The following is a 72089-nucleotide window of genomic DNA, read 5'->3' on the forward strand; positions in this document are numbered from 1 at the left end:
TCGTTAAGGACTTTTGAAGTTGTGTTTGCCTGGCTCTTTGATGGTCTGATAAAAACCTCGATTGTGAGACATTATATGGCGATGATCGAGCACCTCGGGAGGTTTGGCTCGGTGGCTGAGTATCTTGAAGCCATTAGTTTGGAGCTGACATGTCGAGGGTAGCCTGTTTAACCGGTTCTTTTCGAAGTTTTTTTGAAGTAATTGAAGGCCTATGATTTTATACTAACGGTCAGGCGTCCCCGAGTCGCGTTAGTTTGGCTAGTACAGCCTTATGACCGTAGCCATCATGTTTGGCCGTAGCCTTTCAGTTCTCGAGTGAAGTAGTTTCGGTGTCTATATCAAGGGTATGCCTTTTTAGGGGTCTTACAAGTTCGATATATATTGCCTTAACTTTAAGATCGGGATTATTGCTTTTGTAAGGGCTTACAAATTTCTGCATGCCTTTGAGGTCTTACAGTTTTGTCACTTGGTACAAGTGTGGTTCATGCCTTGCTTGAGGTCTTACAGATATTGTCACTTGGTACAAGTGTGGTTCATGCCTTGCTTGAGGTCTTACAGTTTTTGTCATTGCCTTATATAGGTCTTACGAGACCGAGGCTGCCCGCGTGTGGTCTTTTGGCCACGGGTTTTGATAAGTCGATGGGGGCAGCAATTGGTAGTAGTCCCTGAGTCATCGACAGTTTCTTGGATCGGGAGCCATTACTTGTAAACTTGGTATTGCTTCATCGAGGGCTTGCGATTTTAGAGTTTTGACCCGGAGGTCATGTGGTCTTGAGTTTTCGACGTCAGTTCCCGAGTGTTCGAAACGTTTTTGGCTCTGGGGCCGTTTTGTGATCTTGATGTTGCCTCATTGAGGGATTACGCGTTTTAAGCTCCAACCCGGGGGTCATACGGCTTCGGGTTTTTATAAGTCGATGGGGGTGGCTATCGGCGACAGTCCCCGATTCATCCAAAATTCCCTGGCTCGGGAGCCATTTCTTGTAAACTTGGAGTTGCCTCACCGAGGGCTTATGAGTTTGGAGTTTCCGACCCGGAGGTCAAATGGCTTTGAATTGTTGACGCCAGTCCCCGAGTGTTAGAGACGTTTTTGGCTCTGGAGCCGTTTTTGCAAAAAATAGCAGACTCTTTTGAAACGCGAAATGCTTTGATGGAATGTATTCTTTGATTACTTGGTACAAGTATACATATTTTCGCTGTCAGGGGCTCGCTTATTCTATACGGACGCGGTTCGTTCGACCGTTTGGCCCGGTACATTATTTTCCTAGCGAGAATCAGCATATCTTGGCTTCTCCGAGGAGGTAATCTTCCGAGGGGATGGGCCCCAGTATTCGAGGTTTATTGAAGAGAAGCCTTGAATACTTGTTGAGTCTTCCTTAGGTAGCATAAAGATGTTGCCTCGTTAAAAACCTTGCCGGTAAAACCCTTCTTGGGATAAAAACCCGACCGAAGGAAAAGAGTGCAACGCATGCTTTTGAAACCTAAGGCCTGCGTGTAGGAAAGTGCTTCGGCCGTTTCGATCGGATACCTGCACTCAGGTTAGTATAAGATGTAATTGACAAAGGGAGGTGATCATACCTTAGTGCTGACGGCGCTTTGGCCCCTGTTATGTTTCGATCGCTTGTTATGAGGATGCGGTACGGTCCTTTGTTTCGTTCGGTCGGACTTAACCGAGGATGTAGATGTTATCGCTATTTTATTGTTTTTTTATCCTTTGGCTCCTTTGGTGGTGGAGGTACCGGTGTTGGTGCCACATCATGCACCGCAAACATCTCTTTTGCTGCATGCTGCTCTCTGTAGACGGTTTTTATCCCATCCTTTGTTGGAAATTTCATCATTTGATGGAGGGTGGATGGTACTGCTCTCATGCAGTGTATCCACGGCCTCCCGAATAAGGTGTTGTATCTCATGTCTCCTTTGATGACATGGAATTTGCATTTTGAGTTGTACCGGCCACGTTGACCGGGAGGGTGATTTCCCCTTTCGTTATTTCGCTTGCCATATTGAACCCGTTGAGGACTCGAAAGGCGGGTACGATTTGGTCGAGCAGTCCGAGATGCTCTACTACCCTCGACCTGATAATATTGGCCGAGCTACCCGGATCCATAAGTACATGTTTAATTTGAAATGTATTTACAAGGAAAGAGATTATCAGCGCGTTATTGTGAGGCTGAGACAAGGTCTCGATGTCCTCATCACTGAATGTGAGTGCGTCCTCGGATATGTAACCTCGAGTTCACTTTTGTCTGGTGATGGATTTTTTGTTCTTCTGATCATGGGTTCTTGTGGAGCATCGATGCCTCCCAAGATCATGTGGATGACATGTTGCGGCTCATTTGTTTCGTTCTTCTTGGTCGCCTCTCTTTCCCGGAACTGATTTTTGGCCCGGTCACTGAGGAATTCTCGTAGGTGACCCTTGCTGAGTAGTCGGGCTACTTCTACCCGGAGTTGCCGGTAATCTTCGATCCTGTGACCGTGCGTGGTGTCTCTGATTTTACTGATGGCGACTACGATGTCTGAGACATCGACGTTGAAGTTGTGTTCCAACAAGCGGGGTGCATCCGTCTCCCCGATGTGCCTGTCAAATCGAGCTCTACTAACAAGTCCTCGAGGATTCTAGCCTCGATCCGTCCTTCGGTCGTTGCGGGGTACGTTGCGCCTTGGGGCGTTTCTCCTATCTTCAGTGTATGGTTGGTATCTTTCTTTATTCGGCTTTGACTCCTTTGCTGGAAGCCTGTTAGGATATACCGAGCCCGAGGGGGCTCCTAGTTGGTTGTCTTTGACCCTGATCTTTGATTGGTGTCGGTTGTGGACATCCGACCAAGTCACGGCAGGATATTCGACTAAGTTCTGTTTTAGCTGCTTCGAAGCTACCGAGCTTCGCTCGTTCAAACCTTGAGTGAAGGCCTGTACCGCCCAATCGTCGGAGACCGGTGGTAGTTCCATTCGTTCCATTTGAAGCGAGATACGAACTCAGGCAGCATCTCGTTCTCCCTTTGCTTGATTTTGAAAACGTCGGATTTCCTGGTAGCTACTTTGATGGCACCAGCATGTGCCTTTATGAAAGAATATGCCAGCACGGCAAATGAATCTATCGAGTTTAGGGCCAGGTTGTGATACCACATCATCGCCCCTTTTGAAAGCGTCTCTCCGAACTTTTTCAGCAGGACGAACTCGATCTCGTCGTCCCTCAGGACGTTGCCTTTCACCGCGCAAGTGTAAGCAGTGACGTGCTCGTTGGGGCCCGAGGTTCCGTTGTACTTCGGAAGGTCGGGCATTCTGAACTTCTTTGGAATGGGTTTTGGAGCAGCTTCCTGCGGGAACGGCTTTTGTACGATCTTCTTCGAATCTACACCCTTCAGGATCGGGGGTGCGCCCGGGATTTGATCGACCCTAGAGTTGTAGGTCTCCACCTTCTTGTCGTTGGCTTCTATCTTCTTCTCGCCCGATTCTACCCTCTTTGCGAGGTCCTCGAGCATTTTTATGATGGCGGGGTCAGCTACCGGCCTATTGTTGCTTGATCTTCCTTGTACCTGCTCGGCTCGGGGAGCCGTTTCCTGAGCTATCGTGCTGGGAGTCTTTTGGTGGCTTTGCAACTAAGCAATCACCAGTTGTTGTGCTTGCAACATTTCGAAGATGACATGAAGGCTAACCCCTTGTTCTTCCTGAGCCGAGGATTTCTGAGCTTCTTGTTGATCATCTAGGTGTATGCTCTTGTTGGTGTGGGAGCTTATTTTGACGTGTTGAGCCTTGCGCAAGACCACGTCCATGGGAATTGGTTCTGGTGCATTCTCAGGGTTTCGTGGTGGTACACCAACACCTGGGATGTCAACACCATTTTCTCCATGGTCTTCAAAAGATTGTTGTTTTCACGTGCGTTTACTGAGTTAGAAATTTTGACCTGAAATCAAAGATCTTGGACAAGAAAAAGTGTGAAAGAGCAAACTAGCAAAAAAATAATAACTATTATTTTTAGCCCCACGGTGGGCAAACTGTTTACCTTAAAAATGGTAATTACAATTAGATTTGATTTTGTGGTTCTAAAAATACGTGATCTATTTTTATGCTAGTTGTTTAGGACATAGATGCTAAGTAAGAGTTTAGAAAATATGATAAGAGTTAATAGATAGTGTAATGACCAAACTGAAGGGCTGGAGATCGGGATCTCGAGCTGGCGTATGCGGGCCTCGAGGTTTAGCCAGACACTTGGCTAAGGGCAATCGAGGGGGTATTAACAGCTATGACGGCTGTGATTGCGGCTCTTTATGGCCAATAATAAGCAATAAATGAAGAACAATAAATGGAACTCAATAAATGCAAGTAATAGATGAAGCAATAAGAGCAAGACAATATGTTAAGTTAGAGAGCAGAAAAAATGTTCTTGTATTGAATATTGAGTATCAGATCCCCCTACAAAGTGACAAGGATCCCCCTTATATATCAGGGGGAATCCCAATATGGTACAAAATGCATTTATTACAAAGATATGAGATTGATACAGCTAGTTAATGCTAGGATACGGGTTCGAACCAGCCTACTAGGCGTTGTCAGCCCTAGTCATGCGCCTTGGGAACTTTCCACTTTTTCTTCATAGCTGTTGACCTATATTGTCTCGAGCCCCTCAGGTGCAAATCTCGACCGTAGCCTCGAGCCTTTGGCTGACAAGCTTACGAAGCGTCGTAATGGCCGAAAATTGGACCCTCCGATTTTACTGCATACACAATGAATGTGTCTAACTTGTACAACTTATTTCTATGGGTTTGATTATGCAATTCCGGTCCTAATAAGACATAGATCCCGGTTCTACCAGTCCCCGGTCTTCGTAACACTTTTAGTGCCTTAATATGTAATAGTTCCTCCCCTCCTCGCCCCCCTCCCCCCAGTATTCGGAAGCTAAGTATGAGAATTCAAACACTGAAGATCTTGCTATCGCCGATGACCCTTTATTTGTTGTATGTTTTACATTACTGCCTCATTAAAAATCGTGCTAGAAAAACACAAAAATTAGACGAAGAAAAAAAAAGTGCAACACAAACTTTCAGAATCAACAAGGATCTTTAGCAATAATACCTTTGAGGTGATTCACGTTCCAAGTTCTTGACAATTAACTCCATTTTGATTATCCAATTAATATGAACCTTTTCCAGTTATGGCAGAAATCAGATAAGGTCCTTCCCACGTTGGTCCCAGCTTTCCAGCGTTAACCTCTCGAGTGCTTTGAGTTACCTTTCTCAAAACTAAATCTCCGACTTTGAAATATCGAAGATTTGCTCCGCGGTTGTAATATCTTTTCATTCTTTGTTTTTGTACCACCATTCTCACATACGCCGGATTTTGATGTTCTTCAAGCAAATCTAGTTTAATAAGAAGTGCTTCATTATTTGATTCTTCTTTTTCCCAGGAATACCTGATTGTCAGTTCCCCAATCTCCACCGGGATCAAAGCTTCTGCACCGTACACAAGTGAAAATGGTGTTTCACTCGTGCTCGATTTCTCCGTTGCTCGATATGCCCACAGCACACCCGATAGCTTATCTGGCCGATTCCCTTTAGCATTTTCTAACTTCTTTTTGAGACTTTGAATTATTATCTTATTGGTAGACTCTGCTTGTCTATTAGCACTTGGATGGTACAGAGAAGTTGTAATCCGTTTGATCTTCAAACCTTCCAAAAACTTTGTCACTTTGGAACCTATAAATTGTGACCCATTGTCACAAACGATTTATTTTGGTATTCCAAACCGACATATGATGTAATCCGATATGAAATCCATCACTTCTCATTCTCCAATTTTTTATAAGCACCTACTTCAACCCATTTAGTGAAATGCTCAATTAAAACTAAAAGAAATCTTACATGCCCGGGTTCTTGTGGTAAGGAATCAACTATGTCCATTCCCCATTTCATAAATATCCACGGTGATATGACAGAATACAAAAGTTTTGTCGGTTGATGCATTAACTGTGTGTGACGCTGACATTTATCATATTTTTGTACAAATGTCTTTGTGTCTTGCTCTATTCGGGGCCAGCAGTATCCAGCCCTTATCAATTTAAGTACCAATGAGTCTGCACCGGATTGGTTCCCGCATACTCCTTCATGAACTTCCCTAATCACACAGTCAGCCTCTGATGCCCCTAAACACCGAGCCAATGGTCCTTGAAAAGATCTCCTATACAATTGACCGTCAACAAGACAATAACGAGCTACTTTAGTCTGTAGTGCCCAAGATGCTTTTGGATCTTCAGGAAATTTTCCATGCTTTAAATACTCTATAAACTCATTTCTGAAATCCCAAATTAGGCTGGTTGAGTTAACTTCACAATATCCGTCTACGCCCAATACGGAATGCAGCAGTTGAACGACCGCACTGAATCAAATCCTTTTATTTCCGTGGACGACCCCCAATTGGCCAATGTGTCTGCCTCCACATTTTGTTGCCTCTGAATGTGTATAATTGACCATTACCTGAACCAGAAAGTAATACTTGAACCTTATTCAAGTATTGTTGCATGCGCTCCTCCTTAGTGTCGAAAATTCCATACACCTAGTTCACTACCAATTCGGAGTCACACTATATTTCAATTACCTTGAAGCTTATTCCCTGAGCTAATTCAAATACTACAACCAAAGCCTCATACTCGACTTCTTTGATAAGTAATGGCACAGTTCTAATGGCCTTTCTCAGGATTTCTCATGAAGGAGTGATTAATACTATCCGAGACGGGAATCTTTTACGTTGGAAGCTCTATTTGTAAACAAGGTCCAAACACCTGATACTGTCCCCGATACCAACACTACCTCATTAGCAGCTAAAGGCATTAGTCCCAAACTGAAGTCAGCCACGTCGTCGGCCAAAATTTGTGATGAGCGTAATCTTGGTTTTATATTCAATGTCAAATTTACTAACTTCAACTGCCTATTTAGCCAATTGACCCGATAATTCATGATTACGAAGGACATTCCTCAAGGAAAAGTTGTCACAACGGCTTTGGGATGACGTTGAAAATAAGGCCTAAGCTTTCGAGAAGCGACTACGAGAGCAATGACATTGAAAATAAGGCCCAAGATTTTGAGAAGCGACTACGAGAGCTGGGGCCAACTTTTCAAGGTGCGGATAACGTGTCTTTAGTCCCGATAAAATTTTACTAATATAATAAATAGGAAAATGCGTACCTTCCTCCTCTCGGACCAGGATAGCACTTATCGCTACTTCAGAAACCACCAGATAGATTAATAGTTGCTCTATTTCCTTCGCTTTGACAAGAAATGAGGGCTAAACAAACCTTTTTAAGTCTTTCAATGCTTGCTGGCATTTCGGAGTCCACACAAAATCTTTCTTCTTTTTCAAAAGCAAAAATAAATGATGACATTTCTCTGAAGACCTTGATATAAACTTGCTTAGAGCTGCCAACATATCGATCAAACATTGTACTTCCTTCACACTAGTTAATTGATCCGGGATATCCTCGACAGTCTATTTGAGAAACCAAAAACCCCAAGAACTTACTAGAACCAACTTCGAAGGTGCATTTCTTCGGGTTGAGCTTCATATTGTATTTTCTTTGAATGTCAAATATTTCCTGGAGATTATTCAAATGATCTCCTACATTAAGAGACTTAACCAACATGTCGTTAATATAAACCTCTATTGTCTTACCAATTTGTTGTTCAAACATTATATTAACAAGCCTCTAGTAAGTGGCTCGAGCATTCTTAAGTCCAAAAGGCATCACATTATAGTAGTATGTGCCATAATTTGTGAAAAATGAGGTCTTTTATTGATCTTCCATGTGCATCCTAATTTGATTATACCCGGAATATGCATCAAAAAACTCATTAACTCATGCCCGGCCGTTGTATAAATCATCTGACCAATGTTTGGCAATTTTAAAGATTCTTAGGGCGTGCCTTATTTATATCTTTATAATCTACACACATTCTAAATTTATTATTATTCTTTAGTACTACCACTACGTTAGCTAACGAATCGGGATAATCTACCTCTTGAATTAGACCTATATTCAGTAATTGGGTTACCTCTTCTTTGACAAACATGTTTCTAACCTCTGCTATCGGCCGTTTCTTCTACCTTGCCAGAGGGAAGTTAGGATCCAAACTCAACTTGTGGACATCCACTTCCAATGGAATAACTATCATACCTGAATGTGACCATGCAAAACAATCGACGTTAGCTTTTAGAAAATCCATAATTTTTAACCTGAGTTCGGTTCCTAAATGGAATTTTCTTTCTAAGACTTTCGTGAACAAAGCCACTTGCTCGAGCTCTTCAGCGGTTGATTTGGTTGCATATTTTTCCTCTGGTACCTGAAAAGATCTCGGTACCTGATAAAAATTTGAGGACTCCTCTTCTCCATTATCTTCAATCGGGGTGGAAGAGGGCACCGACTCTTGTAATTGCTATTTGCTTATTTCCTTCCCCTTCGTACTGGATAAGGTAATTGCATTCATATCACTTGCAGTTGGTTGATCTCCTCTAATTTTCTTGACTCCTTTCTAGTGTGGGAAACTTCAGCAGCTGATGATAAGTTGACAACATGGCTTTTATTTCATGTATCCACGGCCTTCCTAGGATCACATTATTCTCCATATCGATATCTACCACTTTGAACAGTGTGGTCTTCGTGACACCTTTTGCATGCGTTGGAAATAGGATCTCTCCCCGGGCTGTTACACTCGTCTGGTTGAACTCGGCTATAAGCATTATTGCCGGGACTATGTTTCCGATTAATTTTGCTTTCTCCAAAACTATCCATTGTATGATATTGGCTGACCTTCCTGGATTAACCAACACACGCTTAATTTTAAAATCTAAAACATTAAGAGATATACCAGAGCATCATTCTGCGGTAGAAAAAGTCCATTAGCATCCTCTTCTGTGAAGGTGATGTCATCCTCCACATCTTCTCGGATCCTCTAGCCATGAGTTACTAATATCTTCATCTTTTTTTGCTGCTAAAAGTGTCACCTCATTTACCTCATCACCACCAAAAATCATGTCTATCATCATACGAGGTAACCCTGCAGACGGTTTGGCTGGCTCCTCAACGTCATGATTTTTCCCATAATTATTCTTGGCCCTATCACTTAGAAATTATCTGAGGTGATCATTCTGCAACAATGCTACAAACTCTTAACGAAGGTGTTGGTAGTCCCCAATCCCGTGATCATGTGTTCCATGGAACTCACACCATAAATTAGAATCTCTCTGACTAGGATCCGATCAAATTGGTTTTGTAAACATAGCCTCTTTAATGTTTCTCATAACCTACATCAACTCTACTAAACTAACGTTAAAGTTGTAAACAGATAATCGGGGATACATTGAATCTTGGGACCTCGATGCTTCTTTCTCTTGTAAAGTTCTCCTACTCCGACTATGATCCATTCTTCTATCGGAATCAAACCTATCTGATGACTAGAAACCTTTATTTCCTCGCCCATTGGCCTCTTTGTAAGGCTGAAAGCGACCTCTAGAAGACCTCCAATTTATATCAACATCAGCTTTAAACCTTTCCAGATTCCTATCACGATTACACCCTTTGGAAGACACTGAAGAACTTAGTTGATCATCTTCTATTCTAATCTTTGACTCGTAGCGATTGTGGACATCTTCCCATGTGGTTTCCTGAAATTCTAACAAGCTTTCCTTTAATTTCTTGGAGGCATCGGAACTCCATGGGTTGAGCCCCATTGTAAATACTTCAGTTGCCCACTCATATGGTACTGCCGACAACAGCATCCTTTCGATATGAAATCGGATCACGAACTCTTGTAATAGTTTGGATTCTCCTTGGGTTATTTTGAATATATCTGCCTTCCTTGCTTATACTTTTCTTGCCCCAACATGAGCTTTAATAAAAGAATCTGCAAGCATTTCAAAAGAATTAATGGAATGCTCAGGTAAATGATAACACCAAGTTAAAGCACCCTTCATCAGGGTTTTGGCAAGTGTGTTTCAACAAGATAAATTCGATCTCGTGTTGGACCAAGTCATTTCCTTTTACAGCTGTAGTGTACATCGTGATATGCTTTTGAGGACACGAAGTCCCATCATACTTTGGAATATCTGACATCTTAAATCTTTTTGGAATTAACTCTGGGGACGCACTTGGTTTGAACGTCAACTATGTATACTTCTTAGAATCCGGTCCCTTTAGCACCGATGATGCTCCAGGAATCTGATCCATCCGAGCATAGAATTCTTTAGAATTTTGGTCCATTCATTCATTCATCTCCCTTGTGAATCTCATGAGCTCGATTTTGAAAGGGTCATTAGCATTGTTGTCATTCCCAAATTCACTACTGGTACCATCTGCCTTGTTAAAATCAAACTCCTCCCTTGGAGTGTCGTTACTGGTTCTTTGAACTGTTTGATTTGTATGGGCGTTGGGAGGAATCCTAACTCCTCTATTAAAATTATTGGAAGAAATCGAAAGCACCCGTTTCAATTCTGTCATCATCCGGTCTTGTCTTAAGAGGTGATTCATGTTTTCCTTTGTTGCTCTCTCAAAATTTTGACCATTTCGATAACGTGTTTGTGATCTGCATTATCAGGAGTTGTACTTCTCACATGACGAGGATTTTGACCTTCTCAAACTGGAGTTGTTTCATCTCCTTCATTGAGAGTTTTGCTACTTGAATCATCATGTTGTAACACATCCTCACATTCGTTGTGTGCTCTAACATTATTGGAATTGTTCACATCTTTAGCTGTCGTATCTCGTTTTCCTTTTGCTAATAGAAAAGAACGAAACTTTGTTAGTAACAGATGAATGGATAGAAGTAATTACACAATTGTATATGCCCCATGGTGGGTGCCAAACTGTTTACCTGTAAAATGGTATAGTTAAATTTGTGACGTGGATTATAGACATGTGAATTAACTTGATCCAAAAATCTAAAATAAGTAAGAATAGATTAAACATTATAAAAAAAAAATACAAACCGAGTTGTATGATCAGACTCTTCGAAGCAATAATATGAAGAATGTTAAGAACAAAAGAAAGCAAGTAATTTTATAATATGAGAGCAAATTATAGCCTTTGAGTACAGATAATTTTTCGTGTCCTACAATGGATACAAATTCTCCTATTTATAGCTCTATTTAGGGAGACAAGATCCCCAAATCAAGCTCCTCTTGAATGAGAATAAAACCGCCATTGATGGTTGCATAATGGTTGGTTATTATTACAAAGATTCTTTATAACGGCTGCTCATTGAATACTATCTTTCTCAACTAAATTCTTCCTTTCAAATCATTATTACCGGTTCACACCGGGCTCAAGTTTGTATCTGATGTCAACTATTTGTTGACTCATCTATTACCTGTCTCCATTTACACGTGTCACCTCGTAATTCATCCACATATCGCTAACCAATTTTACCTGATACATATGTAGCACCGGATAAGACAATAGAAGATTAATCTTCACACTTATCAACATGTACAATTTACCAAAATCCACTTCGAAACAGAATCAAGCACTCGGAAGCTTCATGCTTTCCCAAGAAAATATAAAATCTAAAATTTCTCTTTCGTGTGACCTTACAAAAAAAACTTTTAAATTCTCACTGAAGAACTTAGTTACTCATTTGAAGTATAGCTTACATCCTAAGTCAAAAAGTTATCAACAGACAAACCTAGTTCAGTCATGAAAATTTTTATCGATAATATAAACATACAAAACAAAAAAATAATGTTATTGTTAATTTAAGTGCCCTCCTAAATTACTAAGGAACTTGGTTTTTTACCTTACTTGTTACACTTTAAATGAAATCAACAAAAAAGTAAAAAATAATAATTTTTATGTGGATTTTAAAAATAATCACGACCTACCACATATGATTTTATTTTCAACCTCACTAGAAACAAATGAGCTAAATGTGCAGATTACAACTCTTGTAACCTAATACACCTCCACACTTCAACTACTTCTACTTATTGTATGAAGACTACAAGTTACTCTAACTTTTATACTTAGACAATAATTCAACTAACATTATTCGGATGTAAACATGAATACAACTCAAACCCCTAATACACATGAACTAGACTGACTCAAGTAAAAAAAATAGCTCTCCGAACAATCTTGGTCAGCAACTTCACGAGTATTTTTTAACTCAAAATGTTGTGCTCTTTTTCTCCAGTAAGTGTGTGAAAAAGATGATCTTCAATAATCCATAGGCAAGGTATTTAAATCCTCACAGCTTCGAGATCTTTGGGAGTCCTAAGCGCAGTCGAACTCTCATTCACTTGCAAATTCTGAGATCATGAGGACTTCTCAAGTTTCGTGATACCTATCTACAAATATCCTTAGGCAGCATCCCTTATCACATTAAGTGTCCTTTCCACCAATATCAGAGTGTATTAACTTTTGCAGAAAAAATTACTGCCTCGTAAGGACCTTCACCATTTATTATCAGAACCTGGTTCTTAGCACATGTTCATTGCACACACTTGTTAGTCATCAAAATACATAACTCAACAAATTTCCCCTTTTGACTATGACAAACCTTGTGCTTATGAACCAGGTGAGAACTGCGATTTATCAAACCAACATCAAAGACAGTATCAATCAATCATCAATTTCAAGAACATGTGAATTGATAGATGAATCTTCCCCACTCTATCTTCCCCCTTTTGGCATCGTCAAAAAAAAAGACAGATGTGAGATAAACTAAGCAACCATATATAATACAAGATTCATGGCCACTGGAGCTACACAACAAGCACAAGAAAAAAAAAACAAAATGAATAATTTTAATAATATTAGCCATGTGAGAAACATGAAAATAACATATGAGAATTCATTAGATAGTGTCGATTTAAACCTAAGACCTTGGTCAGAAAGGCACTAAAATAAAATTACCAGATATTCCTGCATACTAATCAGAACTAGACACAAAAGAAAGGAGAAGACACTACTGGGATTACTAGACTCAAACACTTGACATGGGGATATGGATCAAGTTCAAGGATGAGAAGCAGATGGGGTCAAGGCCTTCACAAGAGTTGCTGCATGTGCTTCTCAATCCTTTCTCAGCTCCTCCTTGAGCGGTTTGGTTTCCTTCCTCAGTTCATTATTATCCTTCCTGAGTTTAGCATTTTCTTCCAAGGTCAGCTCTAATCTTTTAGAAAGTTCAGCAACCCCGCTGCTTCCAAACAGAATTGTAGTTCCAGTTAGACTTCTAGCCTTGATCTTACCATAACAACACTGTCTGAATGTGACTGCATCTAGGACATCATTGTGATTTCCAAACTTTAGCTCAGGTAAGGAGATGTTGAGCTTGTCAAAAAGCTCAGTCATCATAAAATCATAGGGCAAAGCATGCCTAGGTTTGGAAGCGTCATCAACCCTTGCCATGTGTTGAATCATCAAGCTAGGAAGGTTAATAACCTTCCCAGTATCCAATAGATCCATCACAACCATGTCAAGCAGAGTGGCCTCATGCCTCCTCTCAGACCCATGTATAATGAAGGAATTCACAAAACAAAACAACAACTTGTAAAAGGTGTTATGTCAGTCTTATACACCTTTAGGGGCGCATCCAATTCAAATTTTTGGGAAAATTTTCTGGTAACCACAATTCCTCTATCCGCATCTTTGTCAATTGTTGGACATTTTTCTTCAAATAATTATCAAATCCCAAGGAAGGGATGTTCAGCAGCAACCCAAGTTCTTCAGCATCAAACTCTAACTCAAAGTCTCTCATAGAGCTCTTCACTACTTTGCTATCAAACTAAAAGTTAGCATAGAGCTCAACCACTAAAGATACACATATAGGAAAAAAGGTTTCACAAATATGTGTGTCCACCCCAGCATGCCAAGCTTCTCTACCAACTATGTCATTCCCCTTTCATCAGTGTTGGCTAAGATATTCCCATTCAAAACCTTTCTACATTTGAATTTTGTCACCCTGTCAACTACCTCTAACTCAGAAATTGTCTTTTTCCCTTTGATTTTCTTTTGAGAAGTAGAGGCAGTTACTTTGATAGGTTTGACAGTAGTCCTTTTAGCTGATGATTTCTTGTCCTTAAGGGAAGAAACAGGTTCTTCATCCTCATCCAATTCAACAACAGTTTCAGCAGATGCAATTGATTTCCTTATTGTTTTGTTACTTCTAGCTTCCTTAATCAGTTGCTCATCTACAACTATTTTTTACTCCGGGTGAGGAGTTCTAGTAAAAGGAGCCACATCAATTTTTCCCTATGAAGCTACTTTTTTAGATTTTATTGTGGCTTTCTTCTTCTTTCCCACCTTAGAGAGTGGCAGGTCATCCTTATCACATTCAACATCCTCATCTCCCAGGAAAGGAGTTAAGGAAGGCCTTGGTTCCTTCGAAGCTTCCTCCATATTGACATTTTCCAAAGGGGCCATGAATGTATTTATAATAGTCATAGAGCCTTCAGTTTCTTCACTCTTATGTTCTTCTTTACTCTTAGATTTAGATTTCTCAACCTCACTGTCTTTCTCATCATCTCCTACTCCCTCACGATCATTTTCATTACTATCAAAATTTTCTTCTCCCTCAGTTCCTTTTTCTTCTTCTGAATCTCCCTCATTCTCTCCTTTCTCCTTTTTCTAATTCTTTCTCATTCTCACTTTTCTCTCTTCTAAATTATGTTCTTTCTCTCCTTCAACTTCTCTCTATTTATTGGTTTCCTCATCCTCCTCCTCATCAGTCCAGCTATAGGTACTTTCATCAGAACCCTCATTGTCCCCTGTTTCTATCTCTCCTTCCCTCAAACACAGACTATTCTGCAACTATTTCTTCACTCACAGCCTGCTACAACTACTTTTCTAACTACAGATGATTCTGCATGTGTTGTGTCCCTCAAGAGTTCAACTGTATCTAGAGGAGATACATCTATAGCACAAGCCAGAACATCAAGTTTTGATGGACAGGGTTTTACTTGAGAATCATTGTCAATTGTAGTTTCCACTTGAGTAATAGGATCCTTCATTGTAGTTTCCCTCTTAGCAGTAGCATTGGCAACTGATTTTCCACTTTTCATTGACTTTTTTTATGTGGCCTTGACCTTTGTGGGTTAGGCGATCTGTCGTGTAGAGAGAGTGATTTGAGTGGTTGTTTTTGGAGATGGGGGTAGTGAAGGAACATTGGATAAAGGTGCACCAGGAACAAATGATGGAGGTGGAAGAGTAAAACTGGGTGGTGGTGCAGAGATATTAAAGGTTGGAGGTGGAGAAGTAATAGTAGGTAGTTGTCACAACCCAATTCTCCTATAGGCCGTGATGGCACCCAATGTTACCGCTAGGCAAGCCAACAGACTAACCATGTGATTATTTCTTATAACAATTTAGAATTAATTGATTTTTAGTTATTGAGCAAATAAGAAGTGAAGAATTTAATGAAATGATAAATAAACAATTTTAATGGCAAATGAGACAAAGTAATTAATAAAAAATTATCAAGTGTCTACTAGCACAATTTTCAAGACCTGGTGTCACAAGTGTATGAGATGCTAGTAGAATATACAAAAAAAATACTAAACTATTGTCTGAATTAAAGTAGACAGAAAGCAAAAGCAAAAGAAAGACTTCGGGTGATGCAGAACGAGCTCAGAGGGCAACTCACCGCAAAATCTCGAAGTATCAGGATTGCGCGCCGGGATGACAACCAGTGCACCTGCCTCAGATCCTGCACGATTAGTGCAGAAGTATAGCGTGAGTATATAAACAACATGTACCCAGTAAGCATCTAGTATAACCTCGAAGAAGTAGATGAGGGGTCAACTTCGACACTTACTATAGGCTAACAATAAAACACTGAAGTTCTAAATAAGCATGGGCTGTATAAATAATATGAAACTCAATAACAAGCAATAAATAAACACTTCTTTCACCGATAGTAAATCCCAAATCAATTTCCATCATTTAACCATTTAACCTCTCAAGCCAATAAAACGATATCAAGTATAAATAGGCTCCAAATGTTATCACACACGAATTATGCCGAGGTCGTACGATACGAATTATGTGTGCACTACCGAGGTCGAACGGCAAGAACCATAGATGGATCTATTAACCTCCCGAGGCGAATGGTCCGCTCCCATGAGAGTAGTGGAATTTACCTCGCTCACGGAAAATCTTGCGACACGAGTGAACATAGATTTCTCAAAGTTGTTATATAATTATTCAATTCTTTCCAAAAATAAGAAGTCTAAACTAGAAACATTAAATCTAAAAATTCTCAATCTCATCTCTAATCAAGACAATTATTATGCATAATCAAATAACAGTGTTAACTAAGCATGATGTAAACTTAAGACTACCTGGACATCACATGGAATATAGTTACGCACGGACTCTCGTCACCTAGTGCATACGTAGCTCCCCACACAAGTAATTTACAACGAAAATACACCCAAGGGGATGAGTTCCTTCTTACAAGGTTAGGCAAGAGACTTACCTTGTCTCAAAGCTTGCTTTTCGGCCTCAAATTCACTTTAAAGCCTCAACTCGGTGCCCAACAACTCGAAACTAGTCAAATATTATTTAAATTAATCAATACATGTTCAAAAGTTCATAATTCAACTATTAGAGTAATTACCCAACCCAAATTGGAAGATTCCTAAAATTTACCCCCGGGCCCATGCGCCCGGATTCCGGAAATTTTCGAAGATAATCGTTACACATAACCTTACGAACTCAAACATATAATTTTTACCCAATTCCATAGTCATTTTTGTGGTTAAATTCCATTTTTATCAAAACCCTAGGTTTTCCTGGAAATCCCATCAATTTCCATATTAAATCTACTTATAATTCGTGTATTTAGCTAAAGAATTGATAGGGATCACTTACCTCTTGATGTTGATGGAACCCCTCCAAAAAATACTCTCAAAATCGCCTAAGACCAAGTGATAAATGAGGGACATAAGGCTATGTCCCGTAATTAAAAGTTGTTGCACAGGTCGCAGGTGTCGCAAGGTCGCAAATGCGAAGCTGAGCCCCCACTGTCAAGGTCGCATTTGCGACCACAACATCGCAAATGCGAAGGGAGGCCGATAGAAAAAGTGATTGAAAATCTCGCAATTGCAAGTCCTGCCTTGACCAAGCTTCTTCGCAATTGCAAAGCCTGTCTCGCAAATGTGAACAAAATCTCGCATTTGCGATACCTGAGACACCATCAAAAAAAAATCCAGAAAACTGAAGTCTTTCCCATCCATCCGAACGCGTCTGAAACTCACCCGAGCCTTCAGGGCTTCACACCAAATGTCCACACAAGTATAAAAATATCATACGAACTTGCTCGCGCGATCGAAACACTGGAATAACATCTAAAAACACGAATCGGACGCCAAAATGCATGAATAAAAACATGAAAACTCAAAACTTCTAAAAACACATCCGCACGTCCGATTCCTATCAAATCGCGTCCGATTGACCTCAAATTTTGCACACAAGTCCTAAATGTAATTACGAACCTACTCCAACTTCCGGAATTGGAATTCGAACCCGATATAAAAAAGTCCACTCCGGGTCAAACTTCTCAAAAACCTTCAAATTTCCAACTTTCTCCAAATGACCCCGAACTGACCAACGGACCTCCAAATCCACATTCGGATGCGCTCCTAAGACCAGAATTACCATACGGAGCTATTCCCAGGCTCGGAATCCCAAATAGACGTCGATAACATAAAAATCCACTTCAACCCAAACTTATGGAATTCAACCAAAATGCCAACTTTCAATATTAAGTGTCGAAACATTCCCGGGTCATCCAAAACCCGATCCGAACATACGCCCAAGTCCAAAATCATCATACGAACCTATTAGAACCGTCAAGTCCCAATTCCAAGGTTGTTTACTCAAAACGTTGACTGAAGTTTAACTTAGCCCTTTTGCCAACCTTAAGGAACCAAGTGTTCTGATTTCAACTCGAACCCTTCCAAATCCCGAACTAATCATCCCCGCAAGTCATAAAACAGTAAAAGCATATACGGGAAGTCTTATTTAGGAGAAAGGGGATCTAGAGAGCAAAATGACCAGTCGGATCGTTACATTTTCCACCTCTTAAACATACGTTCGTCCTCGAACGGCTCTAGAATCACACCTTGAGTGCTAATAAGTGTGGATATCTGCTCTGCATGTCCTCCTCAGCCTCCCAAGTCGCCTCCTTGACTGGTTGGCCCCTCCACTAAACTTTTACTGCAGAAATCTTCTTGGACCTCAACTGGCGAACCAGCCTGTCAACAATGGCAACTGGCTCCTCTTCATAACCCAAGCTCTCATCTAGTTGAGCCGTGATGAAATCAAACACATGCGACTTGTCGGCATGATACCTCTAGATGACACCTCTGGAGCATAGACACGTGGAAAATCGGATGAACTCCCGATAGACTGGGAGGCAAAGCAACCTCCCCAACTCGCCTCAACACCTCAAATGGGCTTATAAACCTTAGGCTCAACTTGCCCTTCTTCCTGAACCTCATGATTCCCTTCATTGGCGAGACCTTCAAGAGAACTTTCTCGCCCACCTTAAATGATAAATCACGCGCCTTCTGATCAGCATAACTCTTCTATCTGGACTGTGCTGTGAATAGTCGCTTCTGAATCAACTTTACCTTTTCCAAAGAATCATTCACCAAATCAGTACCATATAACTTAGCCTCGCTGGGCTCAAACCATCCGATGGGCGAACGATATCGCCGACCATATAAAGCCTCAAATGGAGCCATCTCGATGCTGGAGAGATAACTGTTGTTATAAGCAAATTCGCCCAAGGTCAAGAATCGATCCCACTGCCCTCCAAAGTCAATCACACATGCCCTAAGCATGTCCTCCAAGATATGAACTGTCCGTTTTGACTACCCATTGATCCGCGAATGAAAGCTTGTGTTGAGCTCCACCCGGGTCCCCATATCACTCTGTACCGCTCTCCAAAAATGAGAGGTAAATTGAGGGCCTCTATATGATATAATGGAAATAGTCACACCATGCAACCGAACTATCTCCTGAATATAAATCTGGGCCAACCTCTCTGAAGTATACATAGTCACAAACGGAATGAAATGTGCCGACTTGGTCAACCTGTCGACAATGACCTGAACTGCATCAAACTTCCGCGATGTCCGCGGCAACCTAACTACGAAGTCCATAGTAATGCGCTCTTATTTCCACTTAGGTATAGTCATCTGCTGGAGTAGGCCACCTGGCCTCCGGTGCTCATACTTAACATGCTGGAAATTTAGACACCTCGCAACATACTAACCTATGTCCTTCTTCATCCGCCGCCACCAATAATGATGCCTCAGGTCGCGATACATCTTCGTAGGACCTGGATGAATAGAATATCGAGAACTGTATGCCTCCTCTAGAATCCCCTCATCCCATCAACACTAGGAACACATAAACGACCCTGGGGTCTCAGAACACCATCCTTACCGATAGTAACCTCCTTGGCACCACCCTATTGTACCGTCTCTCTGAGAACCGAAAAGTGTGGATCATCAAACTGACGAGCCTTGATCTGCTCCAATAGTGAAGACTGGGCAACGACGTATGCAAGAACTCAGCTGGGCTCTGAAATATCCAACCTCACAAGTTTGTTAGCCAAGAATTGAATGTCCAAAGCTAATAGCCTCTCCTCTATTGAAATGAACGCCAAACTACCCATACTCTCCGCCTTTCTACTCAAGGCATACGCAACTACATTAGCCTTGCCCGGGTGATAAAGAATGGTAATATCATAGTCCTTTAATAACTCAAGCCACCTGCGCTATATCAAATTGAGATCCCTTTGCTTGAACAAATGCTTCAAGTTGCGATGATCAGTGTAAACCTCGCAAGACACCCCATAAAGATAATGCCTCCATATCTTAAGAGCATGAACAATCGCGGCCAACTCCAAATCGTGTACAAGGTAATTCTTCTCGTGGGGCTTCAGCTGACGTGAAGCATATGCAATAACTCGCCCCTCCTGCATCAATACACAATCCAAACCAATGCGTGAAACATCACAATACATAGTATACATCCCCGAACCGGAAGGCAACACAAACAACGATGCTGAAGTCAATGCAGTCTTGAGCTTCTGAAAGATCACCTCACAATCATCGAACCATCGGAACGGAGCACCCTTCCAGGTCAATCTAGTCAAAGGTGTTGTGATAGATGAGAAACCCTCCATAAACCGGCAATAATAACCTGCTAACCCCAAGAAGCTCCTGATCTTAGTCGTTGTGGTGGGACGAGGCCAACTCTAAATTGCCTCGTTCTTCTTGGGATCAACCTTAATGGCCTCGCCTGATACAACATGCCCCAAGAATGCCACAGAATCCAACCAGAACTCACACTTGGAGAACTTAGCATATAGCTTCTGTTCCCGCATCTGAAGCACCACTCTCAAATGCTGCTCGTGCTCCTCCATGCTGCGCGAGTAGATCAAAATATCATCAATGAAGATAATGACAAACGAATCAATATACGACCAGAACACTCGGTTCATCAAATCCATAAACGCCACTAGGGCGTTAGTCAAACCGAAGGACATCACTAGGAACTCATAATTGTCATATCTAGTCCGGAAAGTAGTCTTCGAAACATCCAAATCCCGAATCTTCAACTGATGGTACCCCGATCTCAAGTCGATCTTAGAGAACACCCTAGCACCCTACAAATGGTGAAACAAATCATCAATACGCGACAACAGGTACTTGTTCTTGTTCTTAATGGTAACTTTGTTCAACTAGCGGTAAGCAATGAACATCCGCACAGTTTCATCCTTCTTCTTACAAACAACACTGGTGCACCCCAAGGTGATACATTTGGTCTGACGGACCCCTTTGCTAGCAACTCCTCAAGTTGTTCCTTCAACTCTTTCGTAGCCATGTCGTACGGTAGGATAGAGATAGGCTGAGTACCTGGAGCCAAATCAATACAGAAATCAATATCACGATCTGGTGGCATGCCTAGAAGATCAGAAGGAAATGAATTGGAGAACTTACGTACTACGGGCACTGAATCAATCACCGAAGCCTCTGCAGTAGTATCCCGAACATAAGCTAGATAAGCCAAACAACCTTTCCCAACCAGGTGTCGAGCTTTCAGAAAAGAAATAACCCGACAAGATGTATTGACAGATGAACCCTTCCACTCTAATCTAGGAAACTCGCGCCAAGGTAACAGTCTTGGCATGGTAATCAAGGATTGCGTAATACAGTGATAATCAGTCTATGCCCAGGATGACTTCAAAGTTGGTCATATCAAGAAATAGGAGATCCGCTTTAGTTTCATAACCACAGAATGTAACAATGTAGGACGGGTAGACCCGATCCACAACAACAGAGTCGCCTACTGGAGTGGACACATAAACAGGAGTACCCAAGGACTCGCGAGGAACATCCAGGAAATGAGCAAACAGATATGACACATATGAATATGTAGGCCCTGGATCAAATAATACTGAAGCATCCCTACCGCAGACAGAAAAAATACAAGTGATCACGGCATTTGAGGTCACTACATCTGGTCTGGCAGAAAAAACATAGAATCAAGCTGGAGCACCACTTGACTTGCCTCCACCTTCCTAACCTCCACCTCTAGGACGGCCCCTACCCACCTGCCTTCCGCCCCTGGGCAGCCGAACAGTTGGTGCGGCAGCTGGTGCTGTAATCATAGGCTAAGAACCCTGTTGTACTGCCTTGCCCCGAAGTCTGGGACAAAACTTCTTCATGTGGCCAGCATCCCCGCACTCGTAACAACCCCTCAGAGCGGTAGACTACTGACCTGAAGTCTGACCCTGGTGGCCTGAATACCCACTGGAGGAACCCTGAATAGCTGGTGGGCGGCAGGAACTCTCTGGCATGGCAATGAAATAGGGCCACACTGGAGCACCCCGAGGAGGCTGCGGTGCTGGATATGTTCCCAAACTAACGTCTGCTCTCAGACGGGGCACCACTGAACCCTCCAGAATAACAAAACCGCTTGTCCCGTGGCATCTGCTCTCGGCCCCGACGGACACCCTCGATCGTCTGAGCTATCTCCACAACTAGTTGATAAGAAGTCTCTATCTCAACCTCTCGGGCCATATTGGCCTGGATACCTGAGTGCAACCCCACAACAAACATTCGTACCCTCTCCGCGTTAGTAGGAAGTATCATAAGTGCATGATGAGACAACTTAGAGAATCTCGCCTCATAATCGGTCACTGATATCTGACCCTGTTGGAGCTGCTCAAACTATAACTGCAACTCTTCCCTCTGAGAGGGTGGAATATATCTATCCAGAAAGATGCGTGTAAACTGCTCCCAAGTCAAGGGAGGAGAACCTGCTGGAATGCCAAGAAGATAAGACTGCCACCACCTATAGGCCCTGCCCTCCAGCTGGAAAGTAGCAAACTCCACCCCATGGGACTCCAATTTCTTCATCTTGTATAGTCTGTCCCTGCACCGATCAATGAAGTAGTGGGGGTCCTCATGTCGCTCACCTCCGAAGACAGGGGGTCTAGCCTAGTCCATCTGCGCAATAGCTTCTGCGGCTCGTCGCCCGCAGCTGATCTGTGCTAAGGTATGGCTTCTGCCACTGGCTGGGCTCCACCGACGGGTAGTGCGCTTGGGGTCTGATACATGGCAGCTGCATGCCCAAAAGCCTGAGCTGTAGGGGCCTGTGCACCCCTTCCCGCCTGACATGTGGCTGGGTCCGCTGGAAATAAACCAACCTAAGTCAAAGTGTCCATGAACCGTAGCATACGGCCCATGACCTCCTGGAATCCCGGTGCGGACATGAAATCCACTGGGGCTGGCTCTGCTACAGGCACCTCACCCTGTTCCTCAATAATAGGATCCTCTACTAGACTCACTAGTGGCATAGCTGGAGTAACTCTGGGACGTCCTCGTCCCCTACCACGGGCTGGAGCCCTCCCTCGACCTTTGCCTCGGCCTCTAGCAACAGGGGGAGCAACTCCTCCATGGTCGGGTACGTCTGACGCGCGCGTTCTCACCATCTGTGAGAGAATAAGAGAAAGATACTTAGTATAATATCAACTACACGATAGGAGATGAAGAAAGAGTAATTTCCTAACACCCTATAGCCTCTCGAAGATAAGTACGGACGTCTCCACTCCGATCCGCAATACTCTATTAGTCCCTCTAATAACTTGTGAAACCTACATGAACCTAGTTCTCTGATACCATGCTGTCACGACCCAATTTCTCCTATAGGCCGTGATGGCACCCAACGTTACCGCTAGGCAAGCCAACAGTAAACTAAGCATGTGATTGTTTCTTTTAACAATTTAGAAATAATTGATTTTTAATTATTGAGCAAATAAGAAGTGAAAATTTAATAAAATGAGAAATAAACAATTTTAAGGGAAAATGAGATGAAGTAATTAATAAAAAATTATCAAGTGTCTACTAGCACAATTTCCAAGACCTGGTATCACAAGTGTATGAGCTACTAGTAGAATATACAAAAAAATACTAAACTACTGTCTGAATTAAAGTAGACAGAAAGCAAAAGCAAAAGAAAGACTTCGGGTGCTTCAGAACTGGCTCGGAGGGCACTCGCCGCAAAATCTCGAAGTATCAGGAGTGCGCACCAGGATGATAACCAGGTGCACCTACCTCAGATCCTATACGGTTAGTGCAGAAGTGTAGCGTGAGTATATAAACAATATGTACCCAGTAAGTATCTAGTCTAACCTCGAAGAAGTAGTGACGAGGGCTGTATATAAGCATGGGTTGTATAAATGATAATGAAACTCAATAACAAGCAATAAATAAACACTTCTTTCACCGATAGTAAATCCCAAATCAATATCCAGCATTTAACCATTTAACCTCTCAAGCCAATAAAATGATATCAAGTATAAATGGGCTCCAATGTTATCGCGCACGAATTATGCCAAGGTCGAACAGCCAGATCCAAAATACACACACACACACACAGATATATATATATATATATATGTATATATATATATATATACATATATATATATATATATACTGTGTGCACTGTCGAGGATCGAACGGAACGAACCATAGATGCATATATTAACCTGCCGAGGCGAACGGCCCGCTCCATGAGAGTAGTGGATTTTACCACGCTCGCGAAAAATCTTGCGACACGAGTGAACATAGATTTCTCAAAGTTGTTATATAATTATTCAATTCTTTCCAAAAATAAGAAGTCTAAACTAGAAACATTAAATCTCAAAATTCTCAATCTCATCTCTAATCAAGACAATTATTATGCATAATCAAATAACGTTGTTAACTAAACATGATGTAAACTTAAGACTACCCGGACATCACATGGAATATAGCTACGCACAGACTCTCGTCACCTAGTGCATACGTAGCTCCCCACACAAGTAATTTACAACGAAAATACACCTAAGGGGATGAGTTCCCTCTTACAAGGTTAGGCAAGAGACTTACCTTGTCTCAAAGCTTGCATTCCAGCCTCAAATTCACTTTAAAGCCTCAACTCGGTGCCAAATGACTCGAAACTAGACAAATGTTATATAAATTAATCAATACATGTTCAAAAGTTCATAATTCAACTATTAGAGTAATTACCCAACCCAAATTGGAAGATTTCTAACCCCCCCCCCCCCCCCCCGAGCCCACGCGCCTGGATTCTGGAAATTTTCGAAGATAATCATTGCGCATAACCTTACAAACTCAAATATATAATTTTTACCCAATTTCATAGTCATTTTCATGGTTAAATCCCATTTTTATCAAAACCCTAGGTTTTCCTCGAAATCCCATAAATTCCACCATTTTCCTTGTTAAATCTACTTATGATTCGTGTATTTAGCTAAAGAGTTGCTAGGGATCACTTACCTCTTGATATTGATGGAACCTCTCCCAAAAATGCTCTCAAAATTGCCTAAGTCCAAGTGAGAAATGAGGGAGATAAGGCTAAGTCCCGTAATTAAAAGTTGTTGCACATGTCACAGGTGTCGCATTGTTCGCAAATGCGAAGGTTGCAAATGCGACAAAACCTTCACAAATGCAAAGTTGAGCCCCAACTGTCAAGGTCGCATTTGCGACCACAACATCGCAAATGTGAAGGAAGGTTGATCGCAAAAGCGACTGAAAATCTCGCAATTACGACTCCTGCCTTGACTAGGCTTCTTTGCAATTGCGAAGCCTGTCTGGCAAATGCGAGGTTCGCAAATGCGAAGAAGATCTCGCATTTGCGATACTTGAGACACCAGCAAAAAAAATCCAGAAGACTGAAGTCTTTCCCATCCATCCGAACTCGTCCGAAACTCACCCGAGCCCTCGGGCCTTCACACCAAACGTCCACACAAGTCTAAAAATATCATACGAACTTGATCGTGTGATCGAAACGCCGGAATAACATCTAAAAGCACGAATCGGACGCCAAAATGCATGAATCAAATCATGAAAACTCAAACTTCTAAAAACACATCCGCACGTCTGATTCCTATCAAATCGCGTCCGACTGACCTCAAATTTTGCACACAAGTCCTAAATGGCATTACGGACCTACTCCAACTTTCGGAATCGGAATCCGAACCTGATATAAAAAAGTCCACTCCCGGTCAAACTTTTCAAAAACCTTCAAGTTTCCAACTTTCGCCAAATGACCCCAGAATGACCCTACGGACCTCCAAATCCACATCCGGACGCGGTCCTAAGACCAGAATCACCATACGGAACTATTCCCAGGCTCGTAATCCCAAACAGACGACGATAACATAAAAATCTACTTCAACCCAAACTTGTGGGATTCACCAAAATGCCAACTTTCAATATTAAGCGCTAAAACATTCCCGAATCATCCAAAACCCGATCCGAACATACGCCCAAGTCCGAAATCATCATACGAACCTACTGGAACCGTCACATCCCGATTCCAGGATTGTTTACTCAAAATGTTGACTCAAGTCAAACTTATCCCTTTTTGCCAACTTTAGGGAACCAAGTGTTCCGATTTCAACCCGAACCCTTCCAAATCCCGAACTAATCATCCCCGCAAGTCGTAAAACAGTAAAAGTACATACGGGAAGTCTTATTTAGGGGAGAGGGAATCTAGAAAGCAAAACAACCAGTCGAATCATTACAGTAGTGGTGTTGAAATACCAATGTATGAAAGTTGAGAAATAACAAGTGGTGGTGCAGAACTAACATAGGATTTCACATTCTTCCTTGGCTTAGCTTTCTCACCTTTGGATCTAGGAAGTTTGATTACACCAGTATTTTCGTTATTAAGTTTTAATAGGCTTTTGACGAGATGGCACGTACCTGGGTTGAAGGACCAACTCCTTTGCAATTCCTTAGTCCTTTCCACAATAAAGCTTCAGAAACAATAAGGTAATATCATAAGACATCAACATCAGTTAGACTTTCAAGGCAAGTTTGTATACATAAAACAAAGTATGAGACTGGATCAGGTATTAGTTACTCAGACATCTACAACTATTATTTTTGCTAGCCAATCATTGGAGTTCAACTTAGTGAGAAGACTTAATTAACCCTAGTTCCAGCCTGTTTCTTTCAAATTGTTCCCCACTCAGTGCCTTAATGAAAATATCAGCAATTTGATCTTTAGTTTTACGAAAATTTATTAAGATGTTTCCCTTTTCCACATTATCTCTGAGAAAGTGGTGCTTGATGTCAATGTATTTGGTTCTCTTATGATGACATGGATTCTTAGCAATATTTATGCCACTGGTATTGTCATAGAAAATGGGAACACAATCAATAAAAATACCATAGTCCCTAAGTTGTTACCATATCCATAGCAATTGTGCACAACATGATGTTGCTACCACATATTCTGCTTCAGCTGTAAATACGGCCACTAAGTTCTCCTTCTTTGTTCCCCTAGGACATAAGGAAAGAACCTAGAAAGTGAGCTATTCCAAAAAAGCTTTTCCTGTCAACATGAAAACCTGCATAGTCAGCATCAGCATAACTAACTAAGTCAAAATTGTATTCTCTTGGATACCACAGGCATAAACTGCCTTTAAATGGGATTCCTTGGGATTTGCCTGAAACCTTACACATATACACGAGCACAATGTCAAGCCTGATTTCAGTGAGATACAGAAGTGATCCAGTCATTGCTCTATATAGTTTTTGCTTCGCATTTTTCCCTTCTTCATCTTAATCAACATTTGTGGCAATGGCAATTGGAGTATCATTTGACTTTGAGGATTCTATGTTGAATTTCTTCCAGAGCTCTCTGATATACTTTTGCTGATGAATCATAGTTCAAGTATGTGCCTGCTTAATCTGTATAACCAAGAAAAAAGTTTAACCCACCTGTCATGCTCATCTCACGCTCATGTTTTTAACAGCATGTTTGTAACGTTTCAAAAACTTAGAAAATATAAAAAATGGCATGTCCTCTCTTCGGCCATGTACCACATTTATCCTTTTTTCTTCAATTTTCAGCCTTTTTTCAATTTTTTCCTTTGTTTTATTTTTAAAAACCCAAAGTCATTTCTTAAATGAGACCTTTTTTGGAAAGAAAAGGCACATTCTCAGATGAGGACTGTTTTAAAAAACAAATTGTAAGCAGAGCATTTAGGATATTTTTAAAGGACATTTAGATAATTTAACTTTTTTAAATAAAAGCTACCCATATATATATATATATATACCCAAAATTATAAAATGAAATAAATTAGTGCTAAAAATCTTAATAATTAAACCTTTAAAACTTAAATCCTGAACCTGTCTCTCTATAATACTATCTTATACTATCTTATTCTCCTCGGTGCTGTTAATTTTACATCTAGAACCAAATTTCTACCTACATTTTACAGCACATGATACAGGTATACGCTATATATAGGATATTAGGATCAATATCCAAGTGTTACTCATACGTACACAGTTTAAAGGAAACTGAACTAAGGTTAAGGATGACATTGCTCCAGTTTTCATAAAATGAATCCACATTGACACATTACAAAAACTTTCTTCTTCGAGATGTATTCCTTCAAGATGTGCTCAAGTCCATAGATATAATTAGTCCTCACGAGAAGAATTCGAAGAAAAAGAGAGAGAAAAAGTGGCAGTTATTGATATGCATGTTGTATTCTATGAACTTAATTCCATCAACACTGCGCGAAAGGCAATGTATCACCATTCTTTGTGGTCACAGAAAGGGAGAAGGATTGGGTTTTATAACTATATGCTTAAGAGGGTGAACAACGTCGCTACCTCCAGCATGCTTGACAAACTCGGCTGGCGACAGAAAACTTCCATGACAAACACACATAATTCTAATCTCTTCCCCCTTACCATACTTGTATAATATTCCGTCTATTCTTCTCCCATTAGGACCATCTCCTTTTGTGAAAACACATGGCATATCTCCTAACGCGTTTGCTCCAGTTTCCTGCACTTGACTCTTTGTTGTATCAAGCTTGTTACATGGACTTTCCATCTCATGATCTCTCGGTGTTCTGCTTCCGATAACTCTCATTTTTGTCCCAGAGGAACCAATTTCTTGACCACATCCATCTTGTAATGACTGGATACTGGGAGGGCTCGCCTCAGCCGACCCTGCAAAGAATATTTTATTTGTCCACGTATTGAAAGAAAAAGGAGATATAATGGATGCGAGGAAAAACGTGAAAGCATAATGGAATGTATATGCATGCACAATTTTTTGCCTGCGCATTATTAACTCCAGAACTTAGTTGAGGTTATATGACCACCTTAAGAAAGATAATGCATTAACAAACACATGAACAAACTAATGAACAAGCAACCTTACAAGACTTCGAAAGGTACTGGCGCCATAAACATAAAGAAACCATAAATGGTTACTGATGTCTAGAGAATGTATATCAGCTCGGGTCCACCCTCACACCACCCATTACCTCCTTTTCTAATATAGAAGCTCCAGCTAGTATTGCATGAATACCCTCAAAACCAGATAAATCCAGAACACATTATGATTCTCTGAGATGTATGCTTAAAATGGAAAAGCATAATTCAGCAGTTAAGCCGTAACAATATACTTAAAAAGAAACCATAAGATAGAAACATAGAGGGGAAAAAAAAAGAAGGTGACTGTCAGCGGGAATTCATGCAAAACATGTATGCGGAACTATATCACAACCAACGACCAATATTTTGCACCTAATTGAAGTCAAACCTAGCAGCTGGAAACAGTAGAAGATATGCATGTGCCGAAAGAAACATATTTTGTTTCTGAAGCATTTTGTTTGATATGATGAAGGAACAACAATAGCACGGGTGTCCAGCCTTGTTGGAAGCCTATTGAACTGTTCAGTCTTATATCGTTTGACTAAACCTAACAGCGTAAACATGTTGTCTCCAAAGGTGCAAACCAAAAGAAGACCGAAAGTTGATAGCCTATTGGATGAATATATCCATAAAAGGAAATAATGTACTTTCACGAGTTAAGGATCCCATGATTGCAAATATATTTTGTCGATTAGCATTACAATCGCGAACGATCTGTTCGAAAAAAAATACAAATTAGTAGTTTCTGCTTATCAGCAACTACTGCTCAAGTTCATTATAATCTGATCTCGTATAGCCAGAAAATAAAGGTCGCATAGGGACAGAAGAGAGGAAGAAATAGGTATATGAGTCAAAAGAGGTATGCCAGCTCATATTGAGTGCCTCTACAGACATAAGATGAGCAAGTAGCTAAGTAGAGGAAGCAAGAAGCTATCCGGTCCTCTTCCTTCATTCTCTACATAAATATTGTAATTTCAGGAAATTGTATACTTGATGTAGAAATTAACAATAGATGGATATTGTGTATCCGACATGGAAATAAATTAAGGATCGGAATTGTATTCTGATCCAAAATCTCTGAAGTAAACTTAGTTTAATAATGGCTCTTGGGAAGTTTCCCAATCAGATGAAGCCCATCATAAACAACTTTTCCAACATTCTAAGTATCCAAAAGGTTGTATACATGATTAGGAAAAAAGACTATAGAAGTTTTCAACCATTTTACCTGATTTTCAAATTTTTAAGTAAGACAACAGCAAACTTATCGAATACAACAATCATATATGATAAGAGCTCCTTTCAAGCATATTCCCACTTTATTGCAAATAGCTCATTCAGGTTTGGTCAGCAGCACAAGAGTAATACCTTGATCCGACCTTATTAAATAACTTGTTCAATGCATATTTTCTAAAACGAAAAATCCAGAAGAGAGCATTCACAGTAATTTCCATCAAGAAAATGAATAGTCTCAGCCATAATAATGTTATTCGATTAATGCCTATATAATGCGAAAGCTTTGTATGACAAGTATAATAAGAAACCTAATGATTGTGTTCACCTTAGAACACATCATGCAAAATGATAACAACTACAGTGAATGGAACTTTTGGCCTGAAAAAGCTCTATCAGAGAAATGACAGAAGGTTGAAGTTTGTCAGCACCTATATTAACTACTAACTTCTCCTCTACTCAACAATGTAAACCTGTTTCAACAAATGAATATTTTCCATCAATGGAACCAGCGCAATTTCATTTTTCTATTTAGTCCATTATCGTGGTTTACATTTTAAAAGAAAATATCAGAAAGCAACTTCAATAAATTCCTCTTTTCTAGCATTTTATGTGACCTCCTTTTCCCTGTTTGTTTGCCCCGTATGATGAGAAACTTTTGAATCTTGTCATTCCTCAATTAGCATGCATGTCGCAACACTTAAAAGGTATGGAAGATATATGAATCCATTATTGGACAATATAAACACAAATGGTGTAATTCTTATTCAACAGAGAGAGAGAGCTGGCATGGAAATAACAAAAAGCCCAAACGAAAATGTATTAGATCAAAATGATAAGCAAGAAACAAACAAGTAGAGAGAGAGCTGGCACTGGAATGCTGTTTGGCAAGTGAAGACACCGTTTAAGGTAGGCATGTTTTGTGTGGTTACTTGCTAGGAATGCTTGTCTGACACGATAATTTGAAGAGGACGGGAATGCAACTTTGCTCAAGTGTGTGGGAAGGATTCAGAGAGTAATAGTCATCTCTTTTTGCACTGTAAGATTACTGAATTACTTTGGCAACTATTCTTAAACATGAAAAGAATGAAATGGATCATGTCTAATACTGCCGGGGCTCGGTTATCATGCTGGAATTACTCTGCTGAATTGTTTAGGCAGAGAAAATGGTGGAACATCATTCCTTGTTACATATGGTGGACCATATGGAGGAAAAGAAACACAAAATGTTTTTAAGGGATTAGTAGCTCCATTCAGAAAATCAAGATAAATTGCCTATTTTTGTTTTTGTTTTGTAGATGATATATATTCATTGTTAGGCATCATAGAGTCCTTGTAAGAAGAACAAGGAAATATTTTTTGTAATCTGTAAAGATGGATCTTAGCACAGCCTGTGTGCTAAGGATATATAACACTGATACGATTCTCAAAAAAAATATCTTAGTGAAGATTGGTGCATGTGCAATAGGTAATGTTTTATATCACAAACAAACTCATAAAACTTAAAAGCTCAAAAACTATTAGAACTCAGTAGCCATGTAGAGCAACTTCAGCATAAACAAAATTTACCATATCGAAAGGTTACCTAATTCAATGCCGAATGCACTAAGGTTACCTACAAATTCTTAACCAGCCAACTATCTAACTTGTCAAGAAATTTCCCACCTATTGGTGGTAGGCATTTTATGTTGCTTATTGCCTATTCTTTTCTTTTGTCACACCATGTGATTTTGTTTTTATTTTTATTTTTATTTTTTGCGGGTGAAAAGCTGCCTAAGAGATGGAAAGGCTAACCCAGCTCTCTAATGTTATTTTCCTTTTGTGTCATTTTATAGAACTATATTTGAATGCACACTGAGTCTAAGATGTCAAGCTGATTTAAACATTAAATTTTTAAAAGTGAAAGAAACATAAAAACAATGATTTAAAAACATCAAATAATGATATGAATGTTTAAAAGTTTATAAGAATCGTGAAATTTATACACAATAATATCACTAGCTGAGTGATGCAACATACTTAGGGATGTCCCAAATGATAAGAATTTCATATAATTTGGGACAGACGGAATACATCCTTATAATATTTCAAAGTTAAAAATCAAAATAATTGCTATTTAATGCAATGACCACTGTCAGGATCACTCTTTGGAATAAAACATTTTCTAAATATTTCTAACCTACTAGATTAACACCAAGCAACCATGAGAATTAAAAGAAAAAAGAATATTCAATGAGCTTAGTTTGGTTTATCAACCACACCAACATTTATTATCTAAAGCATTTCCAACTGCATCTGTTTTGGTACATTAATATTTTTGTTTTTCCTGCTCTTTCCCAATTTCCAAAAGCCACCTACCTAAACAAGTAGGTAGTAACAATACCTAAAGTACTCCCTCCGCTTCACAATAAGTGTCCAATTTGCTTTTTCTTTTTGGTTCAAAATAAGTGTCCAGTTATGTAATCAAGAAAGAATTCAATTTGCTTTTACAAAATAACCCTATATACATATCACTAAAAAGTTTTCTTACTCCTCACATTAAATGTTTAATTAGGGGTAGTTTAGTCATAATAGGTATTTTTGTATAGAATTTAGTATTTTCTTAATGGGCGTGCTAAAAGCAAATTGGACACTTATTGTGAACCGGAAGGAGTATTTGCCAGATTAAGTACCTCTAAATAGTCAAACATTCAATACAATACCTAAGGTGGCACTAATAGAAGGAAGTTTGAATAACATACTATTGAATCAAGAACGTGGCAAATGGCAATTAGAAAAAAAAACACATGCATGTGAATACAGATAAAGCAAAAGCCAAAAAATCTGGAAGATCTTAACAGCAGGCTTTCAACAAGAGCACTAAGACTTTTTCCACCACCTCATAAAATAAAATTAAAATGAAAATGTCGTACTACAGTAATTTAACATGTGATAACACACTTACTGAGCCAAAAATAGACTACTCATAGAAGGATCAAGATTGTTCAATACCAAAGTAAAAAGTGCATGTGCTCTACTTTGTTAAAAATTATTATTAGAGCGGAACAAGAATTTCTAAGTTTATGGTTCGTGATTCTAATCGTTTTAAGTTACTGGATTCCAAATTAATAATTTATACTCCCTCCTTTTCACATTAAATGAGGTACTTTCCTTTTTAGTATGTTCCAAAACAAATGACATATTTCTAAGCTTGAAAATAATTCGACTTTAAACTCTTTCATTTTAGCATTTACTCCTAATGAGAAGCTTTTATAGCCACACAAATGTCATGGCCCCACAAACTTTTTACCCCATAAATTTTTAAGACCACAAGTTTCAAAAGTATTCTTCTTTTTTCTTAAACTCCATGCCGAGTCAAACTACCTCATATATTATGAAACAGAGGGAGTACATATTTAATGAATTTTAAACTTGAATTAGCTATGAACGTCGTCGCTAATCTGTCGCTAAAACACTCGTAGCTAGCAGAATATCATGATAATCCATTGCTAATCCGTCGCCAAATGAGATTAGCGACGGATTTTTCTATTTAGCTACAGAATTTGTCCGTCGCTAAAACCTGATTTTTTAGTAGCAAAGTTCGAACCAAAGCTGCTGTGTTCAACCGAACCAGCTCCCGACACTCTAGCTCGGCCCAAATTGTCTTATAGTCAACTCCAAACAATTGATTGATCCATCAAATTTGTAGGAAGAGCAATAGCAACAAAGAAGCACATCATAATGATTAAGTAAAACTAACATTATAAGTCGGTGTATATAATTAGTTAAACTCGTAGTAGAATTATTGTACCTTGTGCAGGTTTACTTTCCAATTCAGAAATACTAGAAGAACTTCCACCTTGAGATTCCATTGATTCATGTGATGCTGGTTTTCCAAGCCCTTGCATTTTATTACTCAAATAACTTCCTTTCCCTTTTGCCATTGCCCCAAAAGCAGCCAATGTTGGCAACCCACAACTAAACTTTTTTGCAGTAGCCAAATACTGTTCCCTCTCCAATTTTCTGCCTCTCAACTTCATCTCAATCCCTCTCTTTTCATCTCCCACTTCTTTATTATCACCCTTTAAATTCCTTTGTACTTTCTCTGACCTTCTTCTCTTAGCTTGCATCCTTCTCAAACTCTGCAATTCTTTCCTTTTCCTCCATTCTGCCTCAGTTTCTACTGGCAATGAAGAAGTTCTAACCAAGCTGCTATGATTATAAGATACTTGTGGTGATGATGATGATGAATTCAGTGCATCATCATCTTTAACTGTTGGTAAAATAGCAGCTATAGAAGAAGACCTTACTAATGAAGTTTTGTCAACACCAAATCTACCTCCTAATGACAACCCAAGATTCAACTCATCTTCATTTATATCCTCAAGTTCAGATTTTTCTGAACTAGTAGTGCCCATAAATCTTTGCAACAAGTCCCTTGAAAATCTGCTTGTATCTGATGAAAGATTCTCCATCCTCCTCTCAGCTGCATCACCCATATCAAAATCATATAAACCCCACCACAAAATAACTACACTATCTAACTTAACTATTTTCACATGTAGGTACATTTTTTAAACTTTCCATGATCAAACGTAAACACACCCACATGGAAAAATCTGATCTTTAACTTCATATAAGCTTCAAGATTAAGTCTTTTTGCACCCAATTTAAAGAAAACCTCAGCAACAATAAAGAGAAATTCCACAATAACTATAAAAATCCACCAAAAGATTTTTAAAATGGAGAAGCAAAAACAATCAAGAAAATTGTTGTCTATTGTAGGGTGGTGATAAAATCAAGAAAAACATGAAGAATAGGGAGCAGAAAATGCAAATGGAAAAGGGAGAGAATAATGAAACAAATTATTAATACTAAGAAGTTGGGAAAAAGAGGTGAAAATGGGGCATGGATTTTGAGTGTGGAGGGGACAAAGAAAGTACTTAGCAAAGGACAAGTGGCAGAAATGAGAAAGGGTATAGGGCGACACGTGGGTATGACTGAATAGCCCCTTTTTGGTGGTGTCTCTAATGAAAGAGTTCCAAGACAAGGATGTTTAATTAATTAGGAATATTCAGATGTGGTCACTCATATATCACCTTTTCTATTGGGACCAATAATTTAAGTTTGATTGATTATATAAATAGTTGTAGAGACATCATTTTTTTTATTATTATTAATTTGAACCCATGTTCTTTTTTGGTTTGTGTATTTAGGGTTTAAAACTGTTGTGATTCATTTCGTCTATGTAATTTTAGCAATTAGTGAACCTTTCTTTAGAGCCCGGACAATTTCGTATTTTGTGCCGTGTAAAATTTATTAAAATAATAGTGATTTCTACAATAATAACAATAAAAAATTATTTTTAAAACTCGAACGCAAGATTTTTCGTTAAAGTATTTGGTGAACTGAAATTAAAGACATCATATATTGTCTCTTCATGTTTCTGTATTTTTTTTAGCAGGATGAGTTCTTAAAAAGAATATCACGCATGCTATCGGCTAAAGTTTGTAAAAATTAAAAATGATAATATTTTAATCAATCATGATTTATGTGTACAGTTGCGATTAAACCTTTAAATAATATGCTTTACATAAAATCTTCTTATTGAAAGGAGCAATTTCAACAAATAAATAAAATTTGAAAGATTTTCCGCTTGCACCATTAGTCTTCATTTTAAACTATTTTAATACGATAATTGACATCTTAAATTTTGTATCTAATGAGTTTGTGTAACATTTTTATTTGATATGGAACGTTTTCTCTTTTACTTTACATAGACTTCCGTCTTTTGAAGAGCTCAAAATTCTTTTAAACAATTACTTTGATTAGAGAGAAATAACTTTGTTAACGCAAATAACTAAAAGGCTATGTTCACTAACTTTATATCTTGTAATGAATTACAACAATTTAACATAGTCTTGATCCATTGAACCTTCAATTGGATAAGATGAATTTTGAATATTATAAAGGAGTAAATGCAATTTCTCACAAGTTGGAGGGGTACCTGGCAACCACTAGGGTACACGAGAGATATGGTGAGGCGTTGTGGTACAGAATGGAACTACGAGAAAGATGTTAAAAAGAGAAATGAATTTGGCTGTCTGAGACACATGTAATGAAACTAACAGAGCATATGGAGGGATTGACATTTGTCAGTTTATACTATCCTCAACATCTTCTATGTTACTCCCTCTGGTTCATTGTTATTTGGCACGTTTGACTTTACACGCTCCTTAAAAAATAATAAATAAAATACATAATTTACCGTAATATTCATATTAATTAATATATATTTTATTGGGTTTGAGAAAATAATTTAAAATGAATAATAAATATTGTGGGTATAACAGAAAAAAAAATTGTCTTTTCTTAATCTGCGTAAAGTGATAAGTAAAAATGAAAATCTATTTTAGTATACATGCCAAGTGAAAGTAAACGGAGGAAGTATTTTTCTTTTATAGATTTCTTTTCTTTTTAAATATGGTTTTCCGATCCAATTCTCTGTATTTGCATTTCGGTTCCAACTAATTCAAATTAATGCTGAATAATACCTATTAAAGGGTCGCTATCAGAATTTTGCAATTCTCAAGCTCGAATATAATATACTCCCTTCGTCTATTTTAAGTTGTTCACTTTTGGCTTTACCCTTTTTTTAGGAAAAATCTTTCTCTTGATTTAGTATAAACATATTAGACAAATAATAAAATAAAAATATAATTTCAGTATAATGGACCAATAAAAATCAACTGAATAAATAGTTGATAGAGTGAAGGGATTTTATTCCGTCTCGCAATTCTTGATGGTTACAATGATTTGGTTAAATATCAACAAATAAGGGAAAAGGAGTCAGTCCTTTGGGATTAGCGTAATGCTTTTTCCAAAATTGACTAATTTATTTAATGAAGGTGTTTTTACTCAGATTGGACATGACACGTAGTTGATAAGGTTGTCCTTTCTTTGAAAATTTAGGATATTTCAATTCTCAAGTAAGAAAAAGAAAGTCCAAATATAATGCTCTAAAATGGACCTACACGAACAACAAGTGAATTATCCAAATGGCCAAATGGGGACTTAAAAATGGGGGATTTTTAAAAATAGCCAGATTTACATTTGGTCGTTTAAAAATAATCTAATTTCAAAAGTAATTGAAATTTAGTCACTTTTTATGTAAAGATAAATCTGAGGGAAAACACTATTCAAAACCCGGAAAATACTCCAGTATATTATGCTGGAGTTCTAGCATACTATCCTGGAACTCCAGCATAAGTATACTTGAACTCCAGCATATTATACTGGAGTTCCAGGATAGTATGCTAGAACTCCAGCATAATATGATGGAGTTCCAGCATAAATACACTAGAACTCCAGCATAATATACTGGAGTTCCAGCAAGTATAATGGTCTAGTATAATATACTGGAGTTTGGAGCACCAGTGCTCCAGTCTCCAATATATTATACTGGAGCCAGCAAAGTATACCGGTCCAGCATAATATGCTGGAGTTCATACACAAGTGCACCGTACTCCAGTATATTATGCTGGACCTGTCTCTACTGCAGCAAAACGGTGGCTATTTTTCATTGACTTGGTAAACGCTGGCTATTTTTGATTGACCAGTCCGAAAACTGGCTATACCGTGAAATTTTGGCCTTAAAAAAGGGTGACGTTTAAGGTCCTATTTGTCACGTCCTTAGTAATTAACTAAAACTAAGTACACGTGTGGCACTTGACAATTCGATCACGATCTTGCACAACTTGCTTACATTTTTTCTATGCCAAGTCAGTCTTACTACACTCAAGATCGCTAAGGAAATACTAGAAAGAACACAAGAGAATTACTAAAGGAAACTTTGTATTAGAGAGAACTTGAATTGTTTGCCTGATGAATTACAAATGAATGGCCCCCCTTTATATACTAGTCTTATAGGGGCTAGTGTGTAAATATTAATTATTACACAAGTACTTAATATTTACAAAATAGGGGCTTTCTCTAGAATTTTGTACAAGCCTAGAAAATTCCAAGGACTTTCCTAGCAAATTCAAAAGGATCTAGGTTCTTCCGAAGGAAACGTCCCTACTTCTCTAGAATCTTCTCACAAATGCTAGCCTTCATCTTATGTAAGCTTCCACATAGTATTAATATATGCCAAATGGCACCTATGTGGCATGATGACACGGCGTGTCATCACATATTGCTTCAAAACAGGTGAACGAAGTTTTGGAAGAATTCCTTTTTCATTTTTTGTAACTAGTGGTTTTAAAAATAATAAAAGAAATTATTTTTTGTTTTTATAAGAAGTTGAAAAAATCAGGTCGGAAGAAGCAGCAGCTGCTATTGACTCGGGAGAAAGATAACCCCGAGCGGACCTTAATAGTCGAGAGGTATATATTTTTAGACGCTAAAAAAAATTGATTAAATATATATATGTATGTATGTATATATTGGCCGACGAGTACAATTATTTTCAGCTAATCGGTCAATTTTATATTTTGCCCTAATAAGTTCTTTCCCAGCCAAATTACAAATTTGAAGAAATAATTAACAGCTTAATAAATTAATTGCCCTTTCTTGTTATTTTCCGAGAGAAGTGACTCTTAGGAAAAATTAGCAACTGATAAAACTATGAAGCATAATATCTTGTAAGTTGTAACTAAATAAATCAAGCCTAAGCGATGTATTCCAATTTTGACAAAACCTAAATAACTTTTCTCTAATGATTTTCGGTTGAAGAAGATTTCAGAAAAAATAATAAAGTAATCTAAATATTTGGTTCCGTACGAAAGAAGGCCCAAACTTTCCAGAAACGTGATTCATTTTAGAAATATGAAAAAAGATTTTAAAATACAAACACTTTATTCGTCAAAGAAATCTCCCAATAGATCTTTTTTGAAAATCCTGTTCAAACACACACTATACGTATGTGTTTGGACAGTTTCTCGGAAAATACTTTCAAAGAATTTTGAATATAATAATTTGCTGGAATGATTTTAAATAAATTGAGAAATTGAATTTGGTCGCATGTTTTAAGAAATAAAAATTAAATTAAAAAACGTTTTACCTTGCAAGAAACCAGCAATGGAACACCGCATTATTTACTTCGAACTCATTATATAAATACTACTGCGTCACGAAATAGTGTCTATAATTTTGTACATAAAAAAAATGGAGGTTCGCTTCGCTTTTTTCCCACTTCCATTACAACAATAACAACATACCCAGTATTTCTTAACAGGTGAGATCTAAGAAGGATGATTTGTACTCTGTACGCAGACCTTACCCCTACCTAATAAATGTAGAGAGGTTGTTTCCAATAGACCCTCGGCTTGAAAAGAAGGAGGAGGAGGAGGAGGAGGAGGAGGAGGAGGACGACGAAACCAAGAAAGGAAAGAGAAGAAAAAAAGGGAGATAAATGATAAGTAGTACCAAATAACAACAACAGAGAATACAACACCTGAGACAAACAAAACTACATAACATAATAAGATCCGAGAATATGAAGGGACATGCGTGTTACTAAGACTATCGGTGAGCAACTAATAAGAAACTCCCAACTACCTACTAACCTTATTGTATACGGTGAAAATCGGCGCTACCCGATTTCATCCTTTGGTCAAGATAAGAAGGTAACGTCGAAGAGCTACGATGCCGAGGTCGACCTCGATTGCGGACCGGAGAGAGGCATACTTCGAGGACATCGGTGTAACTCGATAACGGAAAAAGGCGAGATATCCGCAGTTGATCGAGAATCGTGGCGTGAATCTCTGAACGGATTGATCTTCGGCAGTTAATCAGTTGTCAAATATGATTTTCTACTCTAATTAGAAGTGTACCTTATTTAGGATTCCCCTATTATATAAAGAGGGATCTCATTCATTTGTAATAATCATTGTTCACTAATAAGAAAATATACGTTGTTTACTTTCTTGCTATTTCACTTACTGTCATCAAAGTTTCTTATCATTTGCTATTCCTATTATCACACCTTGAGGCTATCACAAGTCCAGGTCGAAATTTGGCTTGCATACTGGTTTGATTTATTTTATTCTCTAATTTATCTATTTATTTCCTTGTTTATCAATTGGTATTGGATCGAATCACATATACTTAAAACCAAAATATAAGTTTAATTGTAACTCGAATTTTTGGGTAAACAGTTTGGCACCAACCGTGGGGCTAAGGATAATAGTGATTTTTCAGTGTTGATTCTGATAACACACATTATTTCACGCTTGTTCTTGTCAAGTATTTTTTCTCTCAGGTTAAAACATGTCAAATTCACAAAACGCACCCACACATGGAGATGACGGTCTCAGGTCTCATGGGGAAAACAACAATGTAATTGCTCTAGGAGCCGGGGTGCCACCGGCTAATCTCGGGGGAGCACCGGTTGCGGATCCAGTCGATGTCAGTTCGCACGTTGCTCTAAAAGCGGACCTAGGCGTAAACCCCGAAGGGAGTGTACGCAGGGAAGGCCGATCTGGTGGTCGAGGTACACATGGCAGAGGAGACGGAGGAGTTAGTCTTCAGGTGATATTCGAGATGTTATAGGATCAGCAGGCCGCTATCGCTCAGTTGCAAAATCAACATAGGACTCTAAGTGGGGTCGACCCAGAAATCACTCGACGTACCGAGCCAGTACCAGAAAGGTCGAATGGTAACGAATCGGGGACTAATCCCGCAATAATGAAAATGCTCGAGTAGCTAACCAAAAGAATTGAGTCAGGAGAGAAGAAAATCAATGATAATGATAAAAAAATAGAAACATACAACTCCCGAGTTGATCTGATACCGAGGGCACCCCCGATCCTAAAGGGTTTGGATTCGAAAAAGTTCGTGCAGAAGCCTTTTCCTCAAAGTGCGGCTCTGAAGCACATTCCTAAGAAGTTCCATATCCGGACATACCTAAGTACAACGGGACCACTATCCTAATGAACACATCACTTCGTACACGTGCGGAATAAAGGGAAATGACTTAGAAGATGGTGAGATCGAATCTGTGCTGTTGAAAAAGTTCGGAGAAACCCTTTCGAAGGGAGCAATGATTTGGTATCACAACCTGCCACCAAATTCCATCGACTGATTTGCCATGTTAGCAAATTCTTTCGTAATGGCACACCCCGGGGCCATAAAGGTTGCAATAAGAAAATCGGACATTTTCTAGATAAGACAAAGGGATAAGAAAATGCTGAGGGAGTTCGTATCCCGAGTTCAAATGGAACGCATGGAGTTGCCACCGGTCATAGATGATTGGGCCGTTCAAGCTTTCACTCAAGGGTTGAACAAACGAAGTTTGATAGCATCACGTCAGTTGAAACAAAATTTGATCGAGTATCCAGTTGTGACTTGGGCAGATGTGTACAATCGATATAAATCGAAGATCAGGGTCGACGACGACCAATTAGGAGCCCCTTCCGGTTTAGTACATCCAAACAGGTCGGCAGTTAAAACCCAGAGGGACGTCGATAGGGAGCCAAAGTCGAACAGAGAACGATATCAACCATATACCACAGATCGAAGGAACAATGGTTCAGGACGCAATGCCGCCCGGAATGATCGAGAAGTGATCGAGGATAGAATTCTCAGGGACTTATGAGCAAAAGTGGTTTTGATAAGCATACCGATCCCGCAGAGGCACCTCGATTTTCGAAATATAACTTTAGCATCGACGCATCGGGCATTGTAACGACAATCAGAAGGATCAAAGTTACTAGGTGGCCCGGGCCCATACAGATCGATCCTTCCCAAAGAAACCCAAATTTGATGTCCAAGTATCCCGACATGCATGGTCACAAGACCGAGGATTGCAGACAATTGAGGGAGGAGGTAGCCAATCGATTCAATGAGGGCCAATTACGAGAGTTCCTCAGTGATCGAGCCAAGAATCATTTTAGAGAAAGGGACGCCAACAGGAAAAATGAACAGGAGGAACCCTAGCATGTCATTCATATGATCATCGGTAGGGTCGACATTCCATAGAGACCCATATTCAGCATGCTGCAAAGGAAATGTTTGCGGTTGCTGAGGTAACACCGATATCGATGAGGTCGAGCATCAAAGGAAAATAGGAAGCCAAATAGTAATCATAGCCACCAGCCTCGACCGAATCAGGGAAGTAAGGGATAGAAGAAGAAGAGGATTTTCTAACTCCTCAAAATTTTATTGTTCTCGAAGATTCGGGGCCACCATATCAATCGAAGAGCTGGAACATGCTATATTGATCGAGTACCTGCCTGAGCGAAAGGTATACCTGGGAACGGGATTAACCCCCGAACTCAAGAAAAATCTTATTCAATATCTTATTAATAACATAGATTGTTTTGCTTGGTACCATTTAGACATGACAGGGATCCCACCGTAGATAACGACGTATCGGCTAAGCCTTGAACCTAGGTTCAAACCGATGAAACAAAAAGAGAAGGCCCCAGTCCGAGGTAAAGCACGTGTTCATAAAGGATGAGGTAACTAAACTTCTCAAAATAGGGTCCATTCGGGAGGTAAAATATCCCGAATGGTTAGCCAATGTAGTCGTAGTCCCTAAAAAGGGAACAAACTTAGAATGCGTGTAGATTATAAAGATTTAACAAGGCATGCCCCAAAGATTCTTTCCACTGCCTAACATCGATCGCATGATCGACGCCACGACTGGCCATGAGATCCTTACCTTTCTCGATACCTATTCCGGGTATAACCAAATTCAAATGAACCCGAAGGACCTGGAAAAGACTTCATTTATCACCAAGTATGGAACATATTGTTATAATGTAATGCCCTTCGGGCTAAAAAATGTTGCAGCTACTTACCTACGCCTAGTAAATAAGATGTTCGAAGAAAAAATAGGTAAGTCAATGGAAGTTTATATCGATGACATGCTAGTTAAGTCCCTGCGCACAGAGGACCATTTGGCTCATTTGCAGGAAACGTTCGAGATTTTTAAGAAATATAACATGAAGCTCAACCCCGAGAAATGTGCTTTCGGGGTCGGTTCGGCCAAATTCCCGAGCTTCATGGTGTTGAATCGAGGGATCGAGATCAACCCCGATAAAATTAAGGCCATCGAAGACATCACCGTCGTAGACAGTGTAAAAGCAGTGCAGAGGCTAACTGGACAGATATCTGCTTTAGGCCGATTCATCTCGAGGTCGTCGGATCGAAGCCACAGATTTTTCTCTCTACTCAAGAAGAAGAACGGTTTCAGCTGGACCCCGAAATGCCAACATGCGCTAAAGGAATTAAAGCAATACCTATCAAGCCCACCACTGCTTCACACTCCAAAGGCAGATGAGAAACTTTACTTATACTTGGCAGTATCGAAAATCACGGTAAGTGGCGTCCTAGTTCGAGAAGAGCAAGGTACACAATTTCTCATTTATTATGTAAGTCGAACCTTAGGAGAAGCAGAAACTAGATATCCACACTTAGAGAAATTAGCACTTGCACTGATAAGCGCCTCTAGAAAGTTAGAACCATACTTTCAATGTCACCCCATATGCATGTTAACCACTTACCCACTTCGTAATACTTTGCACAATCCCGAACTATCGGGCCGATTGGCCAAATGGTCCGTCGAACTCATTGGGTATGATATCGAGTATCAACCCCGAACGGCCATCAAGCCTCAAATTTTGGCGATCTTCGTAGCTGATTTCACGCTGACCCTCGTACCCGAAGTTGAAAAACAACTTTTGTTAAAATCAGGCACATCATCGGGGGTATGGGCCCTTTTCACAGACGGTGTTTCGAATGTGAAAGGGTCCAGTCTAGGCATCATTTTGAAGCCGCCCACGGGTAGCACTATTAGGCAGTCTATCAAAACTTCTAGGTTGACTAACAATGAGGCCGAGTACGAGGCCATGATTCCAGGTCTCGAGCTAGCTAAAAGCTTGGGAGCAGAAGTCATTGAAGCCAAGTGTGACCCTTTACTAGTGGTGAACCAAGTAAACAAAACCTTCGAAGTTCGAGAGGATAGAATGCAAAGGTATTTGGACAAGCTGCAGGTAACTTTGCACCGTTTCAAGGAATGGACTGTACACCATGTACCTCGAGAATAAAATAGTGAGGCCGATGCACTTGCAAATCTGGGGTCATTGGTCGTGGAAGATGAGATCAGCTCGGGGACTATCATTCAACTCTCGAGATCATTGATCGAGGAAGGTCATACTGAGATAAACTCAACAAGCTTAACCTGGGATTGGAGGAATAAATATATTGAATACTTGAAGAACGGAAAGCTCCCATCAGACCCTAAAGAGTCGAGAGCCCTACGAACTAAAGTTGCTCGATTCACATTGGATGAAGATGGAACATTATACAGAAGAATATTCGAAGGACCATTGGCAGTATGTTTAGGACCAGGAGACACCGATTATGTTTTACAAAAGGTCCATGAAGGCACTTGTGGGAACCATTCCGGCGCCGAATCACAGATTCATAAAATCGTTAGAGCGGGATACAATTGGGATAGCATGGAAAAAGACACTAAGGAGTTTGTTCGAAAATGTGATAAATGTCAAACGTTCACATCGATGATCCATCAGCCCGGAGAATAACTTCATTCAGTCCTATTCCTGTGGCCATTCAAGAAATGATGGATGGATATCGTCGGCCCTCTGCCATCGGCCCCGGGTAAAGCAAATTTCATTTTATTTATGACTGACTATTTTTCTAAATGGGTTGAAGAACACGCGTTCGAGAAAGTGAGAGAGAAAGAGGTTATAGACTTCGTCTGGGATCACATCGTGTGTCGATTTGGGATAGCTGCCGAAATAGTGTGTGACAATGGAAAACAATTTATCGGCAGCAAAGTAATGAAATTCCTCGAAGATCATAAAATAAAATAGATATTATCAACGCCGTATAATCCTAGTGGGAACAGACAGGCCGAATTGACGAACAAGACTATCATTCAAAACCTAAAGAAAAGGTTGAACGACGCTAAGGGGAAGTGGAGAGAAATTCTACCCGAAGTCCTTTGGGCGTATCGGACAACATCAAAGTCCAGTACGAGGGCAACCCTGTTCTCCTTAGTATATGGCGCCGAAGCCTTGATTCTAGTCGAAGTCGAGGAACCTGGTGCCAGGTTTTGATACACAATAGAAGAATCAAATCACGAGGCTATGAATACTAGCCTCGAATTATTGGATGAAAAATGATAAGTCTTCGAATGGCTGCTAAAAAGCAACAAATCGAAAGATACTACAATATGAGAACTAAGCTTCGCCACTTCGGAATCAGGGACTTAGTCCTGGGGAAAGTCACCCTCAATACTCGAGACCCGAACGAAGGGAAACTAGGCCCAAATTGGGATAGACCATATCGGGTCCTCGGTGTCATCGGAAATGGATCTTACAAACTTGGCACAATGGAGGGCGAACAATTGCCGAACAATTGGAATATATCACTCCTCAAACGGTATTACTGCTAAGGTTGACTTTCCCCCTTTGCATTTGTATTTGATACTAACTTATCGCAGGTGTTCGATCGAAGACGTCGAGAAACTCTTCAACACGAGGACCTTAGGTTTTAAAGCACGCATTGCACTCTTTTTCACTTAGATCGGTTTTTATCCCAAATGGGTGTTTCCGGCGAGGTTTTTAATGAGGCAACAATTATGTGCTACCTGAGGAAAATCCAACAGTATCCAAGGCTTCTTTACAATCAACCTCAAATACTGGGGGGCATCACCCTCGGATGTTATGTTTTCGAGGAAAGTACTTCATGTCAAAGGGTTTCGATAGGGAAAATTTGTAATGGCCAAACGGTCCAATGAACTATGTCCATATAGATTAGTCAAGCCCCGATGGAAAAACATGTACGCATGTATGAATTATTCCAAGAAGCATTCTTTCTATATCAAACATCTTGTATCTCGAAGAAAATTTTCTACTATACGAGCTCCATACTTATGATTTTGTGAGAAATGGCTCAAGGTCCAAGCGCAAATATGCCTCAAACACTCAGGGATTGTCGTCGACAATCAACATATTCGAGTTATCTAAACTCGAATTCATAAGACCTCAAAGAGGCACCCCTCGATCTATAGGCCAAGGCCATCATTCTCGGGGACTAACACTTCGAACAAGTTTGAATTGTTATTGGGGAATAAGCCCAAGAGGCATACCCAAAAGCTACGGCCAAATTAATGCGGCTCGGAGACATCCGAATCCCGCAATAAAAATAGGCCTTCAAATTCTTTGAAAAACCGGTTAAAAAAGGCTACCCTCGGCAAATAATCAAAAGGGCTTCGATAAAATCAGCCCTCCAAAAACCTTAAGAGGTATCAAATTATCTTGACACAAATATGGTAAGGCACAAAAAGCAGAGGGGTTCCAATCGACATCGTACTCTTAAAAAATCCAATGGGTAAAAAATACATGCTAAGGCATAAAGAAATTTTACTAAGTATTTTAAGCCAAAAGAGGGGAATAACAGCCATCTTTTAGAGGCCATATCGACCCAACCTAAAGAGCCTAAGGGCAAATACACCTAGAGTTAGAGCTCTCGTTCTCCCCCCATCCGAACCTAAGGGTTCGACTATTTCAAGCCCAAATAAAAACTGACTTGACTATTGCTCGGGGACTTATCATTACCCGACATAAACCCCAAAGGGTCTACGCCTCGAGCTTGAACCTTATTCGAACTCGACTTTGGTGACTTCAAGGAAGCCTCCCAAAACCAAAACCTCGAACGTACCATTTAAAGCACAAGATTGTGCTAAAAGTTTTACAAAGCACAAAGCGTGTTTGTAGATAAAATTGAGAAGGCATTCAAAAGAAAATTTCCTTTATATATTGATGAAGAAGGATATGTACAAGAGACCGACAGAGGTCTTACAAAAAGAAAAAGAAAAATAAAAACCTAACTATGCCCAGGGATGGTTTCTCCCTCAGGGGCAGCTTCTCTTTCGGGCCCCTCGTCGTTATCAGACCCGCTTTCGCTGCCTTCATCGTGATCTTCGTCATCGGAGGAGACAACAAACCTTGCATCAACTTCAAGTGCCTTAGCTTGAGCTATCTCTTTGGAGAGGTCAACACCTCGAGCATGGATTTCCTTGAGGGTCTCCCTCCGGGATTGGCACTTTGCCAAGTCATTGCTCTGTTGCTCTCGATCACAAGCCTCCCTAAGCTGCATTTGAGCAGCCTCGACGTCGGTCAGGTACACGGCTATGGACTTGTCAGCCGTGATCTTCGTCTTATCGACCTCTGCCTTGGCCTCAGCATGCTCGGATTCAAGCTCCTCGATCCTTTTGGCTTGTGCTGAGCTTTTCTCTTTAATGCTCCGAAGTTGGACCTCGGTCGATAATAATTTGGCCAAGGAAGCCTCTTTCTCCGCAGTAAGGCGGTCCATGTTCTCCTTCCACCGATAACAGTCAGCTTTGATCTGATCGACTTCCCTCGGAGCAGCTCGATCCTTTCTAGCTTTTGCTACAACTGAGATATTGAAGTATTAGCCTCCACAGTTGAGTCGAGATCGTACTCTTTCAAAAGGATAGTTACCTACTTATCTAGATCGGCCTCTTCCTTGCGATCCTAGGCCAAGTCTACTTGGAGGTCCCTGATATCCTCTTCTTTCTTCACATAAAGGAGTTTGAGGGCGTCTCTCTCCTCAGTAAGCCTTTTGAGATTGTCCTCACACCGGTTCAGCTCGGCTTGGGATTTGGTGAACGCTTCCCGATAAAGCGTCATAGCCTATGGAGAAAGGAAAGAAATCAGACAGAAGGAAATAAAAGCAAACGTAATAACGGCGGATGAAGTTTACCTGGTTCAGGAGACGATAGGCCTCATAAAAAATGATTGTCGCATCTAGGTCGGAAACATCATCGACCCCCGCAAGGTAGCCACAGAATATGTTTTCCCCATCATGGGTCGTTCCCACATTGAGGGTCTCCATAGATCGAGCCTCCCGAAATTGCCCTTCAGAAAATTCAGGGCCGGGCGACGAATCATCAATAGTGATTGCCCCAAGCAAGTCACTTGGGGCACTCTCTCCCTTTTGAAGAGCTCTACTACCGGACCCTTCAGGCACACTCGCCGGTTGTTCATCACAGCAGGAAATATCTTTGGCCCCCTATGGCTCACGGACTTTGCTCGGAGCACCTTCCGAGATCTCTTCGACCTGAGGGTGAGTCTCCCCAACCATCACTGGCCTAGCTGCTTTTGAAGCTTCGACGCTCCCCCTCATTCGTGGCACCAACTCACAATCAGCATCTTCCCCCTCCTTTTCTTCATCTTGTAGCTTTTGGGCTACGCCGGCAAATAGAGCGGTGGAGTCGCCTTTCGACTTACGAGCCTTACTCTTTTTGGGCTTCAGGGTATCAGAAAGTGAGGCCCTTCTCTTTTTCTTGTCCTTAGCCGGTTTGGGAGTCACCTCTTCCCCAGGCGGGGCCGGCCTCATTTCAGCAACATCCCCAAGGCCTGCCTAAAAAGGAGTCAAGTGTAAGTAAAAAGAAATGTTTCAGAAAAGGGCATCGAAAGCGTACAGGATAAGCTTGTCGTGATTCTTGGCCTCCCATCTTCCCCTTGCCAAGTCATGCCAGCAGCGCTCGGCATGGGAGGAAGTCGAGGGCAACTTCTGAACCCAATCTTCGAGGTCGGAGACTGCGTGAGGCATCCAGGAAACCGCTGCATAACAGATGGAAGCATTACATAAATCGAAAAACGAAGTTTGAAGACTAATGGGTAATACGTTACTTACGATCGGGGTTCCACTTCTCGAGGAACGGCAATTTCTCCTCTAGGATGAGGTCGCAGGTCCTTACCCGCATGAACCGACTCATCCAACCTCGGTCCTTGTCCTCATCGATGCTCGCAAAAAAGGACTTCATAGATCGGCGTATGAGCTTGATTAATCCTCAAAAAAGTCGAGGTTGATACAACCGTATGATGTGGCTGAGAGTGAATTCCAACCCCTTGGCCTTGCTAGAAAAGAAGCGGAGCATGATCACTATACGCTAGAACGAGGCATGAACCTGGCGGAGGGTAACCTGATACGTCTTGCAAAAGTCAACGATAACTAGGTCAAGAGGACCCAATGTGAAGGGGTAATTTTAGACAATTAGAAACTCCTCCACGTGAGTGGTGATACTCTCTTTGGGAGTGGGGATCTGTACCACGACCTCGGCCCCCCAGTTACAGTCTTTCCTTACAGCCTCGAGATGTTTCGCCGTTATCGAGCAGATATATCTCGACACGTGTTCACATCGGCCAGTGACCGACGGACGGTTCTCGACTTTGAAGTCGGTTTTTAAGACACAAGGGCTGGGAACATACTCGTAAGGGAGAGGTTCCACCAGCGTTTTGTCACCGGCCGACCGGGAAGAAGAGGAAGAAGTTTTCTCCTTTTGCGGGACGGTCTTGGAAGTTTTCGCCATTATTTCAGGTAAAGGGAAGCGAAAAGAGATGAAAATTGGTATTTTTAGTGCTAACTAAGTTGATTCAATGGGTGGTGAAAGAGAAGAGATGGAGAGAATAAGGAACTTAGAAAATTTGATGGAGGCGAAAGTAAAATTTGATTTGAACCGAAGAGCCTGAATTTATAGGTTCACGGTGATGGTTCGGTGGTGCTAGTGGCCGACCGTCACTAGCAAGTATTAACGGTTTGGGAAACTGTACCAACAGGACGTTTCGGTCACTTCGATCGCTTATGTCACAGGGATGACATCATTATCAGGGTCTCCGAAAAATCGAAGCTCAAGTCATTTCTTATCATTTTACTCTCAGAAACGAGGGAACTATCTGTATACAGTGGAAATCGGAGCTACCCGATTTCATCCTTTGGTCAAGATAGGAAGGTCACATGGAAGAGCTACGATTCCTAGGTCAACCTCGATTGCGGACCGGAGAGAGGCAGACTTCGAGTGACATTGGTGTAACTCGATAACGGAAAAGGCGAGATATCCGCAGTTGATCGAGAATCGTGGTGTGAATCTCGGAACAGATTGATCTTCGGCAGTTAATCAGTTGTCAAATATGATTTCCTACTATAATTAGAAGTGTACCTTATTTAGGACTCCCCTATTATATAAAGATGGATCACATTCATTTGTAATGATCATTGTTCACTGATAAGAAAATATACGTTCTTTACTTTCTTGCTTTTTCGCTTACTGTTCATCAGAGTTGCTTGTCATTTGCTATTCCTATTATCACACCTCGAGGCTACCACAGGTCGAGGTCCAGATTTGGCTTGCATACTGGTTTGATTTATTTTATTCTCTAATTTATCTATTTAATTCCTTGATTATCAGTTGGTATTGGATCGAATCACATATCCTTAAAACCACAATATAAGTTTAATTGTTACTCGAATTTTAGGGTAAATACTTATACCCTAATCATCGACCTCCATACCCTCCTATCAAGAGTCATATCCTGAGTGAGCTGAAGTACTACCATGTCCTGCCTAATCACCTCTCCCCAACACTTCTTAGGCATACCTCGACCTCTTCTCAAACTCCGCATGGCCAACCACTCACACCTCCTAACGGGAGCTTCAATGCTTCTCCTCTTAACATGTCCGAATCATCTCACCCTCGACTCCCGCATCATGCCCTCCACGGAGGCTACTCCCACTTAATCCCGGATAGCTTCATTCATAATCGTATCTCTCCAAGTATACCCACACATCCATCTCAACATCCTTATTTCTGTTACTTTCATCTTCTGCACATGGGAGTTCTTGACTGACCAACACTCAGCCCCATACAGCATAGTCAATCGAACCACTACTCTATAAAACTTACCGTTAAGTGTTGGGGGCACATTTTTATCAAATAAAATACCAGAAACGAGCCTCTATTTCATCCATCCCGCTACGATGCAATGTGTGATATCTTCGTCAATCTCCCCGTTACCATGGATAATAGACGCGAGATTCTTGAAACTAGATCCGGAGATAACTTGAGCATCAAGCGTTACAGCATCTACGTCTGTTTCATAGGTGTCGTCACTGAATTATACAAAAAGGGTGCAATAAGGAGGATTTTTTTTTTTGGAAAAGAAAAAGTAAATAAACAGACATAAAACAATACCTAAATGTTGTGTGAGTTGTAGAAGAAAGTGAAGTTTGATTTGGTTTTGGTTTCTATCGAAACAAAACAGCAAAATATAAGAAAAGTAAAGAAAAACTATATATTTTTAACGTTTTAATTTCACGACCAAAGCACTCGACTTTTCAGAATAGTTAAGTTTATTTTTAACAGTAATGTATTATAAATACCTATGTTAGCCTCAAAAGCAACTACGGAATAAGAAAATGCTACTTCTCTGCTTTCTCTCAAACTCACAACTTGTTCTTGGATGAAATTTAAGTTTTGTTGGACTTGAATTTTATCTAGCTTTGTAAAATCTTAGAGCAATTCGCACCAAAATGGTAAAGGACAAAGATTACTCTATTAAAGCATATTTTTCAAATCTATTCTCATTTTCTTCTTTTATTGAGAGGACAAATTGCATTTGGCAGTGAAAAGGAAAATACGAGAAAATAGTATAAGTGATTTTCCAATTGGATTGAAGTGCCAAAGCACCTATGTTGTACGATCCTTCTTTGAGTGTTAAGTCTTAAATGGAGTATTCTACTAGGCAGTGTGAGTCTTAGTGGATCTAGAATTTTCTATTATGATTGTTAAACAATCTTTTATATGAAAATTATTATTGAGACCGGATGCTCAAGTAACGTATTTGTACAATGCTTTTCTATATTAAATAATAGTGTGCGACTCAAAAAGTAATGGGCGTTTGAGCACCCATAACCCACAACATACATCCGTTATTGTGACTAACTTTTTATTGTTTAATATATACTTTTGTTGGGAATAAACCCCTGCAGAAATATTATTCATGGTATTAACAACGGAATAATAACGTAGTACCGAGATGCGGTAATTAGCAAGAATAAAAAGAACAACAAGGACACAAATATTTAACGTGGAAAACCCTTCTAAATAAGGGGAAAAACCACGGGCCCGAGAGGAGCAAAGTAATCCACTATAATGAAGAATTTTACATTACATAGTCCTGAATAAATACTCCATGGACCACTATACACTCAAAAGAAATAACCCTCTTTAAGATTCACACCCCACTATAATATCGCTCATACTCTCTATTATTCCTCATAGACTACACCGCTGGTGAATACCTCACACTGCTCTCTAACTCTCAGATATATTATCTTCTGAGATTGTGTGTATGAAATGAGAGCTGAAGTTCTCCTTATATAGAAGGGATGGCTGCCTCAATTAACCAATCAGAAGATCGAATCTCACTTTACGACTTGCACTATGCAATTTGCAGTGCAAATTGGTTGCCAACTCTTAAACTTATTTTTACCATCATTAGATTCCCTTTCTTTTATTTTTTCTATTAATGGGTGTGGACCCCATCAATCACCCCCTCCAAATCCATTCACTAGAAGGAGATAACATCAGGGTTGCTAGTTTGAGTGCGTGCCGACAAGTTTTTTGCATAGCTCGAGCTTTTCTCTTGTTACCACCTTGGTCAGCATATTTGCGGGGTTATCACTTGTGGAAATCTTCAGAACTTGCAGAGATTCACTCTTTACCTTTTCCCGAATCCAGTGAGAGCTCACATTGATATGTTTGGTCCTTGCATGGTACATGGAGTTCTTGCTCAAATCTGTTGCACTTTGACTGTCACAATAGACAACATACTCCTTTTGATGTAAGCCAAGCTCTTGAAGGAACCGTTTCAACCATATTATCTCCTTGCCAGTTTCAGTAGCGACAATGTACTCTGCTTCAGTTGTAGAGAGTGCGACATACTTCTGCAACCTCGACTGCCATGATATAGCACCCCTTGAAAATGTAAATAAATATCCAGTAGTGGATATTCTGTTATCATTGTCACCTGCCATATCAACATCTGTATAGCCCTTCAACATTTGATTAGATCCTCCAAAGCACAAACAATCTCTTGTGGTACCTCTAAGCTACCTAAGTATCTACTTGACTACTTCCCAATGTTCTTTTCCAAGATTTTCAAGCAACTTGTTGACAACACCAACTCCGTGAGCAATATCATGTCTAGTGCATACCATTGCATACATCAAACTTCCAACGGCAGAGGAATAAGGAACTTTGGCCGTGCTCTCCTTTTCATCCATTGTTGTAGGACACATCTTCTTGCTTAACTTTAGACGACTAGCAAGAGGTGTGCTGAATGGCTTAGCACTCTTCATGTTAAAAGTGTTCCAGTACACGTTCAATGTACTTCTCTTGAGACAGCCACAACTTTTTGCTTGTTCTCTCTCGAACGATCATCATTCCCAGAATTTATTGTGCTTGGCCCAAGTCTTTCATCTTGGAGAAATCTCCCTTCAACTTTGCAATCATCTCTTTGTTTTTTCCTACAATTAACATGTCATACACATACAACAACAAAATAGTAAAGTTGTTGTCAGAAAATATTTTGAAGTATAGACATGGATCAGAATATGTCGTTATGTAAGATTGACTTTTCATGAACGAAACAAACTTCTTATACCACTGCCTTGGTATCTGTTTCAACCGATAAAGACTCTTATTCAATTTGCACACCATGTGTTTCTTTTCATCTACTTCAAATACTTCTGACTGCTCCATATAAATCTTCTCTTCCAAATCTCCGTGAAGAAATGTACTTTTCACGTCCAACTACTCCGCTTCAAGATCTAGGCTAGCTGCTAAGCTCAAAATTGTTCGAATAGAAGTCATTTTGACAACAGGTGAGAAAATTCTGTCAAAATTAATACCTTTCTTCTGTTCGAAGCCTTTTACCACCAATCGAGCTTTGTATCTGACTAGTTTGCCATTTCCATCTTTCTTGAGTTTAAAGACCAATTTGAATTTGAGTGGTCTTTTACCCTTTGGAAGTTTAACCAGCTATCCTTTTTCTGTAGAGATTCCATCTCGTCTTGTATGGCTCTCATCCACTAGTTATTTTTTGGATGGAACATCACTTCCTTAAGATTTTGTGGCTCCCCCTCATCACTAATGATGACATACTCTGTGGAAGGGTACCTGCATGAATCTACCCTTGGCCTCTCTGATCTACTCAGAGGTTGAGGTTGTTCTTCTTCCTGAGTGGGATACTCCACTTGCTTGACATCATCATCAAGTTACTCCTCCTGCTCAATAACCTCACCAGTTTGCTCCTCCTGCTCGGCAACCTCATCAGTTGTACTTTCTGAACTTGTGGAATTGTTAGAAGTAGAGGTAATGGTAACAAGGTTAAGGGTTATACCGTTCTTGGCCTTCTCTGACTGATCATCTACAACTCCAACTTCACTTTCTCGGAAGATTACATCTTTGCTTCTGCTGACCTTCTTCTTTACAGGATCCCACAATCTGTACCCGAACTCTTCATCTCCATATCCGATGAATATGTAGGGAATAGATTTATTATCCAGTTTTGTTCTCTGCTCCTTTGGTACATGTGCAAAATCTCTGTAACCGAACACCTTCAGATGTGGGTAGGACACCTCGTTGTTTGTCCAAACTCTCTCTGGGATATCAAACTCCAATGGATCTACCTCCGGATTTACCATAGTTGCTTGAACTCCATTGGTAACTCCTGTCTCTACCATTTGTGATGAGAGCTTGTCCTTGATTTTTAGGCTTCTTTCTCATCTTCTCATTGAGTAGAAGAGTCGATGTGACGTCTTACAACTCAATGGCAGTCTTACCGTGCATGATGGTTGTCGCCAAAAAATTCTTGTTGGATGAGCAGATCCCTTATCCTTCTTTGCCATGTTGAGAAACCACTATCTCCATTAAACTTTTCTACCTAGTACTTTACCCTGGACATTTTTTTCCATCGAGTATAATACTACCGACACTGAATAGTATTTCTGTGAACGAGCAGAACTTGTGCTCTGATATCAGTTGTTTAGGGATAAGCCCCTCACAAATATATTATTTACAGTAATAACAACGGAATAATAACGTAGTACCGAGATACGATAAATAGCAAAAATAAAAAGCACAACAAGGAAATAAATATTTTAACGTGGAAAACCTTTCCGAATAAGAAAAAAAGTTACGGGCCCGAGAGGAGAAAAGTAATCTACAAGAATTTCACGCTACATAGTCCCAAGTAAATACTCCAGGGACCACTATACACTTAAAAAGAAATAACCCACCTTTAAGATTTCTACCTCACTATAATATCGCTCACACTCTATTTTCCCTTACAGACTATACCACCTGCGAATGCCTCACACTGCTCTCTAAGTCTCGGATATATTTTCTCTTGAGATTGTGTGTATGAAATGAGAGATGAAGCTCTCCTTATAGAAGGGATGACTGCCCCAATTAACCAATCAGAAGATTGGATCTCACTTTATAACTTGCACTATGCAATTTGCAGCGCAAACTGCTTGCCAACTCTAAAACTTATTTTTGCCATCATTAGATCCCCTTTCTTTTCTTTTTGCTATTAATGGGTGTGGAACCCATCATTTTTTTTCCTCGTAAATATGCCAAAACATAGTATATAAACTAAGCTAGCATTTAGATGTTTTGGGATTTCAAACAGTAGGAGATCTCATAGTGTAAAAACATTCAAAGAAACATTGAGATTTATAAGATAACAAGTGATTTTCTTTTTCAAATTGGTACCAGAGCTTCTAAAATCTTGGTAGAGCCTCAAATAGGTTTTGCTATCCCTACCATTATGCATCAAAAGCTAATATTTAATTTATTTATTTATAACCTTATGAATACATAATTTTCATACTAATTGTCCGAAAAACACGAACGAAAAAGTGAAATAACTATTCTTGTAGACCAAATGCTTTTATCTATTAGCTAGATTTTTTGTGATAAAACAATTAAAATTAATCGACAAAAATAAACATAATATTCCCCAACAAAGGACCGATCGCATCCATACTGCACTATTGGAGAACGAACCAAAACAAAAAAGAAAATTCCATTTTGAATCAAAATTTCGTTTAGCTTAACACCCGAGAAATTTTCTTTCAAATGTTATTTATTCAAACATGTTTGGGTGTAGTTGTAGAATTTGACTTTTGCTAGAAGAGTTAAACGTAACAAATTTTGTGCACTTTCACTCGTTGGTTTCGTCGATTATGGCAAATGTGATCGCAGCTATAACAAAAGTTTAAGTGGTGGACTTTGATTGAATTTTATGGTGCGCCTCCATTACAATATTGTATACGGTGGAAATCGGGGCTATCCGATTTCATTCTTTGATCGAAAAGGAGATACCACGTCGAAAGGCCAGGAAATCGAGTCCGGGATCGAAGTGGCATTCCAAGATCGAGGTCGACATCACTAATCGAGGTCAGAAAAGGGCATACTTCGAATGATGCCGGTATAGTTCAATAACGGAAAGGGCGAGATATCCGCGACGGATCGAAGATCGTGGCGTGAGTTTCAGAATGGATTGATCTTCGACGGTTAATCAGTTATCGATATGATTTTCTATTATAATTAGAAGTGTACCTTATTTAGGACTCCTCTATTATATAAAGAGGAATCACATTCATTTGTAAGGATCATCATTATTCACTAATAAGAATACACACATCCGCTTTTTATCTTACTTACCATTTGTTACTGTTCATCATTGTTGTTTCATTCATTATTATTACTCTATCTCGAGGCCGTCTTGAATCGAGGTCGAGACTTCACTCGCATACTAGTTTGATCTATCCTATCGGTTAATTTATCTGTTTAATTCCTTGTTTATCAATTGGTTATTGGATTAAATCACGTATCCTTAAAACCACAATATAGGTTTAATTGTTACTCGAATTTTAGGGCAAATAGTTTGGCGCCCACCGTGGGCTAAGGATAATAGTGATTGTTCGGTGTTGATTTTGATAGCACACATTATTTCACGCTTGTCCTTGTCAAGTATTTTTGCTCTCAGGTTAAAACATGTCAAACTCACAAAACGCACCCGCACATGGTGACAATGGTCTCGGGTTTTACGGGGAAAACGACAATGTAATTGCTCCAGCAGCCGAGGTGCCACCGGCTAATCTCGGGAAGCACCAATTGTCGATTCAGTCGATGTCACCTTGCACGTTGCTTTAAATGTGGACCTAGGCACGGACCCCAAAAGGAGTGTACGCAGGGAAGGCCGATCTGGTGGCCAAAGTACACGGGGCAAAGGAGATGGAGGAGTTAGTCTCTAGGTGATATTCGAGATGCTACAGGCTCAGCAGGCCGCTATTGCTCAACTACAAAATCAACTTAGAACTCCGAGTGGGGTTGAACCAGAAATCACTCGTCGTACCGAGCCAGTGCCAGAGAGGTCGAATGGTAACGGATAGGGGACCGATCCTGCAATAATGAAAATTCTCGAGGATCTCACCAAGAGAATCGAGTCAGGAGAAAAGAAAATCGAAGCTAATGATAAAAATAGTGGAAACATACAACTCCCGAGTTGATCAGATACCGAGGGCACCGCCAATCATGAAAGGGATGGATTCAAAGAAATTTGTACAAAAGGCGTTTCCTCCAAGTGCGGCTCCGAAACCCATTCCAAAGAAGTTTTGTATGCCAAACATACCTAAATACAATAGGACCACCGATCCCAACCAGCATGTCACCTCATACACATGCGCCATCAAGGGTAACGATTTGGAAGATGATGAGATCGAATCTGTTTTATTGAAAAAGTTTGGGGAAACCCTATCGATGGGAGCAATGATTTGGTACCACACTCTACCACCGAATTCCGTTGACTCATTTGCCATGTTGGCGGACTTTTTTGTAAAGGCACATGCCGGAGCCATAAAAGTTGCGACAAGGAAATCAGACCTTTTTAAAGTAAGACAGAGGGATAATGAAATGCTTGAGGGAGTTTGTTTCCCGCTTTCAAATGGAATGCATGGAGTTGCCACAGGTCATAGATGATTGGGTTGTTCAAGATTTCACTCAAGGATTGAATGAACGAAGTTCCATAGCATCGCGTCAGCTGAAGCAAAATTTGATCGAGTATCCAGCTGTAACTTGGGCAGATGTACACAATCGGTACCAATCGAAGATCAGGGTTGAGGATGACCAATTAGGAGCTCCTTTTGGATCAGTGCACTCAAACAGGTCGGCAGCCAAAAATCAGAGGGACATATACAAGGAGCCAAGATCGAACAAAGATCGGTATCAACTATACAACTCATATCGCAGGAACAATAGTCCAGGACGCAACTCGGCCCGGAACGATCGAAGAAGCGATCGAGGACAGAATTCTCGGGGACTCATGAGCAAAAGTGGTTTCGATAAGTACGCTGATCCCGTAGAGGCACCTCGATTGTTAGAATATAATTTTAGTGTCGATGCGTCAGGAATTGTATCGGCAATTGGGAGAATCAAAGATATCAGGTGGCCCATGCCCATACAGACCGATCCTTCCCAAAGGAACCCCAATCTGATGTGTAAATATCTTGGCACATATGGTCACAAGACCGAGGATTGCAAGCAATTAAGAGAGGAGATAGCCCGTCTGTTCAATGAGGGCCACCTTCGAGAATTCCTAAGTGATCGAGCCAAGAATCATTTCAAGGAAAGGGACGCCAACAGGAAAAATGAATAGAAGGAACCGCAACATGTAATTCATATGATCGTCGAAGGGGTCGATATTCCACAGGGGCCCGTATTCAAATGCACTAAGGTTTCAATTACTAGGGAGAAACGGACCCGGGATTATGTGCCCGATGGCTCCTTATCATTCAACGACGAAGAAGCAGAAGGCATTTTTCAGCCCCACAATGACGCTCTAGTAATTTCTATCTTATTAAATAAAGTTCAAGTTAAACGCATTTTAGTGGATCCAGGTAGCTCGGAGAATATAATCTGATCGAGGATCGTAGAGCAACTCGACTTACAAGATCGAATCGTGCCCACAGCTCGGGTCTTAAACGGCTTCAATATGGCCAGTGAAACAACTAAAGGGGAGATTATTCTACCAGTGAACGTGGCTAGAACCATTCAATATACCAAGTTCCACGTAATCGAGGGAGACATGAGGTACGATGCCCTACTCGGAAGGCCTTGGATACATAATATGAGGGCAGTCTCTTTGACTCCACCAAATGATGAAATTCCCGACGTCAGACGGTATACGGGGAGCACCATGCTGCAAAGAAAATGTTTGCGGTCGATGAGGTAATACCGATATCGACATTATCAACCTCGGAAAGGTCGAGCATCAAAGGTAAACAGGAAGCCAAATAGAAATCACAGCCACCAGCCTCGACTGAATGGGGGAAGCAGGAGATAGAAGAAGAAGAGGAGGATTTTCTGAGCCCTCAAACTTTTATTGTTCCCGAAGATTCTTACGCCACCAAATCAGCGGTCGAAGAGTTGTAACAGGTTATACTGATCGAGTACCTGCCCGAGCGAAAGGTATACCTGGGAACGGGATTAACCCCCGAACTCAGGAAAAAGGTTATTCAATTTCTTATTGATAACATAGATTGTTTTGCTCAGTCCCATTTAGACATGACAGGGATCCCATCGGAGATAACGATGCATCGGCTAAGCTTGGACCCTAGGTTCAAATTGCTGAAGCACAAGAGAAGACACCAGTTCGAGGTAAAGAACGCATTCATAAAGGACGAGGTAACTAAACTTCTCAAAATAGGGTCCATTCGGGACGTGTAATATCTCGAATGGTTAGTCAATATAGTAGTAGTCCCTAAAAAGGGAACAAACTTAGAATGTGTGTAGATTATAAAGATTTAAACAAGGCATGCCCCAAAGATCCTTTTCCACTGCCTAACATCGATCGCATGATCGACGCCACGGCTAGCCACGAGATCCTTACCTTTCTCGATGCCTATTCCGGGAACAATTAAATTCAAATGAACCCGGAAGACCAGGAAAAGACTTCATTTATCACCAAGTATGGAACATATTGTTATAATGTAATGCCATTCGGGCTAAAAAATACAGGAGCTACATACCAACGCCTAGTAAATAAAATGTTCGAAGAACAAATAGGTAAGTCAATGGAAGTTTATATCGATGACATGCTAGTTAAGTCCCTACGCGTAGAGGACCATTTGGCTAATTTGCAGGAAACGTTCGAGATTTTGAGGAAATATAACATGAAGCTCAACCCCGAGAAATGTGTTTTCGGGGTCGGTTCGGGAAAATTCCTGGGCTTCATGGTGTCAAATCGGGGGATCGAGATCAACCCCGATAAAATCAAGGCCATCGAAGACATCACCGTCGTGGACAATGTAAAAGCCGTGCAGAGGCTGACTGGACGGATATATGCTTTAGGCCGATTCATCTCGAGGTCATCGGATCGGAGCCCCAAATTTTTCTCTCTACTCAAAAGGAAGAACGATTTCCCCTGGACCCTAGATTGGTAACATGCATTAGAGGAATTAAAGCGATACCTATCGAGCCCACCACTACTTCACACTCCAAAGGCAGATGAGAAACATTACTTGTACTTGGCAATATCGGAAATCGCGGTAAGTGGTGTCCTAGTTCGAGAAGAGCAAGGTACGCAATTTCCCGTTTATTATGTATGTCGAACCTTAGGAGAAGCAGAAACTAGATATCCACATTTAGAGAAATTGACACTTGCACTGATAAGGGCCTCTAGAAAATTGAAACCATACTTTCAATGTCACTCCATATGCGTGTTAACCACTTACCCACTTCGTAATATTTTGCACAAGCCCGAACTATCGGGACGATTGGCCAAATAGGCCGTCGAACTCAGTGGGTACGATATCGAGTATCAACCCTGAATGGCCATCAAGTCTCAAATTTTAGCAAACTTCGTGGCCGATTTCATGCAACCCTCGTACCCGAAGTTGAAAAGGAACTCTTGATAAAATCGGGAACATAATCGGGGGTATGGACCCTTTTCACAGATGGTGCTTCGAATGTGAAGGGGTCCGGGCTTGGCATCATTTTGAAGCCGCAAACGGGTAGCACTATTAGGCAGTCTATCAAAACTTCTAGGTTGACTAACAATGAGGCCAAGTACGAGGCCATGATTGCAGGTCTCAGGCTAGCTAAAAGCTTGGGAGCCGAAATCATTGAAGCCAAGTATGACTCTTTACAGGTGGTGAACCAAGTAAACAAAACCTTCGAAGTTCGAGGGGATAGAATGCAAAGGTATTTGGACAAGTTGCAGGTAACTTTGCACCGTTTCAAGGAATGGAATTTATAGCATGTAACTCAAGAACAAAACAGTGAGGTCGATGCACTTGCAAACCTGGTTTCATCGATTGAGGAAGATGACATTAGCTCGAGGACTATCGTTCAACTCTCGAGATCCGTGATCGAGAAAGGTCATGTCGAGATAAACTCTACAAGCTTAACCTGGGATTGGAGGAATAAATATATTGAATACTTGAAGAACGAAAAGCTCCCATCGGACCCTAAAGAGTCGAGGGCCCTACGAACCAAAGCTGCTCGATTCATATTAGCTGAAGATGGAACATTATATAGAAGGACATTCGATGGACCATTGGTAGTATGTTTAGGACCGGAGACACCAATTATGTTTTACGAGAGGTCCATGAAGGCACTTGTGGGAACCATTCCCGCGCCGAGTCACTGATTCGCAAAATCGTTGGAGCAAGATACTACTGGGATAGCATGGAAAAGACGCTAAGGAGTTTGTTCAAAAATGAGATAAATGTCAAAGGTTCGCACCGATGATCCATCAGCCCGAAAAACAACTTCATTCAGTCCTATCCCCATGGCCATTCATGAAATGAGGGATGGATATCGCCGGCCCTCTACCATCGGGCCCAAGTAAAGCTAAGTTCATTGTGTTTATGACTGACTATTTCTCTAAATAGGTTGAAGCACATGCGTTCGAGAAAAAGAGAGAGAAAGAGATTATAGACTTCATCAGGGATCACATCGTATGTCGATTTGGGATACCTGCCGAAATAGTATGTGACAACGGAAAACAATTTATCGGTAGCAAAGTAACGAAATTCTTCGAAGTCCACAAAATAAAAAGGATGTTATCAACGTCGTATCACCCTTGTGGGAATGGACAAGCCAAATCGACGAACAAGACTATCATTCAAAACCTAAAGAAAAGGTTGAACAACGTTAAGGGGAAGTGGAGAGAAGTTCTACCCGAAGTCCTTTGGGCATATCGAACAACATCAAAGTCCAGTACGGGGGCAACCCCGTTCTCCTTAATATATGGCTCCGAAGCCTTGATTCCAGTCGAAGTCGGGGAACCCAGTGCTAGGTTTTGACACACAGCAGAAGAATCAAATCACGAGGCTATGAATACTATCCTCGAATTATTGGATGAAAAAACGAGAAGCTGCACTTGTTCTAATTGATGCACAAAATCAACGAATCGAAAGATACTACAATAGGAAAACCAACCTTCGCCACTTCAGAGTCGGGGACTTAGTCCTGAGGAATATCACCATCAACACTCGAGATCGTAATGAAAGGAAGCTCGACCCAAATTTGGAAGGACCATACCAAGTCCTCGTCATCGTCAGAAAGGGATCTTATAAGCTCGGCACGATGGACGGCGAACAACTGAAAAATAATTGGAACATATCACTTCAAAAATGGTATTATTGCTAAGACATCGAGTTCTCAGGTTTTAAAGCACGCGTTGCACTCTTTTTCCCCTAGATCGGTTTTTGTCCCAAATGGGCGAGGTTTTTAATGAGGAAACAATTATGTGCTACCTGAGGAAAATTCAACAGTATCCAAGGCTTCTTTACAATCAACCTTGAATACTGAGGGGCATCACCCTCGAATATTATATTTTTGAGGTAAGTACTTCATGTCAAAGGGTCCCAATAGGGAAACTTTGTAATGGGCCAAACGGTCGAACGAACCGTGTCCATATAGATTAGTCGAGCCCCGATGGAAAAACATATACGCATGTATAAATTATTCAAAGAAGCATTCCTTCTTTATCAAACATCTTGTGTCTCAAAGAAAATTTTCTACTATACGAGCTCCATAGTTATGATTTTTTGAGAAATGGCTCAAGGGCCAAGCGCAAATATGCCTCGAACACTCGGGGACTGTCGTCAACGATCGACATATTCGAATTATCTAAACTCAAATTCATAAGACCTCAAAGAGGCACCCCTAGATCTATAGGCCAAGGCCATCATTTTGAGGACTAACACTTCGAACAAGTTCGAAGTGTTATTGGGGAATAAGACCAAGAGGCATACCCAAAGGCTACGACCAAATTAATGCGGCTCGAAGACGTCTGAATCCCGCAATAAAAATAGGCCTTTGAATTCTTTGAAAAACCGGTTAAAAAAAGGCTACCCTCGGCAAATAATCAAAAGGGCATCGATAAATCAGCCCTCGAAAAACCTTAAGAGGTACCAAATTATCTTAACACAAACTTGCTAAGGCACAAAAAGAGGAGGGGTTTCAATTGACATCGAACCCTCAAAAACCCCAATGGGTAAAAAATACATGCTACGGCATAAAAAAAATATTACTAAGTATTTTAAGCCAAAAGAGGGGAATAATAGCTATCTTTTAGAGGCCATATCGGCCCAATCTAAAGAGGCTAAGGGCCAATAAACTTAGAGTTCGAGATCTTGTTCTCGCTCCATCCGAACCTAAGGGTTCGACTATTCCGAGCCCAAATAAAAACTAACTTGACTATGGCTCGAGGACTCATCATTATTCGACACAAACCCTAAAGGGCCTATGCTTCAAGTTCGAACTTTATTCAAACTCGACCGTGGTGACTCCGAGGAAGCCACCCAAAATCAAAATCTCGAACGCACCGTTCAAAGCATAAGATTGTGCTAACGCTTTACAAGGCACAAAATGTGTTTGAAGATAAAATTGAGAAGGCATTCAAAAGAAAATTTCATTTATATATTGATGAAGAAGGATATGTGTAAGAGACCGACAATGATCTTACAAAAAAGAAAAGAAACTAAGTCCTAACTACGGCCAGGGGCGACCTCTTCATCGGGGGCAGCTTCTCCTTCGGGACCCTCGCCATTGTCGGATCCACCTCGGCTGTCTTCATCATCATCAACTTCATCATTGGAGGAGGCAAGCAGCCTGGCATCGGCTTCAAGCGCCCTAGCTTAGTCTATCTCCTCGGAAAAGTCAAAACCTCGAGCGTGGATCTCTTCGAGGGTCTCCCTCCTGGATTGGCACTTCGCCAAGTCATTGCTCTATCACTCTCGATCAGAAGCCTCCCTTAGCTGCCTTTGAGCAGCCTCGGCATCGGCTAGGTACACGGCTATGGACTTGTCAGCCATGACCTTCGTCTTCTCGACCTCCGCCTTGGCCTCAGCAAGCTCGGCTTCAAGCTCCTCGATCCTTTTGGCCTGGGCTGAGCCTTCCTCTTTAATATTCCGAAGTTGGACCTCGGCCGATGATAGTTTGTCCGAGGTAGCCTCTTTCTCCGCAGCGAGGCGGTTTATATTCTCCTTCCACCGATCATAGTCAGCTTTGATTTGATCGGCTTCCCCCCAGAGCAGCTCGATCCTTTCCACCTTTTGCTGCAACTGAGATATTGAAGTATTAGCCTCCATAGTTGGGCCGAGTCCGTACCTTTTCAAAAGGATAGTTACTTGCTCATCTAGCTCGGCCTCTTCCTTACGAGCCATGGCCAAATCCGCTCGAAGGTCCTTTAGAGCTTCATCCTTTTGGTCGCAAAGAAGCTTCAGAGCGTTCCTCTCTTCCGAGACTTTCTGGAGCTCAATTTCGCACTGACTCAGGTCGGCTCGAGACTTGGAAAAAGCCTATACAAAAAGAAAAATGCAAGTCAAACTTAAAAGAAGAAGAGTAAGGAAAGGAATCGTATCAACTAATACTTAACCGAGATAGGAGACGTTGGGCCTCTTCAAAGAGGATGGACGCATCATTAAGATCAATAGCATCATCGACCCCGGTAAAACAATCTCGGAAGGTATCCTCCTCACTGGGGACTCCGCCTATGTCAAGGGTTTGTAGAGCCCGAGCATCCCTTATAGCCTCCTTAGAAAAGGCTGGTGGAGAAGGAGAGTGACCTACTGTCACAACCCCGAGCGAATCGCTCGGGGCGCCCTGTTCAGCCCTGGGGGTCTTAGAATTGGGCCCCTCCAGTATGTTCGTTGATGGCCGAAGGATAACCTCAATCTCAGGTGATTCGGGGGCTTTGCCCGAATCTTTCTTTGAGGCCTCCTCATCACGAGGCCGGGTCTCGACAGTCGCCTCCGACTTCGAAGGCTTAACGGCCTTGACCGGCTTCCTTGCTGAAACCACCAACGTCGAGTCATCACCCTCATCTTCCTCTTCTTCTTCCCCCAGCTGGCAGACTGACTCTATAGTCAGAGGGATAACATTTCTCCTGCGTCTTCGAGTTGGAGCCTTTTTAGGTTAGGGGTCCTCGAACTCCGAGACCCTTTTCCTCCTGTTATCTTTCCTCGACTTCGGAATTGGGGACTCGGCTTCCTCCCCAGGCTGGGCCGGCCTCATTTCAGCAACGTCTCCGAGGCCTGCATAAAAGGGAGTCAGTATAAATAAAAAGAAACGTTTCAGAAAAAGGCATCTAAAGCGTACAGGATAAGCTTACCATGATTCTTGGCCTCCCATCTTCCCCTTGCCAAGTCACGCCAGCAGCGCTTGGCATGGGAGGAAGTCGAAGCCAACTTTCGAACCCAGTCTTCGAGGTCGGGGACCGCGTGAGGCATCCAGGCAACCGATGCATAACAGATGAAACTATTAAATAAAGAAAAAAATAGAGTACAAAGACTAATAGGTAATACGTTACTTACGATCGGGGTTCCACTTCTCGGAGAACGGTCGTTTCTCCTCTGGGATGAGGTCGCAGGTCCTTACCCGCACGAACTGGCTCATCCAACCCCTATACTTGTCCTCATCGTTGCTCGCAAAAAAGGCCTTCGTCGCTCGGCGTTGGAGCTTGATCAACCCTCAAAAAAGCCGTGGTCGATATAACCTTATGAGGTGGTTGATAGTGAACTACAGCCCTCAGTCTTGCTGGAAAAAAAAGCGGAGCATGATTACTATATGCCAGAATGAGGGGTGAACTTGGACCAGGGTGACCTGATACCTCTTGCAAAAGTCGACAATGACTGGGTCGAGAGGACCCAATGTGAAGGGGTAAGTGTAGACACTTAGAAACCCCTCCACATAGGTGGTAATGCTCTCTTCAAGAGCGGGGATTTGTACCACGACCTCAACCCCCCAGTTATAGTCTCTCTTCATATCCTCGAGATGGCCCACCATTATCGAGCAGATGTATCTCGACACGTGTTCACATCGGCCAGGGATCGACGGAGGGTTCTCAACTTTGAAGTCGGATTTTAAGATACAAGGACTGGGAGCATACCCGTGAGGGAGCGGTTCCACCGGTGTTTTATCACCGGCCGACCGAGAAGAAGAGGAATAAGCTTTCTCCTTTTGTGGGTCGGTCTTGGAGGTTGATTCAGGTAGAAGGAAATGGAAAGAGGTAAAATTTGGTATTTTTGGTACTAACAAAACTGACTCAACGGGTGGTGAAAGAGAAGAGATGGAGAGAGGAAGAGACTTAGAAAACTTGGTGGAGGTGAAAGTAAAATTTTGATTCAACCAGAGAGCCTGTCTTTATAGATTCACGGCGACGATTCGGTGGCGCTAGTGGCCGACCACCCACAGACAGACATTAATGATTTGGGGAGCTGTACCGACGGGACGTTTCGGTCACGTCCGTCACTTACATCATAAGGATGACATCATGATCGAGGTCCCCATAAATCAACGCTCAAATCATTTTTTATCATTCTATTCTAAGAAATGCGGGGACTATCTATATACGGTAGAAATCGGGGCTATCCGACTTCATTCTTTGATCGAAAAAGAGATACCACTTTGAAAGGACAGGACGTAGAGTCTAGGATCAAAGTTTCTTTTCAAGATCGAGGTCGACATCACTAATCGAGGTAAGAAAAGAGCACTACTTTGAAATGATGCCGGTATAGTTCAGTAACGGAAAGGGAGAGATATCCGCGACGGATCGAAGATCGTGGCGTGAATTTCTGAATGGATTGATCTTTGGCGGTTAATCAGTTGTCAATATGATTTCCCACAATAATTAGAAGCGTACCTTATTTAGGACTCCTCTATTATATAAAGAGGGATCCCATTCATTTGTAAGGATCATCATTATTCACTAATAAGAATACATACATCCGCTGCTCTCTTTATCTTACTTACCGTTCGTTACTATTCATCATTATTGTTTTATTTCTTTACTGTCATTATTATTGCTTTATCTCGAGACCATCTAGAATCGAGGTCAAGACTCCACTCACATACTGGTTTGATCTATCCTATCGCTTAATTTATCTGTTTAATTCCTTGTTTATCAATTGGTATTGGATTAAATCACGTATCCTTAAAACCATAATATAAGTTCAATTGTTACTCGATTTTAGGGTAAACAAATATAAAAAAGAACACGGAGTAGTAGAGTTTTCTATTTCGATTATGGTGGAAAAAATGATGCCAAATAACTGAAGTTCATAACCAAATGTGTGAAGTGTATGTCAAAATATCTGAAGTTTATATCAAAATGACTGAAGTTCATGGAAAAATATCTGAAGTACATAATTGAACTGAAGTTTGCCCTTGCTTATGAACTGAAGTTTGCGTGATTGCCTTTGGAAGTCAGGCCAAACTTCAGGCAAAAATATCTGAAGTTTTGCTTTGATAAGGCTACACTTCAGGTGAAAAATTCTGAAGTTCAAACTTCAGACATACACAATTGAATTGAAGCTTGACCTTGCTTATGAACTGAAGTTTGCGTGATTGCCTTTGCAAGTCAGGCCAAACTTCAGGCAAAAACATCTGATATTTTGCTACACTTCGGGCAAAACATTCTGAAGTTCAAACTTCAGACATAAATTTTTGCTACTTCAGGCCCGTATATCTAAAGTTGCACGAAAAGTCGGTACGCTTGCAATTTTTTTTTGCAAAGCGGGTATAGGCTAAAAGGTGACCCAAAAAGCGGGTATAGATGCAAATGGCCCTATATCTATATCTATATTATTATAAAAGCACGAATAATTTATGCTAAATGTTATAAGACAAAAATATCCCTGAAATATTGACAGACTTATATACCCTTTATTAACTTAATATCTCTAAAATATTAATGTACAAAAATGTAAATTGTAGAGTGCAAGTCAAAATCTAGAATGCAAGTTCAAGTTAAAAAGTTAAAAAACGCTATATTTGTCAAAGTGCGGAATCCAAGTACAAGTTAAAATCGCATATTGATATATTAAGAAAACTACAAATCGGTAAAGTTCAACACTTGGATGAAAGTCAAGCTCCTCCAAGTTTGTTTTGTTTAAGCTTTGTACTGCTGCAGGAAGAAGATAGGAGTAACAAAATTCAGCAGACTTCTCAAAAGGTGTTATTAGTGCTCTATTATTTTTTCTTCATATTTGAAATTAAGGTTGTTTACGTTTGGGATTGATTTAATGAACAAACATTGAACAAGAAAATCAAAAGTTTCTTTATTTGGTTTATTTCTTCCTATTATTTTATTTAACTTTGTTGTTTCTCCTGAGAGGCACTTCTGTTATGTTAAAAAATTCAAACATAATTCTTTCGGTCGCAAGTGTACCGTATAATTATTTGTTTTGGCCTTTGTAAAAACTGGATGCTTGATAATCTTGATAGTCGAGGCATAACTATTGAGTCATAATTTTCACAAATCTTTTTTATCTTCTTATTTTTATTTTTGGAATTTGCATGCAGCGGTAGGCATGATAAAGTGATAGTGGTTCTGTTCGTAGGTTATTCAGAAGTGTTAACTCCATTATATTCTCATTTATTATCTTTTTGCAGCGATGAATTAATTTAAGATCTAAAACTTGGACTAATATTATTTTGCATGAAATTATAATCACATCAAGTTGAGTTGGACTTTGAAGTAATATTTCGACACGATACGAATTGGAGTTATATCAAGATTAAGAATCATAGATGAAGACTAATTAAAACTGGTTATTTTACGTTTATAAACATATAAAGTAAAATTCATCAGAAAGAGTTTCTCGTACGAAAATAAAAAGTTTTATTTACTCATACAACTCATGATATTTGTGAAATATTTTTCGGTAATAATGTTTTTTTTTTTTTTTTTTTTTTTTGCAGCAAACATGTTATAGACCAATATCCCATTTGAAGCTAACCGCATCACAAATGCTATTTCTGATCAGTTTGTCAAACGACTTCAATATTTGGATTTTTCTTTGGTTTAAAAAGTAAGTTCATTCACAAGTATATTTTTAAAAAGACTAGAGCATACAGCCCCAGTGTTCTTGTGTATTAGGCGAATGAAGGCTCATGTGGTGTAAGAACAAAACTGTGGATTGATGAAAATCGCATTATTAGGTATAATCTATCTTTTATGTGAATTTAGATATAGATTTCTTAATTTATTTTACAAATAAAAATAACATGTTAAAAGTTCTTAAAGAGTTCTATATATATGTTGTAACTTTTGGATCACTATTACTTTTGAAACATCGCAAAAGAACCATGAAAGCTTGAACGCTCACGACGTATCTAACTATACTATTTTATATTTTATCTTTTTATCCTCCTAAATCATACATCGATATACATTTAAAATTATCGACCACTTGAGAATTTAATTGAAATGGTACAAAACAGATAAAAATATCACAAATTGTTTATTCTCTTTCATCTCTCTCGAAAAAATCGGTATCTACTGCCAATTCCTCATTCACAAAATGCCCTTATAAATCAAAATTTCTCATAATTTACTTATCTACATTTTACATTAATGTGGTGATTTCAATTTTTCCTCTTTGCATGACTAAGGTATTACGTGCGAGGCACCTATATAGAAACTAGTTATTATAAAAGCACGAATATTAAGAAGCTAAATATTAAACGACAAAAATATCCTTAAAATTTTAATCGACTTTTATACCCTTTAAAATATAAATTATTCTTTCAAAACGTAATAGTCAAAACTTTTTCTAATACGATTCTAATACCAAATTGCCTGGACTTCAATCTAATCTATAAAGTTTCGATTTATCAGCTATTTCAGATATTGTGTTCTACCCATTGTTAAAGTTCTACCGTCATATATAATCCAATGACCTAATTCTCTTTCCACTGTTGGTTTTCAATTGGTTCCATTAATTCTCTTTCTCAGCTTTATGTTTATCGTGGTTTTATCCACCTTGTTACGGTGTTGGGCGACCCTTATAAAAGGCAATACACGAGTGCATGAAATCAATAATGGTTTATTTTTGTAATTATTTGTTTCAGTCTTTTGTGATATATAATATTTTTTTAATTCTCACCTATTTTGTATCGCCTCCTCTTTTAATTAATTTTCAAAATTAGCATGTGATGCAATTCTTTGTCCACAAGATTGTTGAAATCGAAGAAGATAAATTTTTTCTTTTCAACGAGGACTAATTATCCTCTAAGGTTTGTTTTTTTCTCTCATTCTAAGTATTAGTTTTAAACAATGACACACACAAAATTATGATGCTCCTGCAATTATTATTTTTTCTTAATTATTCTTTAATTAGTTTCATGTAAGATAAAATTATAATCAACAGTTATATTCCTATACACAAAATTATTAGGCATATAGAATTTATTATTTTAGTAAGACTTTGGATTTAAGCTCAATTCATTGGTGTGTAGGAGACAAGCCATGCCACAAAGGTTTTTCCTCCTTAATTACATAACTTAATTTTCTTTGAAGAGCACAAACAACATGCAATTTCAGGCCGGATAAAAGTATAATCTTAAACGACAATATAGTTTAATATTTTGGACTTTGAAGTACAATTTTATAGGTATACGAAGTGGGATTGGAGAAAGATTAAGAATTATAGTTGAAGACTACTTATCTTACGTAAGCTCATGTGTGCTCTCAATATATCGTTCGTCTCTTATCCTATATTTGTACTTTCACTTTTATTTCTGGATTCAATAATTATTGTAAAACTAATACCAGTATATTCAGAATTGGGATCTCTCTCGCAGCGGATGATTGTTGTTCTCTTGAAGCTATCCTTTATTCTTTTTGAAAGTCATGACATAATATATACTCCTATATCAATGACTAGCTGATTTGCAACACTCTTCTTTTATGGTGTATGTATAGGGTCAAATTTGACCCTCAGTATCTCTACGCCAGTGGGTACGCCCAATGAGTGTACGCCGACCAACGTAGCGGGTACGACTCGGCCGTGAGGACAAAAGCGACATCGTTTAGAACTCAGCGTCCACGATAGGGAGACGTTACCTATTTTTGTAACTTTTTGATTCTTTCGAGGAAGGTCTCCTATTATATAAAGGAGACCTCCACATTGTAAAAGGGGGATCTGATCTAATACAACTCTCTCATTTTTCTGGCTTTCTCTCTCTATATCTTAACCTTTAACGAAAATATCTTATTGGTAAACATTATCACTTTGCAATATCAGATCTACAACAATATTATCATCTTTGCATCTCTAGGCTTATTATATTTGATTACGATTTACCCCTTTTCTATTTTTGATTGTTTTATCGCTTACAAAGTATATCGTTAACTTTTGAGCCAAACAATTTGGCGCCGTCTGTGGGGATTTCGAGAATCAAAATCATAGTATCCACCTAGAGATCAACCAACTACCACTCTCTACACTACACAAAAACAGAAAAATGGCAGAAAATAGCACAAGATCGAAAGCCATATTGGGTGTCACTACCAATCTCCTGGGCCCTCTCAACGAGGCCAGTGACGGTGGCATCCTGAATGCAACCCTTAGCATCACACCAGGTGCAGAGATCTCACCTTCCCCATCCGAAGGCCTGACGATCTTGCACGAAAAAGGAGCTTCCACATCTGCGGCTACGGAAGCACCCTCAGCGGTCAAAGAGCTACTGGAAAGATGGCTAACAAGCACTCTAAGTGGCTTGGTTGAGATGTCACCGCAAAATAACATCGTATGTACACCAATGGTAGGTACCACTGCTGCCATGGGTGAACCGGAAGCTACACTAGTAAATAACAGACCCATCGAGACACAGACCAACGATGGCACGCTAACGGCCATCCTAAAGAAGATGGAAGAAATGGAAAATAAAAACAAGGCGCTCCGTGGTCAGATGAAGGAACATC

General features: G+C 40.2%; 1 protein-coding gene across 1 annotated transcript; it reads right to left on the reverse strand.

Moving 5' to 3' along the window:
- On the reverse strand, nt 27814-34878 carry LOC109244451 (ninja-family protein AFP1-like). The gene is made up of 2 exons (XM_019411552.1): nt 33776-34878; nt 27814-28545 (listed from the first exon to the last, which is right to left on the reverse strand). The coding sequence occupies exons 1-2, from the start codon at nt 34533-34535 to the stop codon at nt 28136-28138; spliced, it is 1170 nt and encodes a 389-aa protein (XP_019267097.1). The 5' UTR covers nt 34536-34878; the 3' UTR covers nt 27814-28135.

This window comes from Nicotiana attenuata, chromosome 2, assembly GCF_001879085.1.
Source record: "Nicotiana attenuata strain UT chromosome 2, NIATTr2, whole genome shotgun sequence".
NCBI classification, from domain to species: domain Eukaryota; kingdom Viridiplantae; phylum Streptophyta; class Magnoliopsida; order Solanales; family Solanaceae; genus Nicotiana; species Nicotiana attenuata.

Coding starts and splice junctions, on each gene's coding strand:
- LOC109244451 (XM_019411552.1), bottom strand. CDS start 34,535: ATGTACCTACATGTGAAAATAGTTAAGTTAGATAGTGTAGTTATTTTG. Junction 28,546..33,775: donor GGAAAGTAAACCTGCACAAG/GTACAATAATTC, acceptor TATTCTTTGCAG/GGTCGGCTGAGGCGAGCCCT.